This window comes from Ornithorhynchus anatinus, chromosome 10 (genome assembly GCF_004115215.2).
Source record: "Ornithorhynchus anatinus isolate Pmale09 chromosome 10, mOrnAna1.pri.v4, whole genome shotgun sequence".
Lineage (NCBI taxonomy): Eukaryota > Metazoa > Chordata > Mammalia > Monotremata > Ornithorhynchidae > Ornithorhynchus > Ornithorhynchus anatinus.
In genome coordinates this window covers 59,210,156-59,274,751 of record NC_041737.1, presented here as the reverse complement: position 1 = coordinate 59,274,751, position 64,596 = coordinate 59,210,156, and the positions used below count along the sequence as shown (strand labels likewise).

Below are 64,596 nucleotides of genomic sequence, written 5' to 3'. Positions count from 1 at the left end.
CCCCCGGGCCCTTGCTCACCCTCCTCCCCCGACCAGCCCGCCCATACTCACCTGTCTCCCTCCCTCCCTCCTCTCTGCTCACCCACCTGCCCGCTCGCCCGCCCGCCTGCCCGCCCGCCCGCTGGACCTAGTTTGCACAAGTAAGACACTAACGCTCCACTCTGCACTAGTGCTTGGAGATTGCATGCTGCCCCCTCCGCTTCTGCCTCTCTCCCGGCCGCACCTGCCTCCCTTGTCCCCTCCGTCCCGCTCACCTGCGTGCACCTGGCTGGTTGCGGGCTGGGTACTTTGCTCCCTGGGGCTGAGCGACCCAGGCCCGATCTCAGGCTTCCCTCCGCGCGGTGGTCCGTCCCCCCACCTACACCCGAGCTACGGTCGGACGCGGGGGAGAGGTGGCACAGGGGGCTGGCCCCATCCCAGAGGGCAGCTGGGAGAGGGAGGCCTGGGGTCTGGAAGACCTGCGGTTGCCAAAACGAGGGTCCTCTCCCTCAGTGCGCTACTTGAGCTGAGTTGGGATGGGATCGGGGCAAGCCCCGCCCAGCCAAGCCCTGCCCCGGGATGGGGTGTGTGTCTGCTGAGTGTTTGCCCCCTAACTGAGGGGATGGCGTGGCTTGACACGTGTGTTTGTCCCCACCTGGGGACGGTGACACGTGTGGCCAGCGTGTACGTGACCCTGGCCGAGGCAGGACGATGTGTGGCTGGTGGGATTGTGACCCGGCTGAGGGGGTGGTGTGGCTGGTGAATGTGTGTTCTCGGCCTGGGGGGAAGATGGGGTGGTGGTGCTGGGGGTGGTGTGCATGCGTGTGCATGTCCTGGCCAGGGGGCGGCTTGTGGATGATGTGTGCAAGCCTTCGCTTGGGAAGTGTGTAGGGCTGGCGTGAGCGTGCCCTCAGCTGGTGTCTCTCGGAGTGTGTGCGCGCGTGTGTGCGTGCCCCAGGCAGAGCAGGACCCGATATTGGGGACGACGGGGCCGGACTTGGTGGACGCCTGCAGGGGCATCGGTCTGACCTGGTTTTTCTTTCTTCTCTATCCTGCCCCTCCTGACCTCTGACTTTCTCACCTGTGGGGCTGCCAGGAGCTGGTAAGGAGCTGTCTTTCCGTTAGTCGGCTTGGTATGCTGGATGGTGACTGGGTGACCTCTGACCTTTATCTTTGCTCCGTTCGCTCTGCTCCGACTCCCTCGTATCCTCTGGGCTCTTGGGGGTCTGCCAAGGGACGAGGAAAGCCCAGACCGGGGGACCCGGTGCACCTCAGGGAGCTAGAGTGGAGTGGAGGCCAGGTGGGGTGGGTGGGTGGGGTGAGAAGGGAGTGGAGGCCGGGCAAAAGGTTTTTTTGTGTCGGCGGGAACGGTCACCGTCAAGGAGATCGCTCTGTGTAGGAGGACCTGAGGTTAGCCGGATCCCTTTGGGTCTGTAGGAGAAGCTAAGGGTGTAGGGGTTGTTCTGATTACAGGGAGAAGCCGAGGTGTGGGGGGGATCGCTCAGTGTCTGTAGGAGGAGCTAGGGTTGGGGGGATCGCTTTGGGTCTGTGGCAGGAGCTGAAGTTGGGCGGGGGGGGGGGTCGCCCTGTGTCTGACGAGGAGCTGAGTTTGCGGGGATCGCTCTGTATCTATAAGAGGAGCTGAGGTTGGTGAGATGGCTGTCTGTAGGAGGGGCTGAGGTGGTGGGGATTGCTGTGGGTCTGTAGGAGGTGCTGAGATTGGAGGGGATCGCTCTGCGTCAGCAGGAGGATCGCAAGTTGGGGGAATCACTCTGTGTAGGAGGAGCTGAAGTTCGGGGGGGGATTGCTCTGTGTCTGGAGGAGGAGGAAGAAGTGGGGTGTGGGGGTTCGCTCTGTGTCTGGAGGAGATGAGGGTGTGGGTCGAGTGCTGTGTGTCTGCAGGAGGAGCTGAGCAGCAGCAGTGTGGAACACCTCATTGTCAACCCCAATGCCGCCTATGACAAGTTCAAAGACAAGAGAGTTGGGACCCAGGGGCTTGGTAAGGCGTGGCCCCTGTGGGGTCAGGGCCCAGGTTGTGGGGGAGGGGGGCGGGGGGGGGGCAGCCCAGACAGCCAGAACAGCAGGCTGATCCCCACCCCTGCCCCCAGACTTCTCTGACCGCATTGGGAAGGGGAAACGCACTGGCTATGAATCTGGAGAGTTTGAGATGGTGAGAGGGAAAAGCGGGGGGCGGTGGGGGAGGAGGAGTGCAGGGGGTGGGCCGCGGCCGGGGAGGAGGAGGGTGAGGGAGGGGATGGGCAGGACAGGGGTGGGGTGAGGCGAGGAGGCGGGAGAAGGCGGGAGTAAGGATGCGATCGATATCCACAGCTGGGCACGGGGATGGGCCCGGGGCTCAAGGAGACGCCTCAGCAGAAATACCAGCGCCTTCGGCATGAGCTCCAAGAGCTGACGGCGGAAGTGGACGCGATCAAGGTAGCCGGGCCTCGCCTGCGCGGGATGAGGTGGGGCGGGGGTCGCGCCGGGCCCCAGCCCGCAGCCCCTCAGTGTCTCCTCCCTCCCCACCCGTCCCCCAGAGCACAGCAAAGGAGGCGGCCGCAGAGGAGACGCTGACCCCCGTGGCCTTGGCCAAGCAGCTGACCGTGCTGCAGCAGCAGCTGGTGTCCTCCCACCTGGAGCGCCTGCTGGGGCCCGACGCCACCGTCAACCTGAGTGACCCCAATGGGGCCCTGGCCGAGTGGGTGCCCCCCCGCCCCGGGAGGGGGGAAGGATGCGGGAGGTGGGGGAGGAGGGCTTGACGGCCGGGGTCCCCGCCTCCCCCGCCCCGAGGGGGGCTGGGGTCAGGGACCGGCTCCAGCTTTTGTGTCCCACCAGGCGCCTGCTCGTCCATCTGGAAGCGGCCAAGGGCAGCCGGGAGGCGGGGAGGGGGGCTCAGAGCGCGGCGGCCGGAACCCCCGCCCCCGCCAGCCTGGTCACCTATGAGCTGCACTCTCGACCCGAGCATGACCGCTTCTCCCAGACCGCCAAGGTGAGGTCTGGGCCTCCGCCCTCCCAGCTCTGGGCCGAGCCACCCGGGCAGCCGGCAGCGGGCGGGGGGAGGTGAGGTCGGGGGCGAGGCCGAGTCTGGCCTCCCAGCGGCCGCTCAGCCCGTCCCCCGACTCTTCTCTCAGATCGCGGAGCTGGAGAAGCGTCTGACTGAGCTGGAGGCGGCGCTGCGCTGCGAGCCAGACACGCAGGTCAGCCCCCTCAGCCCCCTCCCCGGGCTCCCTCCCCCAAGTTCCCCAACCCACCCCCACCTCTCTCTCTGCCTCCTCCCGCCCCACAGAACCCGCTGACGGCCGGGGTGCAGGGCTCCTGTCTTATGGTGAGTAGCGACCGGCCAGAGTCGGGGGAGGGTGACCGGCTGGTCCGTGGGGGGTGGGCGGGTGTGTGAAGGGGTGAGAGGGTGTGGGAAGGGCGGGGCGGGGGGTGGGTGTGAGGGGCTACGGGACGGTCCCCATTTCTCCCGTCCGCTCCCTCTCCCGTGGCCAGGAGACGGTGGAGCTCCTGCAGACCAAGGTCAGCGCTCTGGACCTGGCTGCTCTGGACCAGGTGGAGGCGAGGCTCCAGGTCGGTGGGGGCAGGGCAGGGGCTGGGGGGTGGGGGTGGCCGTGACGGGGCTGAACTGGACGCCTCTGGGCCCCCGTCTCCCCTCAGAGTGTGCTGGGGAAGGTGAATGAAATCGCGAAGCACAAAGCAGCCCTGGAGGATGCAGACACCCAAAGCAAAGTGAGTGCCCCCACCCCCCCCCCCAGGCAGGGCAGCCCTGGCAGCCGGCACCCTGCCCCCGCTCATCCCTGCCCCCCCATCCCAGGTGCACCAGCTGTACCAGGCAGTGCAGCGCTGGAGTCCCGTGGCCTCCGCCCTTCCCGAGGTGGTCCAGCGACTCATCACTGTCAAACAGCTGCACGAGCAAGGTGGGGGTGCCAGGGGGTGGGGAGATGAGTGGGGGGCCAGGGGGCGGGGAGATGGGTGGGGCCGGGCCTGCTCCTTTCCCCCCACTGACCGCCCCACCTCGTTCCGCCCCCTGCGGCAGCCATGCAGGTGGGGCAGCTCCTCACCCACCTGGACACGACACAGCAGCTGGTGGCCGGGTCTCTCAAGGACAACGTCACCCTGCTGGCCCAGGTGCGATCCCGCTCCCGGCACCCCGGCCCCCACCCTCCCCCTGCTTCTGCACACGGACACCCCCGGAGGAGGGGCCGGTTGCCCCCGGGTCTCGCTTCGGTAACCCCGTCCCCCGACACCTACGTTCCCATGCTCCCCTCCGGGGGTGTACCCCCGTGCCCTCCCTCCTCCGCCCGCGGCCCCCGCTGATCTCCCTCCTCCAGCTGCGGCCCCCGTAACCCTCCTCCTCGGCCTGCGGCCCCACCCACAGGTGCAGACGACGATGCGGGAGAACCTGCAGACGGTGGAGGGGAACTTTGCCAGCATCGACGCCCGCATCAAACAGCTGCAGCAGTGAGGCTGCCCTCCCCTTCCCCGGCCCCCACTTCGTCCGGGCCCAGAGGGGGTGGAGAGCTGCGCCCCACGCCCCACCCCCTGGCGACGGCTGCCCTCAGGGCTGCCGTCCCCCTCCCGCCGCCCCCACCCCCACCCCCGCCCCCCACCGTGCAGCGCGTTGCTCGTCTGTGCCGACGAAGAACAGTGCAGAGCCCACACCCTGTCCAAACTGTCTCGTCTGTTGTGAGGGAGCGCGGCCCAGGGGGCTTACACACCGGGGGTGGGGGGAGGAAGGGGAGGACGGTTTGGGACGGGGAGGGAGAGGTGGGGCCCAGCCTGCGGTCGGCTCCCACGGCTGGGTGGGGTTATTGCTTTGTTCAGGGGAGGGGGCAGAGGAAGGTCCCCCAGTTGGGCCACGGGGTCGGGGCAGACCCGCGTCCCAAAGGAGATGGTCTGTGCAGAAATAACCTGAGCCCCGGCTGGGGTGGGGGGAGGGGGGAGTCGGGGCACGTCGAGTCCAGGCCGTGGCCGTCTCCCTCTGGCTGCGGGGGGAGCGGGCGGCTACAGGCCCCGTCTCCCGGTCCTCCTCCCGGTCCTCCCGGTCCTCGTCAGGGTGCCGAGCCGGCCACGGCGCGGCTGCGACGGCGGGGTCGTAGCCGGCTGGGGGAGAGAGGGGTGAGACGGCCGTCTGCGCGTTCCCCTCTCCCCGGCGCAACCCAGGGAGGGCCCGGGGGGCCAGTAGGCGGGGGGTGGCAATCAGGCAGGGGGCCTTGGTGCAGAAAGCTGCATGGGAGAGCGGGGGACCAGAGGGACCCACAGGACCCCGCCCCCGTCCCCGACAGCCCCCGCCTCCCCACGCACCAACCCGGCCCACACTCACTTGCTGCCCCTCTGGCGGCTGCGGCCCCGTCCCCGCCCCCTTGGGGGCACCTGGAAGAAGGGGCGGCGGTGGGGGAGGGGAGCGGAGCCCCCATCCCCCGCCGTTGCGGCCGCGCCGCGCCCTCCCCCCCCCCCCCCCGGCCCTTACCTTGAGCTGATCGTCAGGCGGGGGTGCCTTGGCCGGGGCCCCCCTCGCTCCGTGGCGGCCACGGCCGCGGCGGCGCGAGCAACGGCCGCCCAGCTCCCCGTTGCGCCGCCAGGGGCAGGCCCACTCCAGCTGCCCGGCCGAACCGCCTTCTCCCAGCCGGACGGCCCAGCGGCCGGGCCCCGTCTCCCCCGGCCGCCGGCCCCGCCGGCCCCGCCCGCGGCCCCGGAGGGGCTGCGGGCTCCCTGTGCCCCGCCCGTGGCCGATTCCCAAGTCGCAGGGGGGGCCTTGCCCTAGGCCGGCCTTCTCCAGGGGCACCTGAGGGCGGAGAGGGGCACGAGTCAGTCCTGCCGCGGGGCCTGGGCTCCCTCCCCGCTCCGGGCAGGCTCGCTCACCTGGAGACTGTGCAGCAGGCAGGCCAAGGGGCCGGGGGGCCCCGTCAGCAAGGGCAGCTCGCCTGCAGGGACGGAGGGGGCACCGGTTAGGACAGATGGGGCGCAGGCCAGTGTGGGCCGGGGCCCCCTCTCCCTCCCTGCCCCCTCCGCCCCCATTCCCTCGGTTGCCCCCCGCGCCCGGCCCGCGGTGACTCACCGAAGAGGCCCGTGCTCAGCACAGGGGTGGGCAGTGGCTGAAACGGCGGGGGTCTCCCTGAGGTGGGGGGCCCGGGGGCACTAGGCGCAGTGGTGACGTGGGAGGTAGGTGGGCCCGACTGGGGAGGGCTCAGCAGACCGGGCTGGAGAGAGAGAGAGGGAGAGGACCCAGGCGGTTGCCGGGGCTCCCCTCGGCAACCGGGCCCCGTTCCCCCGCCCCTCGCCTTGCAGCTCACCTGATGAGGGGTCCTCGGACAGGGCTCCAGGCCGAGGAGGGGCACTAGGGCGGCCAGCAGCCCGCTGGAGGGGGAGGGGAGCAGGGGAGCCCCCGGAGGCTCCCCTAGATCGGGGGGGACACCCAGAAGGGGCTCGGGGGGCTGTGACCCCCACGGTAGGAAGCCCGAGTCCGAGGGTGGGCCCAGGGGCCCGGGGAGGGCCAAGGCCCCCAGCAGCTCCGGGGAGCCCCCGCCGAGGGTCAGGCCCTGCTCCGGGCTGCAGGAGAAAACCCCTCCCCCAGCGGGTGGGAGCAGGGAGGCGGTGGCGGCCGGATAGGGGGAACCCGCAGCAGAGGGGTCCCGCCCCCGCCCTCCCCTCCCCCTCGGCTCTGCCCGACGGCCAGAGGTGTCCGGGCCGCAGCCGCCGCCGGGGACCCCGGCGGAGGCAGGCGGGGTGCGGGGCCGCCCCGGGCGCGGGCCGGCGGCTCCCGCGGCCGCTCTAAAGCTCTCGGCGGGAGGGCGGAGGGGAGGGCGAGGCAGGGGCCGCAGCAGGGACAGTACGGGAGGGAGGGGAGGGGCGGGGGAGCGCGGGGAGGGCAGAGGCGGCACGGCGGAGGGGGCCGGGGCCGCGGGCGCCCGCGGCCCGCAGCCCCGTAAAGTGCTGGAGGTGGGCCGAGGGGAGGCCGCGGGCGGCAGGCCCCCGGCCGGGGAGGAGGCCGCGAGCCCCCCACAAGTCTGACTCGGGGGGGAGGAGCGCGGGGGGGCTCTAGAGCCGGGTGGCGGAGGGGGGCCCGGGGACCTTAAGGCATCGCTGCGGCGGGTGACGGCCAGATCGAGGGGCAGCCGGGGGGGGAGCCGGGCGGAGAGGCCGGAGGCCGGCGGGCGGCCCTGGGCGCCGGCGGCGTGGACGGAAGAGCTCTCTCCTTCCGCTGCGGAGACCACAGAGGCGGGGGGTGTTCGGGCCCGCCCCCCCCCCCCCCGCCCCCCCCCAGTCTCAGCCCCGGGCCCGCGGGTGCCCTCGGTCCCCGTGGTGGCCGGCCGGCCGGTCCTCACCCAGAGGGGCGCGGGGGGCCGGGGGCGGGCGCGCCGGCTCGGGGCCGGGGGCCGGCGACGTCGTGGCGACGGCTTTCCGCCGGTGGTTGCACAGCTTGGTCATGTCTTCCTCGGCCGCCCCGGTCCCATCGGGGGTCGCTGGGGTCATCGGGGCCGAGGGGTCAAAGTTGAAAACCTGCGGGAGGCCGGGTGGCGGAGCCGGGCGTGGGGAGGGGGTGACGGCGCGGCTCCCCCCCGGCCCTCCCCCGGCCGGCCCGGCCCGGCCCGGCCCGGCCCGCTGACCTGAGGCAGGCGCACGGGGCAGGACAGGCCGCATTTGCAGGTGTCGTCGCTGAGGAGGTAGGTTCGAGTCTGCTCCAGGGACCCCAGCTCCACGCCGCTCGGGCTGGGGGGGCGGCGGGGACAACGGGGCCGAGGGTCAGGGGGCCGGCGGGGGCCGCGGCTCGGCGGCGCGGGGGAGGTCTGGGGGCCGGAGCCGGGACCCGCCGCCTACCTGACATAGTGCACGGCTCCCCGGCGCAAGTGGCGCTGCCAGCCCGCGGGCACGGGCGCGGGCACGGGGCCCTCCGCGGTGTCTGCTCCTCCGGACGCATCTCCATTCATTGTGCACCCTCGGCGCGCCCCTGCCTGCCCCCGCCCCCCGCCAAGTGGGGCCGGGTCAGCCGGGGGGCGGCCGGGCCGGGCCGGGCCGGGCCGGGCCGGGCCGGGGCTCCCTCCCTCCCTCCCTCCTTCCCGTCCCGTCCCGTCCCGTCCCTCCCCGTCCCTCCCCCGCCGCCCCCCGCCCCGCCTTCCGCACCTGAACATTTCTGCCGCGGGCTTGGGCAACGGGGGCGTCCCGTAGGGAAAGCGCGGCGGCAGCCGGCTCAGCCCACACCTGGGGAGGCACAGAGAGGCGGGGGAGGGGCGTCTCGGGGAGGTCCGGGCCGGCCCCTCCCCCGACGCCGGGGCCCCGGACAGCGCGCTTCCCGCCGCCCCCGGGATCCGGCCGGCCTCGGGGGGCGGGTCCGGGGGGGAGGGGCGACGGCCGGCGGCTCGCACTCACCGAGGCCCATGGCGGCCCTCCCCCCCGCCGGGGCCTCCGCTCGGCGCGGCCGCGGCCCGCCGGGGTGGCGGGAGGGCTGGGGGTCGCCGGTGGCCGGAGGGGGGGGGAGGGGAGGGGCGGAGGGAGGCCGCGACCCGCCGGGCCGAGCAGGAAACGCCGCCGCCGCCGCCGCCGCCGCCGAGCCCAGGGAGGCCTCCCACGCATGCGCCACGAGGGCCAGGGGCAGCCCTGGGGATTCCGTTCCCAGCAGGCAGCGCGCGGGACGCCGCGGGGGGGGGGCGGGGGAGGGGCGGGGCGGAGGGGGCGGGGGCTTGAGGGGAGAACCATCATCGTGTTTCTGTCAACTGCTTAATTGTCTGCCGAGCAGAGCGGGGCGTAATAATAATAATAATAACAATAATAATAACGAGAATGGCGGCATTTGCCACGCGCCGTCTACGTGCCGGGGGAGATAGCGGTCGCCCCGCCTGAGGCTCCCGGGCTTCATCCCCCTTTGGCAGATGAGGCCCGGAGAAGCCAAGGGGACCTGCCCGCCGTCGTCCCCCCCCCCCCCCGCGGACCAGCGGCAGGGCCGGGATTCGAACCCGTGACCTCTCACTCCCCGGCCCGTGGTCACGGGTTCCCAATCCCGGCTCTGCCGCTTGGCCGCGGGGGGACCGCGGGCAGGGCCCCTTCGCTTCTCTGAGCCTCAGTGACCTCATCTGTAAAAATGGAGATGAAGACTGTGGGCCTCGCGTGGGACGACCTGATGACCCTGTATCTCGCCCAGCGCTTAGAACAGTGCTCTGCACATAGGAAGCGCTTAACAAATACCAACATCATTATTATTATTATTATTATTCGGGGAAGCCCCGGCTAGCCTACCCGGGCGGGGGCGTCCCGAAGGTGTGGGGGTTTTGTTTTCTGGTATGTGTTAAGCGCTTACGAGGCACCAGACATCCTACCGACTGCTGGGGTGAACAAGAAGAGTGGTGGAATCTGTTAATAATAATGTCGGTATTTATTGAGCGCTTACTATGTGCAGAGCACTGTTCTAAGCGCCGGGGTAGACACAGGGGAATCAGGTTGTCCCACGTGGGGCCCACAGTCTTCATCCCCATTTGACAGCTGAGGTCACTGAGGCCCAGAGAAGCAAAGTGACTTGCCCAGGGTCACCCAGCTGACAAGTGGCGGAGCCGGGATTCGAACCCAAGACCTCTGACTCCCAAGCCCGGGCTCTTTCCACTGAGCCACACCGCTTCTGTTAATAATGATGTTGATATTTGTTAAGCGCTTATCAGGTGCCGAGCACTGTTCTAAACGCTGGGGGGGGGGAGACAGGGTCATCAGATGGTCCCACGTGGGGCTCACACACTTTTAAGCCCCATTTGACAGATGAGGGAACTGAGGCCCAGACAAGTGAAGTGACTCGCCCACGGTCACCCAACTGACCAGTGGCAGAGTCGGGAGTCGAACTCACGACCTCTGACTCCGAAGCCCGTGCCGAGCGCCGTTGTGGGCGCCGATAGGGAGGCCGGACGCGGCTCCGGTCCCCGAGGCTTTTAGAAGCGAGGTGAGAAGCGGGGTGACTTGGCCAAGGTCAGGGGGCGGGGAGGCCCCACCCCCCTCCCCGCCCCATCCCCTGCAGGGCGCGGCCTGGAAGGTCACGGGGGCGGGGAGGGGGGAGGGGAGGGCCGGCCTCCGCGCCTGCGCCCGAGGACCCCACTTGCCCAAGATTGCGTCATCCCCGCTTCCAGCCGGGCGGCCCTCGCGCGGCCGCGCAGGCGCAGACGCCCCGCGCGCCCCGCCCCCTCCCCTCCCCCGGGGTCTCGTGACCCGAAGGCGCTTCCGGGGCGGGGCGGGGCGGGGGGCGGGGCGAGGGGGCGTCGTGCCGCCCGCCCATTGGTCGGCGGGCGCGGCGGCTTAAAGAGGCGTCCGGGGCGGCGGCGGCGGCGCGCGCAGACTCCGGCGGTCGGCGGGAGGCTACGGACCATGGTGACGATGAGCTGGGGCCCGCGGACCAGACAAAGCCACAGGCGCCATCGCAGCCGCGACCGGGACCTGCGCAGCGAGGCGAGTCGGGGGCGGCGCGGGGCGGCGCGGGGCGGCCGGGGCCCGGCCGGGTCCGGGGTCCCGGGTCCCGCTCGCGGGCGCGCGCCGGTTGCATCAGGCCCGCGGGCCTCCCGGGCCTCCCCGCTGACGAAAGGCGCGTCCCCCGGGGCCCCACCGGGCGGGACGGGCTGACCGCCGGCCCCTCCTTACCGCAGGGCTCCCCGAGAAAGTGCGTCTTCATCCACCATCACACCTGAGCCGCCGGGCGCGCGCACGGACCGGCCCCGGCCCCGGCCCCGGCCCCGGTCCCGGCCATGGCGGCCGAGCCGCTGCCCTTCCCCTCCCCGCTGGGGCCGCTGTCCGGCTGGGAGCTGGAGGCCTGGTACGAGGACCTGCAGGAGCTGCTGTCCAGCGACGAGGCCCGGCCCCGGTCCGCCCCGCCCAACGGAGCTGAGCAGGTGCGGAGCCGGGAGGGAGGGAGGGGGGCGGGCCCGGACCTGACCCTCACCTGACCCCCGACCACCCCTCGTGTCTCCCTCTCTTCAACAGGTGCAGCGGCAGCCCCTCCCCACCTTGGACGTGGCCCCCCTGGCGTGGGCGGCAGCAGCGGAGGAGTCCGGTCCCGGCAGCAGCACCGAGCCCGGTCCCTCCACCCCCCGGCTGAATGGGCAGAGCCCCCGCGCGGGGCGCGGCGACCCTTCCCCGCCGCCCGCCGGAGAGGGGGGGAGCCCCGGGGGGCCGCGGCCGGGAGCGGGACGGCGGCGGCGACGCCGGCCCCGGCGGCAACGGGAGGCGCAGGGCGGCCCCGGCACGGTGGCCCGGCTGCTGGAGGAGAACGCGCGGCTCAAGCGGGAGATCGAGTGGCTGAGCGCCGAGGTGGAGGGCGCTCGCCGGGCTCTGATCGCACGCGTGGTCAGCCTGCCCCCCTGACGGACATCTGGCGGACCCCCCGACCCACACCCGAGGGACGGACGCGCTGACGGAGCGGGCCGCGTGCACGGGAGCTTTTATTAGTAAAGCGATGGACCCCCGCCCCAGCCTCGCTCATTTGGCCCGGGGCCCCCGGGGGGGCTCCTCCCCCTGTGCCAAGGCCAGCAGCTTCTTCAGCTCCAGCAACTTGGACACCGCGGCTGCCACCTGGGCCTTCTCTGCCTTCTGGGCCTTAAGCTCCCGCACGAGGTTTCCCTGGAGGTGGAGAGACCCATTGAGAGCGGGGGCTGGGCTGAGGCCGGAGGGGCACCCCTTCCTCCTCCAGGCCCCCGGCGGGTAACCCCCTCAGTACCTGCTTGCTCACTTCCTCGGCCAACGCCTGGGCCTGCCGCTCGTCGGCTGCCGGCGGGTCCGGGGCTGGAGCCGCAGTGTCCGGAGCTTTGCCCTGGACGAGGGAAAGGTCAGTGCGGCCGTCAGGGCTGGAGGCAGAGCCCCTTTCCTCGCCATGAGGTGGGGACGGGGACTGTGTGGCCAGAAGCAGAAGTCCATTCCACAGGGGTTTGGAAGATGACAAGCATCAACTCCACGCCCCCCCCCAGGCCCACCTGCTTTGGCCACAGCTCAACTGGAGGGGGGGACGGCACATGGGCTGGGGCACTCACCTGTCCCCCACCAAAGCGCTGCCTCAGACTCTCAATCTGGTCCGACTCCAGTTTCTGGAACAGGGGGGTGACCTAGAGACGGGCCCAAGGGGGATGTGAGCTCTGTGGCCCGCTGGAACTGGTGGACTGCCCCCTACTCACCCACCAGGGGCGGGGCGCGCACCCACCGTGCCGATGGCGTGACCGGGGGGCAGCAGGCACAGGAAGGTGTCAGGTAGGATGCTGCAAGCGGGTGGCGGCAGCTGGAGCTGGGCCTGGATGGTGGCACTGATCGTAGGCATATAGGGGTGCAGCATCCCCGACAACAGGGCGGCGATGTTGACCGAGACCCCGGTCACCGTGCCCGCTCGCTGCCTAGGTAGAGCAGGGGAGCGAGTGAGGCCGGACTCCGGCCCTGCTCGGGCCGGGGCAGCTCCCGGGGAGCCGAGGGCCCGAGATCGGGGCCTCACCTGTCAGCTGCGCTGCCGCGGACCAGCTTCCACGGCTCGTTCACCTGGATGTACTGGTTGCCGTGGCGCGAGACGGTGAGGACGCAGCGCAGCGCGTCCCGGATCCTGGCCGGGGTGGGGGGAATGGGACGCGTCAGGCCCAGGCCTCCGACCTGTGCCCTCCCTCTTTTCTTCCCGCATCCCCAGCCCCCTTACCGAACCCGCTCCAGCAGCTGGTGGTAGTGCCGCAGCTCTAGGGCCACCTGGGCCAGTAACCGCCGGTCATCACCGTTGAGCTCCATGGCCGGCACGCGGCCCCCGAAGAATTTGCAGACGAAGGATCCAGCCCTGGGGGTGGGGAGGAGCCGGGGGCTCAGGACCAGACCTGTTCCGCGCCTGCCCCAGTGCCCGGGTCCCAGCCCCACCCGCTCCGTTCCCCCCGATTCCGGCCCCACCGGCCACCCACCTGTTGATGAAGTTGCCCAGGTTGTTGAGCAGCTCCGAGTTGTTCTTGAGCTGCAGGTCGGCCCAGGAGAAAGCGCTGTCCTGGCCCTCGGGCCGCACAAAGAGCAGGTAGAAGCGCCAGATGTCGGCAGGGATGCCCGTGCCCTGCGCCATGTCCCCGAACACCCCCACGCCCCGGCTCTTGGAGAACTTCCCGTCCTCGTAGTTCAGGTATTCTGGGAGCACCACGGCGGGGCCGGGGGTCAGGGCCCCTCACCTCATCCCACCCGGACGCCCTCCCCTGAGCCACCACCCTCCTCGCCGCCCCCACCCCGGCACCGCCTCACACCCACCCGTTGCGATGAGGTGGTTCACCAGCGTGTAGTTGTCCTCGGCCCCCAGCAGTGAGCAGGGGAAGACAACGCTGTGGAAAGGGACGTTGTCCTTGGCCATGAACTGGTAGAGTTCCACCTGGGGGGCCGGGGAGGGGAGAGAGACCCTCAAGAGGCAGTCCTCAGGAGAGTCCAACCCAGAGCGCCCCTCGCCTCCGACCGCCCCGGGCCACCTGCTCCGGGTTCTTCCACCAGCGTTCCCACTGATCGGTGTAGGTGGCCGTGATGGATAGGTAGCCTATGGGAGCGTCGAACCAGACGTAGAACACCTGGGGAGAGGGGTGGCCGTCAGCTGGGGGGGGGGGCGGGGGGGGACGCGCACCTCCTGGCCTAGCGTGGCCCGTCCCCGAGCCCCGCTCTGGCTCACCTTCTCCTGGAAGTCCTCCAAAGGCACCGGGGTGCCCCACTGCAGGTCCCGGGTGATGCAGCGGGGTTTCAGCCCGTCGCGCAGCCAGGAGCGAGTGATGAAGCGGGCATTAGGGGTCCAGTCGCTGGCGGCCAGGGTCTTGGTCAGCCATGGCTCCAGCCGCTTCTCCAGCTGCCAGGGGAGAGGGTCAGGGCCCGGGCAACATGGGAGAGGGGAGGTGGGAGATGGGAAGGGGGGGAGCGCTCACCTGAGGCAGATCGAGGAACAGGTGTCGGGAGGATTTCACCTCGGGGGTGGAGCGGCAGATCTTGCACTGCGGTTTCTAGGAGCAGGAGAGCAGGGGTGTGAGCAGCCAAGCCCCCAATGACACCGCCCCCCAACCTCTCCCCCCACACACCCCGAGGATGCCTGGGCCACGCTCGGCCCACACCCCGCTACCTCTCCCTTAAGGTCTGCTGCCGGGAGGGCCCCGCTCCACCGCGGCTCCAATTCCTGTCTGCTCAACTGAGCGTGTTTGCCTGCATCCTGCCTCACCGTCAACGTGGTCCAGACCGGGTCGCCCCTGGGGCCAGCTCTCCCCAGGCCCCGGGAATGGTGTCTGTGTGGGTCCAGCTGTCCCCGCCCCACACCCCGGTGCTGCTTCCGCACACCGTGTCCGTGTGAGGGTCCAATCGCTGCCACCCCCGCACACCATGACGGTGTCTTTGTGAGGGTCCGGTCGTCCCCGCACGGCCTGGCGGTGTCTGTGTGGGGATCTAGTCGTCCCCGACCACACCCTGTGCCGCCCCCACGCACCGTGAAGGTGTCTGTGTGAGGGTCCGGTGGTCCCCACCCCGTCCCTGCCCACCTTGAGCTCCACGGCATTGATGAGTTTCCCACACTTGTCGCACTGGTCCCCCCGCGCCTCCTCATAGCCACAGAAGGGGCAGACCCCCTCCACGAAGCGGTCAGCCAGGAAGCGGGCACAGCGCTCACAGCGCAGCTGGGCCACCGTGGCCGTATGCAAGAAGCCCCGGGCCAGTAGCCGCTGGAAGATGTCCTGGGCGATCCTGTGATGGGGGGTGGGAGAGCGCTTAGTACAGTAAGCACTCAATAAACACTATTGAATGAGAGATGGATGGGCAGGTGGGGTGCAGCCTCCGATAAGCTTGGGTCCCACCCCGACCCTCCAGTCGGGCCCTGTCTCGACTCACCCAGGCTGTTGCCCCTGCTCGGGCCTCCCTCCCCGCCTCTCTCTCGGACCAAAGTGCTCCCGAATCAGAGCCCACCTGCAAGCCCCCTTCCTCCAACCTGTCTCCCGCGGGTCTATGGCAACAGGTGGCTCCCCATCCGCCCTCCTTTCTCAGTTTCCTACTTGCCCCCACCCTCCGTCCTCCACCCTCACTGCACACGCATCTGTTCCACCATGTACTTTGGTGGGTCAGGACTTGTAAGCCCGCCTATCTGCCCTGTTGGAGCGTAAGCTCCCCGTAGCCAGGCGCTTGAGAAACGGCATGGCCTAGGGCAAAGAACCCAGGCCCGGGAGTCAAAAGACCTGGGATCTCATCTTGGCTCTGCCACTTGCCGGCTGGGTGACCTTGGGCAAATTACTTCACTTCTCTGGGCATCAGTTTCCTCATCTAGAAAAGTAGGGACTCGATATCTGTCCTCTCTCCTACTTATACTGCGAACCGTGTGTGGGACAGCTTGATTAACCTGGATCTACGCCAGCGCTTAGAATAGTTCTTGGCCCATATTAGGCACCTAACAAATGCCATAATTATCACTTTCCTGTTGTTTACTGCCCAAACATTTAGCCCAGCACATCGTCCCCGGTGGAATCCCTCGAAGCTCTATGCCCACTCGTGCCCACTCCATGGGCATTAACCTTCATTCCTCCTCCTTCAACCCCCATGTCCAGTCAGTTACCAGCCCCCGTCGATTCTTCCCCTGCAGCGTCCCTAGAATCCGCCCTTTCCTCTTCCTCCCCAAGCTACCACCACGCTGGTCCCGGCCCTGGTCCCAGCCCGCCTCTACTACTGACTGAAGCTGCCTCCCTGTTGTCCTCCCCCCTCTCCGGTCCGTACTTTGCTCTGCTGCCCGAGTCGTCTTTCTACAACAGGCAGGTCTGCAACCTCCTCCAATTCCCCTGGGTCCGGTACTCGCCCCCGGCCGCCCGCCCGCCCGCCCCCGGGCCCCGTACGTGGTCTGCTGAGGGGTGGTGGTGCGGCCGAAGTGGTCGAAGGAGATGGCGAACCAGCGGTAGATGGTGGCGTGCAGGGCGTGGTACTTGTCGCAGATCTGCTGGGGGGTCAAGCCCTCCTCCATGGCCTTGGTCTCAGTGGCCGTGCCGTACTCGTCCGTCCCACACACATACAGTGTGTTCCACTGGCGCAGGCGGGCGTATCTGTGCGGGACCGGGTCAGGGGCCGCCGCGGACCGCCCCCTCCATCCTGCCTCACGTCGCTCCCTGCCCCCGCCCCGCCCCCCAGCTCCCCTCACGCGCCCAACTCACCGGGCAAAGACGTCGGCGCTGAGCACACAGCCGATGATGTTACCCAGGTGGGGTACGTTGTTGACGTAGGGGAGGGCGCTGGTGATGAGCACGTTCCTCTCGCCGGGTACCGGCAGCCTGTGGCAAGGGCGCGCGTCTCCAGGGACTCGCTGGAGGCCAAGAGGCACCGCCCCACCCCCCGCGCGCCTCCGGCGAGCTCCCTCTCCTCCCCTGCCAACCACTCACACAGGGTGCTGGGGAGGGCGCGGCTGGGGCAGGGCATCCACTCCCTTCTCCCATGCCGCTGCGGCCACGGAGATCTCCTCCTCAGACAGGCTGTGCGTGGCAAACGTCTCCTCCTGCGGGGCCCGGAGCCTGAGCTGGCGTGTTGGGGGGCGGTCCCCTCCCGGCGGCATCCTCCCCACCCCCACCCCCGGGCTCCCAGCCTGGCGGCCTAACCTCGGGCTCGGTCCTGGCAGGTGGGTCATGGGGAGGTCCGGGCCGCGGTTGGCGCTGTAGGTGCGGGCGTAGGGCCTGGGCCCCGCCGCGGGGGAGCACGGCCTCCGCGGCCCGCCGGCACGCCTCCTGGCCGCTCAGCGTCCGGAACCAGGTCCGCAGCGCGCTCAGCTCATCTGCGGGGATGGGACGTGTGGCGGGGGGGTGGGGTCGGCTGACCGGAATCCCCCTTCCCCCTCTTCCCCACCCGCCGGGGCCCCAAACTCACCGGGGAGATAGGCCGGGTCTTGGAGCAGTGGATACAGGGTCCCCCACAGGACAATGTCTGCCAGGGACTCCTCGTCCTGAGACGGAAAGCGGAGTGAGGTTCCCGACCTCACCGCGACCCCGGCCCTCGGCCCCCCTCCGGCCCCCCCCGCCAGCTCAGCTCACCCCGGACAGGAAGGGGCAGCTGCGGCGGCTCAGGCTGTGATCGATGTGTGCCAGGGCCCTGCGCATGGGCTGCAGGACCTTCTCCCCCTGGCAACCTTGCAGCACCAACGCAGACAGGGAAGCAGACAGGGCCGGCTGGTGGGGGAGGATGGGGCGCGCTCAGAGCCGCAGCAGCCGGGGGCGCCCCGACACCGCCCCCATCCCCTCCCCGCCGGGGCTAAAGCTGCCCCAGTTCCCGCCCGGCGGGGATCCGACTCTCCCGCCCCTGCCGGGCTCCCCCTCCGGGAAGTCTTCCCGGATTCGACGCTCCCAACTCTGCAGCGTCCGCTCGTCTCTCCAACGGACCGGCAGACCCCGAGGGCATTTACCGGGTCCCCTCCGACGCCCAGTCTTCTTCAGCCCTGGACGTGCACGTGCGCGCGCACACGCACAAACGTTCCGTCTACCTTCTCCCCATCAGGCTGGGCCTCCTCCTCCCTCGACATCTTCCCCAGCCCCCAGCAGAGAAAGAACGAGGGGGTGTGTGTCTCTCTCTCTTCCTCACCCAACCCACCTGCAGCTCTGTGGTCTCCCATTCCAGCCACTGCTGAGTGAGGTCGTCTTGCTCCCAGCCGGACAACAGGAAGAAATACCTGCGGTAGAGCGTGCGGGGAGAGGGAGAGTGAAGGGAGGGGGATATGGGCCGGCGAAGAACCCAGATGGGGGGTGGAGGGCGGCGGCCGCACTGACCGGCAGATGGCATTGGTGGAGAAGAGAAATCCTCCGCCGTCCAGCTCCAGCGCCGGAACCCGGGGCCGCGACAGGAACGGAACCACACGCTCTGTGGACGAGACGAGAGCGGACACGGGAGGGGAGGGGAGTGCGTGGGGATGGGAAGACACCTCGACCCGCCCCGGCCCGGCGCCGGCCGAAGACACCCTGGCCGGGGGGAGGGGGGAGGATGCGGAGCTCCTGTCCGGGGGGAGGAGAAGGCAGAGATCCTCAGCGTGGCTAGAGAAGCAGCGTGGCTCAGTGGATAGAGCCTGGGCTTGGGAGTCAGAGGTCATGAGTTCGAATCCCGGCTCTGCCACTTGTCAGCTGGGTGACTGTGGGCGAGTCACTTCCCTTCTCTGGGCCTCAGTGACCTCATCTGGAAGATGGGGATGAAGACTGGGCGGCTCCCGTGGGCCAACCTGATGACCCTGGATCTCCCCCAGCGCTTAGAACAGTGCTCGGCACATAGTAAGCGCTTCACAAATACCAACGTTATCATTATTCTGTCCCGGGGGGAGGGGAGGTGGAGGCAGAGATCCTGTCCAGGGGGGAGGGGAGGCGGGGGCGGACACCCTGTCCCGGGGCGGAGGGGAGGAGGGGGCAGAGCAGCGTGGCTCAGTGGAAAGAGCCTGGGCTTCGGAGTCAGGGGTCATGGGTTCGACTCCCGGCTCCGCCACTCGTCAGCTGTGTGACTGTGGGCGCGTCACTTCACTTCTCTGGGCCTCAGTGACCTCATCTGGAAAATGGGGATGAACTGTGAGCCTCACGTGGGACAACCCGATGACCCTGGATCTCCCCCAGCGCTTAGAACAGTGTTCTACACATAGTAGGCGCTTAACAAATACCAACATTATTATTATTACTATCCTGTCCCGCGGGGAGGGGAGGGGAAAGCCCCTGTCCCGGGGGGCGGGGGGAGCCAGGCGAGCATTACCGTCGGGGCCCACGGTGCAGACTTGCAGGCCGGTGTGTCCGGCCCGTCCGGCCGCCGCCAGCACGGGCAGGTTCCCCGGGGCGCCCTCGCTGACGAACAGCCGCATCCCGCCGCCTCGCAGCGCTGATGCAACGAGCGGCGGCCGAGCCGAGCCGAGCCGAGCCGAGCCGAGCCGAGCCGAGCCGAGCCGCCCAACCGCGCGGGAGCGGCGCCGCGGGGCCCGCCGGGAGATGTAGTTCTGCGCCCCGGCGCCGCCGCGGCCCCCGACGCGCCACGGACTTCAAAGCCCACAATCCCATGCGCGCCGAGGCACCGGAAGGGGAAGTCTCGGAAACCACAGAGCCCCCGAGCCTGGGCCAGAGCGTCCCGCGCGCTCCCCTGCTGCGCCTCCCCCGTCTGGCGCCCCTCGAGGAATCACCGGAAAGCCAGCAGCAACTGACCTCCCACTCCCTCTATATTAGTCACACTAATAATAGCGCTTCGGAAGCGTTTACTGAGTGCTGAACCCTATTTATTTTATCATCACCCTATTTATTTTGTTAATGAAATGTACATCGCCTTGATTCTATTTATTTGCTATTGTTTTAATGAGATGTTCATCCCCTCGATTCTAGTTCTTGTCTGTCCGCCTCCCCCGATTAGACTGTAAGCCCCTCGAAGGGCAGGAACTGTCTCTATCTGTTACCGATTTGTACATTCCAAGCGCTTAGTACGGTGCTTAGTAAGCGCTCAATAAATACTGTTGAATACTACTGATTACGAGGCGCTGGGAAAAAACGCATGGGAAGCAAAGTGGCATAGTGGCTGGAGCACAGCCCTGGGAGTCACAAGGTCTAGGGTTCTAATCCCCACTGCGCTACTTATCTGCTCGGTGACCTTGGGCAAATGATAATAACAATAAATAATGTTGGTATTTGTTAAGCGCTTACTATGTGCAGAGCACTGTTCTAAGCACTGGGGTAGATACGGGGTCATCAGGTTGTCCCTCGTGAGGCTCACGGTCTTCATCCCCATTTTACAGATGAGGTAACTGAGGCCCAGAGAAGTTAAGTGATTTGCCCACAGTCACACAGCTGACAGGTGGCGGAGCAGGGATTCGAACCCATGACCTCTGACTCTGACCTCTGACCTTTATTGCCATTGTTCTTGTCTGTCCGTCTCCCCCGATTAGACTGTAAGCCCATCAAACGGCAGGGACTGTCGCTATCTGTTGCCGACTTGTTCATCCCAAGCGCTTAGTACAGTGCTCTGCACATAGTAAGCGCTCAATAAATACTATTGAATGAATGAATGAATGACTCCCAAGCCCGGGCTCTTTCCACTGAGCCACGCTGCTTCTCACTTCACCTCTCAAATCACTTCACTGGGCCTCAGTTACCTCATCCGTAAAATGAGGATTGAGACTTGGAACCCCACATAGGACAGGGACTATGTCCAATCCAATTTGGTTGTATCCTCCCCTGGCACATAGTAAGCACTTAACAAACACCACCATTGTTATTATTATTATTATTAATGAATTAAAGAAATTAATGTATTAATAAGACGTGAGTAGAAAATAGCCTCGATCCCTGGCCGTCAAAGAGTTCCCAGTCTAAAAGTGTTGGGGGCAATACAGCCTTGAGAGACACATGAGAAGCGATGAAACAATAATACACTAAAACACAACATCAAATCCTCGAAATAATACACAAAAATGCAGTAAAGTCTTTAGTTAGGAGTAGAGTGAATTTCAGACTCGGCATGGCCCAGAGTTAGCATGAAGGGCTGACCAGTGATGTAATATACCATATATAGGAATGGGACACTGACGTGTGTGTGTGTGTGTGCACGCTCATGTATGCCTGTGTCTTAGCGAGGGGGTCAAGGGAAGGGTTTCACCAGGCACTGTCCCACTTCTGCCTGTAAGATTATGTCATGGGGTATTCTGACAACCTCCCCCCACACCTGAACCTAGGCTGCAAGCTCACTGTGGGCAGGGAATGTGTCTGTTTATTGTTGTACTGTACTCTCCCAGGCACATAGTACAGTGCTCTGATTGAATGAATGGATGAATGAATGACATAATTAATACTAATGATAATGTTGGTTTTTGTTAAGCGCTTACTATGTGCAGAGCACTGTTCTAAGCACTGGGGTAGGTACAGGGTAATCAGGTTGTCCCACATGGGGCTCACAGTTAATCCCCATTTTACAGATGAGGTAACTGAGGCACAGAGAAGTTAAGTGACTTGCCCACAGTCACACAGCTGACAGTTGGCGGAGCCAGGATTCGAACCCATGACCTCTGACTCCCAAGCCCGGGCTCTTTCCACTGAGCCACGCTGCTTCTCTAATTATAATCCTCTGCTTGGAAACTTCAACATCTTTTTTTTCCCATAGTGCTTTCACAGTGCTCATCTCTCACTTTTTCCTCCCAACATGAGGTGGGGAGGGGGGTGGTGAGGAGTGGAGGTGCAGAGGGGGAAATCAATCATTCAATTAATCAATGGCATTTCTTGAGAGCTCCCTGGGTGCAGTGCACTGTACTATACGCTTGGATGAGTATGATGCAACAGTTAGTAGACCTGCTCCTTTCCCATAATGAGTTTACAGTCTAGCAGGGGAGATAGACTGAATATAAATAAATAATTGATAGTACATAATTTGTAGATAGGTACATAAGTGCTGGGGGGCTGAGGTTGGGGTGAATCTTCCCCTCCTCCCCATCCTCTCACCCATCCCCATCCAGCCCCTGTCCCTGTCCCCCTCTGCTCCAGTCTCTCAGCCCGGACCCTCTGCTCCCCCTCCCCAGCCCCTCCGGCCCCCGGGGAAAAGAAGGCGGCGAGGACAGGGAGGCAGAGGCAGGTTGGGAAGGACGAAGATGGGATAGGTATGGGAGTGGCGGCGGGTGGTCCCAAAGGATCCTCATTTCGTGGAGAGGGTCACTGAGGTTCAGAAGAAAGCCCCAGTGACTTGCTCAAAACCACCCAGCAGGACCCAGTGATTCGGGGCAAGGAGTAAGATGGGGGGAGAAATGAGGATGTGCTTCTCCTCCCCGAGGCGGAGGGGCCCAACCTGGAGCTTTCACTCCGTGGGGAGTTGTCTACGCTCAGAGTGGGGAATCGGGCGCCCTCGTCACCCAGCCTCCTGTCACATGTCTGGAGCGGGGGGGGTGTCTCTTACGTCACGACGCTACTGCTGAAAGGTGAAGGCGGGAGTCCGGCGAGGCTGCAGCCTGTGGGCACGTGTGGTTGTGCCTGGATGTGGGTGCCTCCCTGCGCAGCGGGTTAGGGTTAGGTTAGGAGGTAGGAGTGGGAAGGGAGAGCTGCCTGACCGTGTGTCTGGGGAGCGGGTTTGTACGTCTAGGCGTTGCTGACTCTACGTCCCGGGAGGGAAGTGTTCAGTGTCGGTGTCTGTGTGATTGTGTGCCGGGGAGGAAGTTGTAGGGGGATCCAGACGAGGGAGGAGTGGGGGTGCCTCTGTGCGTGTGTAGGTCCAAGGAGGGGAGTTGTATCTCTGTAGAGGTGAGCGTGTGCTTTTCTCTGTCTCCCAGGGGCTGGGCCTGCTGTGACACAGGAAGTCGGTGGCCCCAAGGCTGAGGTGAGTCTGTAACGGAAACGGCAATCGAGGGTGAGTTGATCTGGGTCTCTCTTTGTGTTTCTGTCTGGGTCTCTGGATCCCTGACCCTCTCTCCGTGTCTGTTCTATTTCTCTGTCTCCGTCCCTGTCCCAGTGTCTCTTCCACTGAGAGGGGGTGCTGACATCCGGCGCCCTGCCCTCCCTCCCTCCTCCCCCCTCCCCCAGCCTTTCCCGGCCCCATCCCGGAGCCCCTGCTTTCCTGGCTGCTCGGGCCTTCCGGACTCCACCCGCCCCTACTCAGAGGCGGTTGAAGCCCCCGAGATTTCCACCCCGGGTTCCCCATCCCCACTCGCCCACCCCCACCCCCAGCAGGCCCCGCCCCCAATCTGAGTCCTTCCTGCGCCATCTCCCCCTACCCCAATTCCAGCCCCCGTCCCTCCAGGCCCGGCTCCCCCTGGCCCCCGCCCCCCCGGCCAGCCCCTGCCCCTGCCCCAGCCCCTGCCCCTGCCCCAGCCCCTGCCCCTGCCCCTGCCGGTCCAGCCTCTCAGCCCAGCCCGGGCCCCGGGCGTCCCCTCCCCGTCCGGCAGGTGTCCGGCGGCGTCGGCCATGCTTCCCGGGCGGTGGAGGCGCGGGTCCGGCCCGTGTCGGGGGACGGAGCTCCGAGCCCTGTACGCCTACAGCTACGTGGGGTCGGACGGGCAGCCGGTGGCGCTGGCCGAAGGGGACCACTTCCTCCTGCTGCGCAAGACCAACGCGGACTGGTGGCTGGTGCGGAGGCCGGGGGTCTCCCGGCCGTACCGCCCGCTCTTCGTGCCCGCCGCCTACGTGGTCGAAGTGTCCGGGCCGGGCGCCCCGCCCCCCCGCCCTCTCCGCGCCTCCCTGACCCCGGCTGACCTCTCCCGGCCCCCGCTCCGTGAGTCTGCTCGGCCCCCGGCAGCTTAGGAGAGGGTTCGGGGACGGGGGAGACGGGACCGGGACCGAGACGGGACCGGTGGGCTATCATCTCTGACCTCGGGTCCTCCCCCCTCCCCCCCCACCCCCGCCTCCAGAGCCCGAGGTCATCCACCGATCGCTGGAGGAGCTGGACCGGAGTCCGTCCCGCCAGGCCTCCGACCCCGGCCCTCGTGCGGACCCCGCCCCCGGCCCCGACCTCGGTCCCGGCCCCCACCCCGGCTGTCCGCTGCAGCCCCGGTCTCAGGAGGATCGGCTGACCGCGCCTGGCTCTCCAGGGGTGAGACCCCCCAGCACCCTTCCTTCCCGGGGCCCGGACTCCGGCGGCTCAACCTCCCCCGCCACCTCCCCGTCTCCCCGCCTGAGGTCTCAGCCCATCTCCCTGTTGTCCCAGCTCTCCCCCACTCCCACCACCCCGTGTCCCCGCCTGAGGTCTCCCCCCACACACCACCACCACCCGTCTCCCCGCCTGAGGTCTCAGCCATCTCCCTGCTGCTCCAGCTGTCCCTCATCCCCACCACCCCTTATCCCCGCCTGAGGTCTCCCCTCCACCTCCCGTCTCCCCGCCGGAGGTCTCAGCCCATCTCTCTGCTGCCCCAGCTCTCCCCCACCCCCACCACCCCGTGTCCCCGCCTGAGGTCTCCCCCCCACACCACCACCCGTCTCCCCGCCTGAGGTCTCAGCCCATCTCTCTGCTGCCCTAGCTCTCCCCACCGTTCTACCACCACCCGTCTCCCCACCTGAGGTCTCAGCCCATCTCCTTGCTGCCCCAGCTCTTCCCCACCCCAACACCCCTTGTCCCCGCCTGAGGTCTACCCCCAACCTCACCACCCGTCTCGCCGCCTGAGATCTCAGCCCACCTCTCTGCTGCCCTAGCTCTCCCGCCGCCTCCAACACCGTCACCGGTCTCACCGCCTGAGGTCTCAGCCCATCTCCCTGCTGCCCCAGCTCTCCCCCACCCATCTTTTCCAGGACCTCAGCCCCGTTATTCCTCCCCCTCCCCCAGCCTGGGGATCGGTCCCCTCGATCCCCCCCCCCCAGGAAGGGGGTCCCCAGCGGTGGCGGGGAAGAGGCAGAGTTGGGAATGGGTCGCGGAACCTCCGGACCCCTCCCCGCCTGTTCCCCTTTCCTGTGGGCGGGGGGTGGGGGAGGGAAGTGTGCAACAGGAAGCGAGGGCGGGGAGGGGCAGGGCAGGGCAGGGGAGGAAGAGGGCCCGGGGCTCAACGGCCGGACTCCCGGGGAGACCCCAGGCTGGAGCCGGAGGGTGGAGCCGGGGCAGGCCGGAATCAGGGGCCCGGAGGCCGGGTAGACCGGGGGGGTGGAAATAGAGCGGCTGGAGTTCGGGGCGGGGGGCGGCCAGGTGTGTGTGGAGGGGGAGGGGTGGGAGTGGGGGGTTAAGAAGGCGATGGTGACAGAAGTAATGGGGAGGGGGGGCAGAGGGGGGAGGAGGGTTAGAGCTGGGAGGGGGCGGGCTGGGACGGTGGGCAGGCCCGGGGGGGGGGGGGCGCCGAGCTCAGGGGCGGTTAAGACGGGGGGGAAGGGGGCGCAGGACTGGCTGGCGGGGCGAAATAGGGCGGGTCAGGCCGTGGGGTCTGAGCTGGGGGGAGGGATGGGGAGATGGGGTCAGGAGCTACGGCCCCGGTCAGGCCAGGGGGTGGGCCAACCCCCGGGGGGGGGCGGGGAGCAGGGCCGGGTGTCGGTTGTGACGGGCCCCCGGCTGACTGTCTGTCCGGCCGGCCGACCGTCGGGCCGCCATCTCCGGCCCCCAGGCCCCGCCCAGGCCTCCGCCGTCCCCCGTGTACTGTAACCTGGTCGAGCTGCACCGCTGCCCGCGCTCCCCGCCCCCCGGGCCCGCCGGCCTCGCCGGCCCCACCGGCCCCTCCGACCCCGCCGACCCTGCCGACCCCGCCGACCCCGCCGACCCGCCCCTGCAAAGGCTGGGCAGCTGGGAACTGCACCTGGATCCCGCCTCGGGACGCCCCTTCTACGTCCACTCGCAGACTGGACGGCGCACGTGGAAGCCTCCCCGGAGGGCGCGGGACCCAGTAAGCCCGGCGCCCCGGGAGGAGGAGAAGGAGGAGGAGGAGGAAGAGGAGGGCAGACTGGACCCGGGGACGGGGAGCCCGGTCAGAGACTTTTCAGAGGTCGAGGGTGCATTTGAGGGTGCCCAGGGTTGCGGGGGGGAGGAGAGGGGGTTCTGCAAGAGTCTGTTGCCCCTCCCCCAGGCCTCAGCCTCCATGGAAGAACCGCAGCCGCCGCTGCAGGGAGGCGGCGGCGCTCCCGCCCCCCAGCCCGGCGGGGGGACTCCAACAGGGCCGATGCCCCCCAGCCACGCGAACCCGTCTACCCTTCAGGTTAGATGCAGCCATCACGCGGTCCCCACCCCACCCTCCCGCCAGGGGATCCCCACACCGTAATTCCCCGGGGCCCGGAACCCCTTCCGATCCAAAATGTGACCTCCCGCTGACCGCTGTGAGCCTCTCATCCTATGACCCCCCTTCCCTAGGACCTCTTGCTTCCCGGGACCCCCTCGCACACCCGCCCCCACGGACCCCCGGGACCATCCCGCGCCGTGAATCCTCTTCTCGAGCCACCGGCCGTGACCCCCCCCCCTCCCCCGCCGCCCCCGTCTCCCTCTCGTCAGCAGGACTGGCCTCAGCTCAGGTTCCCATCGGCTAACCTAGACACCCCGGTTCAGCGGCCCCTTCCCCAGCTCCTGGACGATCCCCACGTGAGTGCCCACGCCCCGTGCCACGCCGTGCCCAGACGCCCGGACCGCGGACAGACCGCGGGCAGACCTCGGGGTTACTCCATCCTCGTCCGTTTCTCCCCGCAGGAGGTGGAGAAGTCGGGGAGACTCAACAAGACCAAGATCGCTGAAGGGGGGCGCAAACTCAAGTGCGAGGGCGTCCGGGGAGCGGGGGGGCGGGAGGGCGGGACTTGGGCCCCACTCCGGTGACCCCCGCACTCGTTTTACCCCTCAGGAAGAACTGGACGACGGCCTGGGTGGTCTTAGCGGGGAATAGTCTGGTCTTCTACAGGGATCCCCCAGCTTCCTCCCCAGTCCTGTGGGTGAGCGCGGGGCGGAGGGGCTGCTGGGGGTGGGGTCGGGGGGAGATGGGGAGGAGGCTTCTGCCGGGCGGGGCCGGCGGCGAGGGCGGCTCGGGCTCGGGCCGAGGCTGCTGCGGGAGGCGCATTCGCCCTCGCCCCGTCCAGGGCCCCGCGCGCAGCCGCCCGGAGAGCAGCGTGGATCTCAGAGGGGCCGCCTTGGGGACCGGCCGACACCTCACCAGTCGCAGGAATGTGCTACACGTGAGCATCGGCCTGTACCCCTCCCATACATCGCCCCCTCCTCCAGAGCCGCCGGCCGGCTCGGGTCCCCCGCACGGTCCTTATTCCCGCAACCCCGGCCCCTCTCACGGCCCCGCGCCGGTCCTTACCGCGCAGCCCCGGCCTCTCTCACGGCCCCGCGCCGGTCCTTACCGCGCAGCCCCGGCCTCTCCTCTGGCCCTTCCCACTGCCCCGCGCCGGTCCTCTCCCCGCACCCCCGGCCCCTCCCACGGCCCCGCGCCGATTCTCACCCCGCACCCCCGGCCTCCAGGTGCGGACGGTGCCGGGACACGAATTCCTGTTGCAGTCCGATAACGAGGCGGAGGTCCGAGACTGGAACGCGGCCCTCCGAGCGGTCATCACCCGCCTGGTGAGGGAACGGCCGGAGGGCGGTCCGACGGGACGGGCCGGGCCGGGCCGGGCCGGGCCGGGCACGGAATGAGGCGAGAGGAGCCGGCGGGACCGGGGCCGGGGCCGGGGCCGGGGTCGGCGAGCTATCCTCGCTGTGTGGCCTTCTGGCCCCCAGGAGCGGGAAAACCCCGTAGAGCTACGACTGTCCGGAGCGGGGCCGGCTGAGCTGAGCGGGGGTGAAGAGGACGACGAGCTGGAGCCGAGCCCGGAACGGCCTCCGGAGTGGCCGGAGGGGCGGAGCCGGGGGAGCTGGCGGGGCCCGGGTGAGGGCCGGGACCGGGGCCGGGGCTGGGGGAGCCAGCGGGGCCCGGAGAGGGACGGGACCCTGGGGAGAGGCGGGGCCGGGGGAGCCGGCGGGGCGAGGCCTGACATCTGAAGGGAAGACAGGACACAAGTGCCGGGGGCCCGGGGCCCGGGAAGGGGCCTTTCCTGACCCCCGCCTCTGGTCCCCAGGCCGGAGTCAAGTCCGGAATAAATTGAAGCGACTCATTGCCATGAGACCGCCACTGCGGAGCCTGCAGGAGCGCGGTCTCCTCCGAGGTGGGGGGCAGGGGCGCCTAGCTGGGGCGGGGGGGAGATCCGAGGTGGGGCGGGCTTGGAGCTTTGGGAGGGGGAGAGCCAAGGAGGTCGGGGGAGATCTTGGGTAAGGGTGAGGGGAGGGTACGAAGTTTTGGGAGGGGGAGGACAGGGATGAGCGGGGTGGCCCAGGGGAACTGGCTCCCGGCCGGGGGCTCACGTCGCCGTTCTTACTGAGCCCCTCGACCCCAGACCAGGTGTTTGGCTGCTCCCTGGAGGCGCTGTGCCAGCGGGAGGGGGGCACGGTGCCCAGCTTCGTGCGGCTCTGCGTCGCCGCTGTGGACAAGAGAGGTACCCGCGGCCCCGGGACCCTCGACGCGTCCCTACCCGCCCCTACAGGGTCCTGCCCCCCTCCAGAAGGTCCCGCCCCCCCCCCAGGGTCCTGCCTCTCTCCAAAGTGCTTCGCCCCCAGGGTCGCCCTCCCCACCAGGCCCTATCCTGGCACCGCAGGCTTCTTCCTCCGATTTCGCGGTTCCCTCCGGGGTCCCTCCCCTCCTAGTGACTCTCATGACCCCCCCCCTCCCCCCCAGGCCTGGATGTGGACGGGATTTATCGGGTGAGCGGGAACCTGGCGGTGATCCAGAAACTGCGATTCCTGGTGGACAGAGGTAGGGGCTGTCGGGGCTCTGGGGATCGTGAAGGGGGAGGGTCTGCGGGGCGGGGGGTCCTCCTCAGCTCCCGCCACTGACCTCTCCTCCGTTTCCGACAGAGCGAGCGGTCACCTCGGACGGGCGCTACTTGTTCCCTGAAAAGGCGGGACAAGGTTCCAACCGACCCCCCCACACCTCCGCGGGCCCCATCCCTCTGCTCCCCGGCCCCGCGGCCCCCCTCCCTCTGCTCCCCGGCCCCGAGGCTCCCCTCCCTCTGCTCCCACTCCTCTCCCCCCACCCCCTGCCCCTCCCGCTCTCCTCCCCTCTCCCCCCTTTCCTCCCGCCACCCCCCCCCCCCCCACGCGAGCTGGTCTCCCGCCGCCCCGTGCAGAGGCCCGGCTGGACCTGGACCGTGACGAGTGGGAGGACATCCACGTGGTGACGGGGGCCCTGAAGCTCTTCTTGCGGGAGCTGCCGCAGCCCCTGATCCCGGGGCCGCTGCTGCCTGCCCTGCGTGAGGCCCTCGGTACCTGTCGGGAGGGCGTGTGGGGCCTCGGGCGGGGCGGGCGGGGGAGGCCGGAGGCGGGTCCTTTCCTCACTCGTCTCTCCTGTCCTCTCCTGTCCTGACCTGTCCCCACCAGGCCTCCCTAGCAGCGACCGCCTGGCCCAGATCCAGCAGGTCCTGAGCTCCATGCCGCCAACCAACAGGGACACGCTGCGCTTCCTCCTGGAGCACCTGCGCAGGTGGGGAGCGGGGCCGGGGGCGGGGGGGACCTGGGCGGGGCCGGGGGCTCCGGCGGGGGTCGCGAAGTGTGACGCGGCGGGCCCCGCCCCCAGCAGGGTGGTCGCCCGAGCCGACCAGAACCGTATGACGCCGCTGAATCTGGGGATCGTGTTCGGGCAGACGCTTCTGCGGCCGGAGCAGGAGGCCGCTGACCCCGCCGCCCACGCCCTCTACCCCAGTCAGCTGGTCGAGCTGCTGCTAACGGACTTCGACAGTCTCTTCCCCGACCCCTGAACCGCCACCCCTCCGGCCCCCACCTCCCCGACTCGTCCCGGGGGAGGAGGTGACCCCGGGGGGCAGGGCTCACCTCGGATTTATGAACACTGTGACCCCAGATTGCTCACCTCTCAATCAATCCATCAATGATATTTATCGAGCGCTTACTGTATGCAGAGCACTCTACTGAGCGCTTGGGAGATGACAATTCCAACAGAGCTGGGAGACATGTTCCATGCCCCTAAGGAGCTCACAGTCTAGAGCGGGAGACAGTCGTGAAAATAAATTAAGGACGTAAACATAAAAGGCTGAGAGCGGCTGAGCGTGGGGTGAATATCAAGTGATTAAAGGGTGCAGATCCAAGGGCAAGGGTGACGCAAAAGGGATAAGGAGTTGGGGAGATGAGGGCATGGTCAGGGAAGGTCTCTTGGAGGAGATGGACCTTCAGTAAGGTTTCATAGGTGGGGAGAGCGGTGGTCTGTCGAATGTGAAGGGGAGGGGAGTTCCAGGGCACGGGGAAGATGTGGTCAAGGGGTCAGCAGCGAGATAGTCCCAAGACTGTAAACTCATTGTGGTCAGGGAATGTGTCTGCCAACTCTGTTATATCCTAGTCTCTCTAGCCCTTAGTACAGTGCCCCGCACAAAGTAACGACTCAATAAATGCGATTGATGATTGAGAAACAAGATCGAGGTTCAGTGAGTGATCTCTCTCTCTCTCTCTCTCTCATTCCAACGTCACTGATGGTGGAGGGTGGAGTCTGGCCTTCCCAATCCCTTGTCTTCCCCCAGTTCCCCAACTCCCATTACCAGACCACCCCTCTCAGTGCTGGACATGTCCCTCTTCTGGGGATTAAGATTCAAACTCATTCTTTTAATCTGGGCACTACCCCCTCCCACTCCACAATTGCCAGGACATGTGTAGCCAACCTAATTAGAAGACATCACTGATGGGGAATGGGTGAGTGTGGGTGTGGCTGAAAAGGGCAATGCGGAGGCCTGGGACCTGGCCATACTGTGCACCCATAAAGCCTTTCATTGGATCATCATTCATTCATTCCATTGCATTTATTGAGCACTTACTGTGTGTGGAGCACTGTACTAAGTGCTTGGGATAATACAATACAACAATAAACAGTGACATTCCCTGACCATAACGAGCTTACAGTCAAGAGCTGGGGGGGGACAGACATCCATGCAAATAAATAAAATTACAGATATGGGCATAAGTGCCTCGGGGCTGGGAGGGGGGAAGACCAAAGGAAGTAAGTAAAGGCAACGCAGAAGGGAGTGGGAAATGAGGAAAAGTGGGGCTTACCATCATCACACCTGGTGGAGTTTTTGCTTTTGCCCCCATAAGGCGCTGGAGTTGAAGAAGCCATCAGACAGTGATAAGCCGGGGTCGGAGTATTCACTGGGACAGTGTCAGCTGGGGGGCAGGGGGAGGCTCTCAAGGGGTCCACGATTGAGGTTGGTTCAGGCACTTAGAAATGGGGAAACAGGGCAGTCAATCAAGCAAGGAGAGAGAAGAGGTGACTGTGGCTCTGAGAGAGACAGACAGAGAGGGAGAGAAAGACAGAGTGAGGAACTAATCAGAAACGCCATCTCTAACGCCATCTCTAGTTCTCAGCCAGGCCCCCTGGGATGGGGCGGAAGGAAAGGAAGATGGGGGAGGGGAGGAGAAGGGCGGCAGTATTGGGCAAAGGGCCAGCTTGGACTGGGCTGAACTGGACTGGACTGGACTTGATTGGAGCGGAGCACACTCTCTCAGTGGCATTTTTTCTAATGGTATCTGTTAAGTGTCTGCTCTGTGTCAAGCACTCTATTAAGCACTAGGATAGACCCACATGGAGCTCACAGTCTTAATCTCCATTTTATAGATGAGGTAACTGAGAGGTTAAGTGACTTGTACAAAGTGAGCAGCAGAGAAGACAGTGCAAATCTGTGTCTTTCCCCGACAGAGAACTCCAAATCTTTTGATCCCATCCAATTTTCTCAAGCCATCATGCCCCATTTAGCCTCCAGACCCAAACTACCACCCTTGATGACCAAATTGACATTCTTGACACCATCCTCTCTACTCAACTCGACTCATTCACTTCCCTATCCTTTTGTCGATCTCTTACCACTAGCCCACAGCCCTGGATCACCTCCACAGTCGGCTTCCTTCACTCCTGGGCACACGCCACAGAGCGCTGCTGGTGGAAATCCAGATATCAGGCCGACCTCATCCATTTCAAATTTATCTTCACGTGCTTTAATTCTGCCCGTCAAAATTATTTCTCCATCCTTATTGACATCCATGACATCCTATTGCCCTGGCCAGTTGTAACAGACCTTTAATTCCGTCCTCAAACCCCCAGCCCCCCACCCCCCGGCTCTTCCCATCTCTTGTCCCCAGTGACCTGGTCACCTAATTTATTGAGAAAATTGAAACCATCCGGCATGATCCCCCTAAAATCTTTCCTGTCCCTCCCCAGTACCTCCCCACTCCTGCCCCTTCTTCAACTCTCCCATCTTTCCCAGTGGTATCTCAAGAGGAGATCTCTTGCCTTCTTTAAAATTCAACCCCTCCACCTGCACATCCAACCCCATCCCACTGCACCTTATCAAAACACTTGCCCCTTCCCTTCTTCCCTCTTAACCACTGTCCTCAACTGTTGGTTCTCCAGTGGCTTCTTCCCACTGCTTTCAGACTTGCCTATGTTTCCCTTTCCTAAAAAAACCCTTCCTTGACCCCAAGCTTCCCTCTAGTTATCATCTCATCTCCCTCCTATCATTCCTCTCCAAACTCCTTAAGCGAGTTGTCTACACCAACTATCTCAAATTCCTCTCCTCCAACTCTCTCCTCAATCCCCTTTGATCTGGCTTCCACTCCTTCACTCCGTTGAAACTGTCCTCTCAAGGGTCACCAGTGATCTCCTTCTTGCCATATCCAACGGCCTCTACTCCATCCTAATCCTCCTCGACCTCTCGGCTCCCTCTGATGCTGACTCCCACCCCCTTCTCTTGGAAACGTTATCCAATCTCTGCTTCAGTGACCCTGTCTTCTCCTGGTTCTTCTCCTATCTCTCTGGCCCCTCATTCTCATTCTCTTTTGAGGGTTTCTCCTCTGCCTCGCAACCCCTAACTGTGGGGGTTCCTCAAGGTTCATTTCTGGGGTCCCTTCTAGTCTCCATCTACACCCACTCCCTTGGAGAACTCATTCCTTCACATGGCTTCAGCTACCGCGTCTACACAGGTGATTCCCAAATCTACATCTCCTCTGATCTCTCCCTCTCTGCAGTCTCACATTTCCTCCTGCTTCTCTCTCATTCAATCCATCAATAAATCTTGTCGATTCAACCTTCATAGCATCTCTAAAATCCGTCCTTTCCTCTCCATCCAAACTGCTACCATTTTAATACAATCATCACTTATCCTGCAGAGATTAGTGTATCAACCTCCTTTCTGACCCCCCTTCCTCCTGTCTCTCCCCACTCCAGTCCATTCTTCACTCTGCTGCCCAGATCATTTTTCTACAAAAACGTTCAGGACACGTTTTCCCACTCCTCAAGAACCTCCCATGGTTGCCCATCCACCTCTGCATCAAATGGAAACTCCTCACCAATGGCTGCTAAGCAGTGAGCCATCTTGCCTCCTTCTACCTCACCTCGCTACTCTCCTACTACAACCCAGCCCACACACTTCGCTCCTCTAATGCCAACCTTCTCACCGTACCTTAATCTCATCTATCTTGCCGTTGACCTCTTGTCCTTGTCCCGCCTCTGGCCTGGAATGCCCTCCCTCTTCATATCTGACAGATAATTACTCTCCACTTCTTCAAAACCTTATTGAAGGCACATCTCCTCCGAGAGGCCTTCCATTCATCCATTCATCAATTCAGTCATGTTTATTGAGCACTTACTGTGTGAAGGGCACTCTACTAAGCGTTTCGGAGAGTACAATATAACGATAAACAGAAACATTCCCCACCCACAATGAGGTTACTGTCTGGAGTGGGAGACAAACACTGATAGTACATAAGTGCTGTGGGACTGAGGGGGGGATGAATAAAGGAGAAAGTCAGGGCGATGCAGAAGGGAGTGGGAGAGAAGGAAAGGGGGTGCTTAGTCAAGGAAGACCTCTTCGAGGAGATTTGCCTTCAGTAAGGTTTTGAACGGAGGGGAGAGCAATTGTCCTTCTATGGGAGGGTGTTCCAGGCCAGGGGGAGGTCGTGGGCGAGGAGTCATCGGCGAGATAGATGAGGTAGAGGTACAGTGAGACGGTTAGCATTAGAGCAATGAAGTGTGCAGGCTGGGTTGTAGTAGGAGAGAAGCGAGGTGAGGTAGGAGGGGGCAAGGTGATTAAGTGCTTTAAAGCCAATGGTGAGGAGTTTCCCCATTTGCCTCATTTATTTATTCCCCCTTGAGTCTCCCAGCACTTTACATATCTGTAATTTTATTTGTATTAACATCTGTTTCCTCCTCTAGAATATAAGTTCTTTGTGGACAGGGAATGTATCTGTCATACTGTTAAATTGTAGTCTCCCAAGCGCTTAGTACAGTGCTCTGCAAACAGTAAGCGCTCAATCAGTACGATTGACTGACTGGCTGGTGGAGCCAGAATTAGAACCCAGGTCCTCTGACTCCCAGCTCCGGGGTCCTCCACAAGGCCACACACTGCTTCAAAGAGGACATGGGGTCTTCCTTGGTCTTGACTCCAGAGCTTGGGCACCTTCTCCTCCTCACCCCTGCCCCGGCCTGGTCACCAGCCTCATGTCCCGGCTAGTCTCCAGGCTGGAGGTGACACACGGCCGGGCCAGAGCAGCCACTGAAAATGAAGTGGTCTCCTGACCACCAGGAGGGGGCAGCCAGACCCAGAGATAGATGGATGGAGAGACAGACTCTCAGAGACGCTGACACGCACACACAATGTCAGTGTGTGAGTGGGATGTGATAATAATAATAATAATAATAATAATGATAGTACTTGTTAAGTGCTTACTATGGGCCAAGCACTGTTCTAAGCGCTGAGGTAGTTACAAGGTAATCAGGTTGTCCCACTTGGGGCTCACAATCTTAGTCCCCATTTTACAGATGAGGTCACTGAGGCACAGAGAAGTTAAGTGACTTGCCCAAGGTCACACAGCTGACAGAACCCACGACCTCTGACTCCCAAGCCCGTGCTCTTTCCACTAAGCCACGCTGCGGGGCAGCCGGTGGCTGCTTACTATGGTCACAGGTTGGAGGGACCTGGGTGAGGACGAAGGTCACAGCAGGATCCTGGGGTGTCTCCTTGCCCCTCCCCCAACCGCAGGGGCTCCCCAAGTTGATGGGTGGGGTAGCCACAAGGAGACAAGTCCCATCAGAATCCCAAGGGCTGTGACCTTTGACATTTGATATTCACCCTACTCTCCAACCCCTCAGCACTTATGCCCATATGTGTAAATTATACATTATAATTTACTTATGGATTCATATTAATAAGGTCTGTCTTCCCCTCTAGACGGGGTAAGTTCATTATGGACAGGTAACTTGTCAACTAATCCTGTTGTGCTCTCCTGAACATTTAGTACAGTGCTCTGCACTTAGTAAAAGTTCAGTAAACCCCATCGATCGATTGATTGGTTGGTGGGGTGGCCACAAAGAGACACAGGCGACAACACAGGATGGACAAACACAGAGCCGGGCAGGCAGACAGGCAGGGGGGTGCGATGACACCCCTGCGCGTCACATGCACCCTGACCTGAAGCTCATCCCGAGGGCAGTGAGTCCCTCTGGGACCCCTGCACCGGGCTATCCACGACCCCCTCGCCCCGCTGTCCACCCTCCCACATCTCCTCCCATCCCACTGTCTACACCTCCCCACATCCCACTTTCCACATCCCTCTACCCCTACTGTCCACAACTCCCACAACCCCCGGTCCACCTCTCCTTCCACCCAACTGTTTACATCCCCACACCTCACTGTCCACATCCTCCCAATACCCAACTATCTACGATCCCCACCACACACACCTACATACATACACAGCGCCCATGCGCCGACAGCCTCCAACCTCCCCTCCCCTCACCCCTCGGCCCATAGTAACCAGACTGGAGGCCCCTTGTCGGTTTTTTCATTTTTATTAGGAAAATAAATCACTCATGGGGCCCGGCCCCTCAGTCGCGGGGGTGGGGAGGTAGGGGTGGGGGCCGACCGACCCCCGGGGAGCCCCCTCGGTCCATCTCCGCCCTCCATCTGCTCCCACCCTCCGGGGCTGCCCCCGGCGTCCCCGGAGCGAGGGGTGTCTCCCGGCCCGCGCCCCCCTCCGCCCCCACCCCCGGCTGGGCTAGCTGCACCCGCAGGCCTCCACCACCATGTCGGGCACGTCGGCCTTGACCACGCTGCCGCTGGGGTCCAGGTAGAGCAGGGAGAGGGGCCGGCGGGCGGTGGGCACGCAGCAGGACTGGGCCGCGGGCGCGGGGGCCCGGTTGGCCTTGAGCAGGCTGAGCAGGGCGGCGTGGAAGGAGGCGGCGAGGCCCGGGCTGCCGGCCAGGTGCAGCGGGCACTGCCCGGCGCAGTAGTTCATGGTGTAGCCCTCGGGCTGCAGGATCCAGCCACCCCAGCCCAGCTCGCGGAAGTCCACGAAGCGGTGGCGGCGGCAGCAGAGGTCCGAGTCCGGGGCGCAGGCGGGCACCCGCCGCCGGCTCCGGCCCCCCGCCCCCGCGGCGCCCCGCACCCCCGGCCCCGCCCGGCTCACCAGGAAGGGCCGCCGGCCGCCGGCCGTGTCCAGCCGCAGGGGCCTGGGGGCCCGGGGCCGGTGGGCGCCGCCGCAGTCCAGCTCCAGCTCCAGCCGCCAGCCCCCGGGCGCCGCCCCCAGCCGACCGACCCGCAGGGGCAGCCCGTGCCAGCCGGGCGCCCCGGGCCGGCGCTCGGCCAGCAGGGTGCGACCCGACGGGCCCCGCAGGAAGACCCGCAGCGGGGGGCCCGGCCGGGGGGGCCCCGCAGGCCGCAGGTACAGCCAGAGCCGCGCCTGCAGCAGCTGGGCGCGCCGGCCGCCCGGGCTCGACAGGGCAAAGGTCAGAGTCGTCCCGCAGGCCGGCCGGGAGGACGCAGAGGAGGCGCCCGTCGCGTCTGGGAAAAGAGGCGGGGGAGAGGGAGAGGGGGAGAGGGAAAGGGGGAGGGAGAGGGAGGGAGGGAGATTGGGAAAGGGAAAAGGAGAAGGAGGAAGAGAGGGACAGTGGGAAAGGGAAAAGGAGGGAGGGAGAGTAGGAAAGGGAGGAGCAGGAGAGGGAGAGTAGGAGAGGAAGAGTGGGAAAGGGGGAGAGAGAGAGAGAGACCAACTCAGGGCGCGGCTGGGAGCGGGACGCAGGGCGCAGGCGGGGGGTCTGGGCTGGAAGCGCGGGGGCCGGAGGACCCGACTGCTGCTCAGGGGCCTGGGGGCCCCTGCCTCTTCCCCAGCGCCGCCCCGCGCCCCGACCCGTCAGCCCGGGCCGCCGGCCTCTCTGGCCCACCCCCGCCTCTGCTCACCGGGCTCCGCAAAGCTGATGGTCTCGGCTCCGCGGTCCCGCGGCTCCGGGTGGCTTCGCAGTCGGCGCAGGGCGACGGCCAGGGCCTCGGGGGGCGGCGGGGCGCGGGGCGGAGGGGGCGCGGGCAGCCGCAGGCCCCGCAAGATCTGCTGCTTCGCCAGTTCCAGGAGCACAGCCCGCTCCAGGCTGGGGGCCAGAGGGGCAGCGCTGCAGGATGGGCACGGGGGCTCGCCTGCCCGCCTCGGCCTAAGCCCCGGACCCGGGACCGGGGCCACCGCCAGCCCCAGCGCCAGCCCCAGCCCCAGCGCCAGGGGGCGCCAAGAGCCCACGGGTCCCATGGGAATGGGGCACCGGGCACCGGGCGGGCGCGGAGCCGGGCGTCCGGCGGACACCGAGTGGGCACCGAGGGGGCGCGCGGCCAGGCGCCTGGACGACACCGAGCGGGCGCGCAGCCGGGAGCCCAGCGGACGAGTGGGCACCGAGCGGGCACGGAGCTGGACACCGAGCGCCTGTGGAGCCGGGCGCCCAGTGGACGAGTGGGCACCGAGCGGGCACCGAGCTGGACACCGAGCGCCTGTGGAGCCGGGCGCCCAGCGGACGAGCGGGCACCGAGCGGGCACCGACCGCGCGCGGAGCCGGGCTCCCTGGCGCCCAGGCAGCAGCCGGGGCTTCTGATCCCCGGTCCGGAACGGCCCCGGCCTTTAGACCCCCCGGCGTTCCGCGGCCCAGGGGGGTCAATCTACCCTCAGTCCCGCCCCTCGGCCCACGATTGCCCTGCCGGGGGCGGGAGGAGGGGAGATGATGCAAGACGCTGGGCGATTTCACGACCCTGGGAAAGGACAGGAAGGCCCCCTCTGACCGCCCCCCAACCTCGCCTCTCCCACTTCCCCGGCGAGGTGGGCAATGCGGGAGGCGGGGGGTGGTCCGCTCCAGCGAGTCCAGCCCAGGAGGAGAAGCATGAGATCAGGGCTGGGCCCTGGGCCAGGGGTACTGGCACGGAGGAAGGGGGGTTCAGCACCCCCCGACCCCCGACCCCGCTGAGCTGGCCGCCCAGAGTCCAGCCTGGTACAGACACGTAGAGGGTGGGGGCGAGTCTGGGAAAACCTGCAGTTGCGGGGGGGGGGGGGGAGGCGGGTGATGCAAGCGGGAACCCGGGCAGAGTCCGTCCTCGGGCACCTCCGTCTGACCACCCCCCCGACACCTCCTCCACCCCCTCCAGGGCCTGTTCAGTCCAGGGTGGCGGGAGAGATTGCAGGGTCCCGGTCCGGGGCTAACAGCTGATGGGGTGGGGGGAGTCTACGGAGCATCGGGTACCCTTGCCCCCCAACCCCAGCCTCAGCCCAACACCCATCCAACCCAGCCCCAGTCTCAGCCCATACCCGTCCAGCCCAGCCTCAGCCTCAGCTCACCCCCTGCAAGTCCTGCCCAGTTCAGCCTCAATCTAGCCCAGCCTCAGCCCACTCTCATCCAGTCCAGCCCCAGGCTCAGCCCTCCACCCCCCAAATTCTACCCAACTCAGCCTCAATTCAGCCCAACCTCAGACCACCCCCACCCAGTCAGGCCCAACTCAGCCTCACTCTGGCCCAGCCCCACTCACAGGACACACACACCAGCTCTCCCCCCACCCCCCCCAGCCCAAGTCCGTCTCAGTCTACCCCTCCCATCTGTCCCTGATTCCACTGTTGAAGGCCTGGGAGAGGGAGGCAGTGGGAGGGGGCCATTAGGGCAGGCTGCACCTGTTGTCCCTGATGCATGCCAGCCGTGCCCGGCTTGGGGCCCCTGTGCCAGCTGGGTCTTGTCTATAATCAGTTCCCAGTCACTTGGCGGGAAATTCTCTCCTCTATAAATACCTCAGCCTCTGCAGCTTGGGCCGCACCCTGGGGGCCAAGAGGCTGCTGAGCTTGGACACGCTGGCTTGGGGGGGGGGTCTGGCCCAGAATGGAGAGGGCAGTGGTGGCCTGCCTTCAGGTTGTAAAGAGGAGTGCAAAGAGGACTCTCAGGAGAGGGATCCTCTCTGTCCTCCCCAGCTCCCCAGTCCTGGCTGAGGCTCCCAGCCCTCCACCCCTCCCCAGGTCAGGCAGACAAGACCCGATCGGCTGAACAAACACAAACCCGCCCACGTTTCCACATCTGGTTTCCCCCTTCCCTGTCTTTGCGCAAGTGTGGCCTTGGGGGCCGGACAATGTTGACCCCTGGCCTGGGCCATGCAGGAGGGAGGACCCTACCTCCACGGATGCCTCCACTGCTCCCCTCACCTGCTCTACCCCAGCTTAGACCCTCCCCCAGGCAGGCCTCTGAGGTTAACTGTTGGAGGGGGCACTCACCTACTAGTTCCCCCATCTGGACCTCTCACCCCCTCGAGTGCATTCTCTGCCCGTCCATCAGTCCATCCCTCCCGGAGGCCTTGGCTGTGATTATGTGCCTCCATCAATCAATCGGTATCATCAACCCGTCTCCATCAACAATCATTCAGGCAATTTACCATCTATCAATCAATCCAACATGGAAAATCCAGGTCTCATAACATCCCCCTTTCCCAGAAACCCCTGAGCACTCCCCCAATGAAGCCCAGGAGATGTTGAGGGGGACACAGAGTTTTAATCATCACCATATCATCATCGCCACCATCATTAGCATCATCGTATTGTTAAGCACTTCAATCAATCCATTGTATCTACTGAGCACTTACTGTGTACAAAGCACTGTACTAAGCATTTAGGAGAGTTGGTAGACACCTTCGTTCCCTCCCCACAAGGAGCTTACGGTCTGGAGGGAGAGATACACAGTATGATAAATAAGTAAATTATAGATAGGTATATAAGTACTGGAGGGCTGACAAAACAATCCAAGTTCAAGGGCAATACAGAAGGGAAAGGGAACAGGGGAGATGAGGACTTCTCTAAGAGAAGGCCTCTTGGAGGAAACATGCTTTGAATAAAGACTTGAAGGTGTGGTGAGTGATTGTCGAAAATGAAAGGGGAGGGAGTTCCAGGCCAGGGCCAGGACTTGGGCGAGTGGACGGTGGTCAAAAAGACAAGGTGGAGGTGTTGAGAGTAGGTTGGTGTCAGAGAAACAAAGTATGAGGACAGTGTTACAGTAGGAAATCAGGGAGCTGTGGTAGGAGAGGGCAAAGTAAATGAGTGCTTTAAAGCCACTGGTAGGGAGTTTCTGTTTGTTGCAGACTAGACTGTATGCTCATAATGGGCAGAGAATGTGTCTACTAATTTTTTTGTATCATACTCTCCCAAGTGTTTAGTACAGTGTTCTGCACATCGTTAAGTGTTCAATAAATATGACTGATTGATTGGATGAATGGGCAACCACTGGAGGTTCTTGAGGAGTGGGGAAATATGGACTGAGTGGTTTTGTAGAAAAATGATCTGGGCAGTAGAGTGAAGTGTGGACTGGAGTGGGGAAGAGATAGGAGTCAGGGAGGTCAGTGAGGAGGCTAAAATAGTAGGAAGGGGAAACAGGAGAGCCTAAGTTCTGGGGGGATGGGTTGAGTCTTAGTCTGGGGGCCCCAAGTGGCACATGAACTGTGTCCAACCTGATTAGGTTGTATCCGCCCCACCGCTTAGTACAGTGCCTGGTATATAGTAAATGCTTAAAAATGGGGGTACGCAGTGAAGGCACAATCGACGCAGAGGGGAGGGTGAATAAGAGAAATGAAGGCTTAGTAGGGGAAGGCCTCTTATAGAAGAAGTGATTTTAGGAGGGTTTTGAAGGTGAGGAGAATGGTGATCTGCCGGATATGAAAGGGAGGGAGTTCCAGGCCTGAGGGAGGACGTGGACAAAGCGTTGGGTGTGAGAGAGATGAGATTGACAGAGAGTAGAGAGTAGACTGGCAATACAGAAGCAGAGTTTACAGATTGGGTTGTAGTAGGAGATCAGCCAGGTAGGGTAAGAGGAAAGGGGAGCTGATGAATTAAAACTGACGATGAGGAGTTTCCATTCTGTCGGTGGATGGGCAACCACTGAGGTTGGAGAGAAGTGGAGAGATATGAACTGAACATTTTTTAGGTAGCAGAATGAAGTATGGAATGGAAAAGGGAGAGACCGCAGGCAGGGAAGTCAGTAAGGAGGCCAATGCAGTAGCCAAGCACTGGGTTAGACACAAGATCATCTGACAGCCCACGTCGGGCTCCCTGTATAAATCACAGTCTTCAGGCGCAGTGGTAGGTTAGAGGCTGGGGTAGTCCAGATGGGGCAGAGGAGGGATCGAGGCCAGACAAGAGAGGCATGGGGAGTGGAGGTTATCGGTTTTCAGGTTCCCAGATCAGGAATTTTCTGCCCGGTGAGCTCACGGTGGCCTGGGCCTGGCCAATTGGTGTGTTTTATCATACAGAATCAGGCCAGGCAGCCAGCCAGCCAGCCAGCCAGGAGACACCAGGGTCCACGATGGGTCCAGCAACAGGATAAAACCATTAATCCCCATCTCATCCTTCCCTCCCTCCCTCCCCCATTCTACCAGCGTTCCTGATGGGGCCAGCAACCATAACAATAAAGCCATTTATCACTGAGTCATACCTCACTCCCTCCCTCACACCCTCCACGATCAGGTAACCATCCACCCAGCCATCCAACCACTCCTCCATCCACTGGTATATCTACCCGTCTAGCCATTCGCCTATCCACCATCCACCCTCCCCACACCCACCCTTCTGTCCCCCAGCCACCCTCATCTAATCACCTAGTCATCTAACCACCCACTCATCTGTCCTCCTTCCACTCACCCATCCATCTAACCATCTACCTGTCCACTCATCCACTCCTCCATCCCTCCACCCATCACTTAACCATCCATCCATCTATCCATCCACCCTTCAACCCACTCGTGCTATCTGTCCATCCACCTCTCTTCGATTAATACCTTTGGCAGGCAGCAAAATGGGGGAATTTAGCATTTATTGGAGTCCCGGGACCCTTGCCACTTCCCCTTCTTCTGGGAAGGGAGGTTGGACATGGAAAGTCCTAGCCAGTGGAGGGGGTTGGGGGACTTTGGGAGGAACTGGGGCAAGTGCAGGTGAGCATCTGTCTGCTTCCTACTGTGGGAAGAGGGCCCTGGCCACGGCCGAGGGAGAAGCCAAGAATAGAACTGGTGGGTGTGGCGGGGGAGGGGTCATAGTGAGGACTGTGTGAAAGGCCCGGGCTCGGGGGGGGGTGGGGTGGTGCGGGTCCACCCCCGGCTGGGTTAGCTGCAGCCACAGGCCTCCACCACCATGTCGGGTACGTCGGCCTTGACCACACTGCCGCTGGGGTCCAGGTAGAGCAGGGAGAGGGGCCGCCAGGCGGTGGGCACGCAGCAGGAGGAGGCCACGGGGGCGGGGGCCTGGTTGGCCTTGAGCAGGCTGAGCAGGGCGGCGTGGAAGGAGGCGGCGATGCCCGGGCTACCAGCCAGGTGCAGCGGGCACTGCCCGGCACAGTAGTTCATGGTGTAGCCCTCGGGCTGCAGAATCCAGCCACCCCAGCCCAGTTCCCGGAAGTCCACGAAGAACTCGTGTCGGCAGCACATCCTGGCCCCCGGCTTGCAGTCCGGGGCCTGGCGCCGCGCCCGCCGCTGCCGGCCAGCCCGCGCCCGCGCCACCAAGAAGGGCCGGTGGTCACCATCCGCCCAGACCGAGGAGCCCATCACCTCCACCTGGATCATCAGGAGGCCCCTTCCCCAAGCGTCCCGTCCGGGGGGCCCCAGACTCAGCCTGTGCCACCCGCTGCGGTCCACCCGCAGGAGCCGCTCGGCGGCCAGGGAGCGGTTGGCACCCGGCCTAGGCGGGCTCAGCAGCTGCAGCCGGGCAGTGCCCGAGCCGTTGGCCGGCAGGGCCAAGAAGAGGCTGAGGGTCAGCTCCAAGATCTCCACATCGTCACCAGCCGGACCCCGCCCTGGGGAGAACTGCAAATCCAGGCGAGGCTGGGGGCTGGCGGCCAGACCTACAACGGGGGGGACACGGGGCTCAGGGAGGGCCTGGCCACATGCCCTGACCCTCGTCCCTGACATCGCCCCAACCATCCATCCAGAAATGGGACTCATTGAATGCTTACCAGGTGAGGAGCACACTACTAAGCATTTGGGAGACTGCCAGAGAGCTGGTTGGCATGATCCCTAGATCCTCTAGACTGTAAGCTCGCTGTGGACAGGAAATGTGTCTGCTTATTGTTAAACTCTCCCAAGCGCTTAGTGCAGTGCTCTGCACACAGTAAGCACTCGATAGATATGATTGAGTGAATCTGTGCCCTCAAGGAGCTGAGAGCATAGCTGGGGAGACAGACATTCAAAGAAAATACAGATAGGGGAAGCAACAGAGTAGGGCAACATGGACAGAGGTGTGGGGGAGCTGGGGGGGGGGCTATCAAAATGCTTAGGGGGCACAGACTCAAGTGCATAGACGGCACAGAGGGGTGGAAGAATACAGTTGGGAGATGAGAAGTTAGTCAGGGAAGGGTGGAGTATATGGAATTACAGATGGGCTTTGAAGATGGAGAGAGTGAAGCAGCGAGGTCTAGTAGAAAGAGCCCAGGAGTCAAAGGATCTGCATTCTTAACCCAGATCTGCCTCTTGCCTGCTGTGTGACCTTGGACAAGTCACTCAACTTCCCTGTGCCTCAGTTTCCTCATTTGTAAAATGGGAATTCGATAACTGAAATCCCTCCTATTTTGACCGTGAGACACATGTGGGGCAGGGACCGTGTCTGACCTCATTAACTAGTTTCTAGAATAAGGCTTGACACAAAGTAAGGGCTTAACAATTACCGTTATTATTGTTAATATTATTATGAAGGGGGAAGAAGTTCCAGGCAAGTTGTGGGGGGAGAGGGGGAGGGAGCAGAGGGTTCATGATCAATCGATCAATCAATGGTATTCAAAGAATGCTTACTGTGTCCAGAGCACTGTACTAAGCACTGGGGAGCATACAACAGAGTTGGTAGACATATTCCCTGCCCACAAAGAGCTTACAGTCTAGAGGGGTGAAAGACATTAATAGAAGTAAATTACAGAGGTGTACAGAAGGGCTATGGGGTTGAGGGTTGAGTGAATATTCAGTGCTTAAAGGAGACAGATCCAAGGACCCAAGCAACACAGAAGCGAGAGGAAGTGAGGAAATGAGGGTTTAGCCAGGGAGGGCCTCTTGGCAGAGATGTGGTTTCAGTGAGACTTTGAAAGCGGGAAGAGTGATCATCTGACGTACATGGTCAGGAAGGGAGCTCCAGGTCTGAGGTAGGATGTGGGAAAGGGATCGGTGGCAAGAGAGACAAGATCTGGGCCCAGTGAGCAAGCCCAAACTACGGAAGCAAAGTGGCCAGGCTGGGCTGGAGTAGGAAATCAGGCACGTTACCTAGGAGGGGGCCGAGCTGACTGAGCACTTTAACGCAGTTGATGAAGAGTTTCTGTTTGATGAGGAGCTGGTGGGCAACCCCGGATGTCCCTGAGAAGTGGGGAAATGTGAACTGAATGGGTTGGGTTTTTTTTTGAAAAATGATCCGGGCAAGCGAGGACAGTACGGACTGGAGTGGGGAGAGACAGGAAGCAGTGAGGTCAGCGAGGGGGCAGATGCTGTAGTTACGGCAGGACGTAAAAAAGGCTCGGATTAGCATAGTAACGATTTAAAGATTTTAGTGACATTTTGAAGGCAGAATGGGTGGGATTTGGTGACAGAAAAAATACGTCGGTTGCATGAAAGACACAAATCGAGGATAGGGTCCAAGTTACAGGCTTGCGAAAGAGGGATGACGGTGGTGTCGTCTACAGGGATGGGAAAGACCTGGTGAGGACAGAGTTTGGGTGGGAAGATGAAGAATTTGCCTTTGAACATGTTCATTTGAGGGGTCATCCAGGAGAGGCCAGAAAAATGATATAGGCAGCGGAGCAAAGTGTGCGAGTTTGGCCTGGAAAGGCTGGAGGCACCGAGGACGGTGAGGAGGCTGAGACTAACCGTGATGGATTGTGACAAGGGTTTGGAACACTGTGGTGCCAGTTTGGTTGGAGAGGGAGAGGAAAATCCTAGAGATGTTTTGAAAACAGAACCAATGGGATTTAATGACATATTGAATATGCAGATTGGAGGGGAGATGAATCGAGGATAATTCCAAGGTTGCGGGTTTGTGAGACAGGGAGGATGGTGGTGGTGTTTACAGTGAAGGGCAAGTCAAGGGAAGGAGTGGGTTTGGGTGGGGAAATGAGGAATTTAGTTATGGACACGTGAAATTTGAGGTGTCGGCGGGTCACCCCAGGAGAGTTGTCCTGAAAGCAGGAGGAAATGTGAGACTGCAGAGAAGGAGAAAGAAAAGGGCCTGGGAGGTAGATTTGGGAGTCATCCACATAAAAGTGGTGGGTGAAGTCGTGGAGGTGAATGAACTCTCCAAAGGAGTGGGGGTAAATGGACAATGAAAAGGGACCCAGGACTGTGGCTTCACCATGCCCTGGCCTCCCCACCCTCTCTCCACGCTGAGAAGTAGTGTGGTCTAATGCGAAGAGCATAGGACTAGGAGTCAAGAGTCCCAAGTTCTAATCCCAAGGCTGCCACTTGCTTGCTGTGTGATCTTGGACAAGTCACTTAATTTTTCTGGGCCTCAGTTTCCTCATCTGTAAAATGGGGATTAAATACCTATTCTTCCTCCCCCTTAGGCTGTGAGCCCCATGTAGGACAGGGACAGTGCTTAACATATAATAAGTGCTTAACAATTACGATTCTTACTATGATGGTGTGATTATTATTATATTCAGCCTCTCCATCTACCCCCCCACAACTCCCAGGGGCTTATCCAGGGACGAAGATCCTCCCCTGCATCATCTCGGCTCCCCGGGGCTCATCCCTCCGTTCTCCTCAAGGCCCCCACTGAGGCCTGGGCCTGCCTCCGCCCCCCCGGCCCCCCGGCGCCCCGGCCTGCAGGCCCCGACCCTGTAGTGCCCAGCAACCTGAACTCGGCACAAGGCGAGCGGTCGATACGTACTATCGATCGGTCACTTGTCACGGCGGCGGCCACGGTGCCCCTTCCCCTAGGAGGAGACCACCTGCCTAGCCTCCTCCCACAGCCAGGAGTTCCTCCACCCCAGCGCTGAGGAGCCTGACCCCTCCTGCCTGGCTGGCATTTGACCTTTGACCTCCCAAATCCTGGTTGGGATCCAGCAGCAGGCAAACAGCACTTGTGGAAAATCCCATGGCAGAGGGTCAGGGGCCGTCGCGGCTACGCCTGGCAATGGTACGGGGACTTGGGCTGACCGCGTGGCCGGGGTGCAGGGATAGGTTGATACTGACCCCTGACCTTTCCCTGGAGGACGCTGGCCCTGGCTGGGACCTTCCCCCACGCTGGCCCGGCCTGGTCTCGAGGTCCCGAGAGGCCCCCTCCCTTCCACCCACCCACCCGGGGCCCCAGACCCAGGCCACATGCCCAAGCCACATCTGCCCTCTCCGCGGGCACCCGGCCAGACTGGCCCCTCGCCAGCTCTGAGGACTCGCTCCTGCCCGTGGGCCCGCTGTCTCCCCTGCGTCCCTCTGCCCACCTGCCCCTCTCCCCCAACTTCGGGACCCGGCTCCCCCCGTCCCCCGCCAACTCACCCTGCTCGGAAGCGAAGCTGATGATCTCATACTCGGGGTCCAGGGCCCCGGGACCCCACTGGTTGTCCCCCGGCGCCCCGCCCGGCCCGCCCCCGCGGCCGAGACGCCTCAGAGCTTCCTGCAGGGCGGCAGCGGGCACGGGCCGGGACAGGGGCGGCCGCTGCTGCAGGTGCAGTTTGCTGAGGACCGTGCGCCGGGCCAGGGCCAGCAGCTGTGCCCGCTCCCCGGACGGCCCCGGGCCCGAGCCCGCACACAACGCACACTGCTGCGGGGCCGGGGCCGGAGCTGGAGCCGGGTCGGCGGGGTCGGGGGCCGGGGCCGGCGGGGGCAGCAGCAGCAGCCCCAGGGCCAGGGCCAGGGCCAGGGCGAGCATGGTCCGGGCCGAGGGGGAGGCGGGCTGGTCTGCGGAGCTTGGACGGGGCTCGGGGGGGGCTGGGCCGGGCTGGGCACCTTCCCCCTTCTGGTCCGTCCCGTGCCCCGTTCCCGATGCGGTCCGTGCCGTGCCCCGTTTCCCCCCCACCGTGGTCCGTGCTGTGCCCCTTCCCCGCTGTGGGCCGTGCGGTTGGGACTCCGGGGGCGGCCGGAGGGGTCGGTGACCTCTCTGGGCCGGGCGGGGGCGGGGGCGGGGGCGGGGGCGGGACAGGGCCGGCGGGCAGGCGGCCGCCACCGAGAGATCAGCAGGCAAAGTACAAGCGGGGGGCGCGGGGCCGACAAGCAAGGGGGACCCCCCCATACGCACCCCCGCATTGACTTCTTCCAGCCCACGGTGGGAGGGAGGGCACCCCCCGGGGCAGGGGAGGCATGGACCCTCCGCCCTCCACGAGGCTGGCATTGAGGGACCCAGCCGAGGAGGGGGATGAAAAGGAGGAGTCGGGGTCGCTCAATCGATCGGTGAACCTGCGGCCTTTCTTGGCTTCGACGCCCGCCGACGGCGAAGCCGACGGCTCCCAATTGGGACCCGGGAGCGGAGCCCACCGAGCGGAACCCACCCAGCCTCCTGGTCCCTGCCCGGTGTCGCGGCCCGGAGGATCCGGGGGGGATGGGGGGGATCTGGGATCTAGGGGGACCCGGGGATCCGGGGGGACCCGGGAATTGGGGGGGGGGGGTGTTCGCGCTCCCACACTGCCACCTCCTGGCTGCTCCCCGAACTGCGCAGCTCTGCCTTTCCCTTAGACGGGGCAGACGCTTGAGGGCAGGGACATCGTTTCTCGCTTTTCTGTCATTCATTCATTCGTTCAATAGTATTTATTGAGCGCCTACTATGGGCGGAGCACTGTACTAAGCGCTTGGAATGGACAATTCGGCAACAGATAGAGACCATCCCTGCCCAATGACGGACTCAATGTCATTTCCCGAGCGTCCACTACAGCGCTCGGCGCACATTCGACGCCCAGGACGGTGCTCTACCCATACTGGGCGCCCAGCGCAGCGCCCTGAAACCCGGCCGGCGGCCAGGACAGGGCTCGGCACGCGGGAGGCCGGGTGGGTTGTGTGGGTTCCACCCAAGGGGGAAGGGAGAGGGCGCCCCCTACGCTGCCTCTCCCTGATGCTACCTGGCTGCTCGGCCGACTCTGCTGTTTCCATGGTAACGCTGCAGCCTGCCCTGCTGTCGTCATGGAAACAGACCCCCGATGACGCAAGGTGTGCTGCACCCGATCGCGGGGCGCGATGCCGGGCTGACCACAACGGGGGCCGGCCCAGGTGCCTGCCTTCCTGCCCCTCCCGGCTGCCTGGGGGGGGGCCGCCCCCCACCTCGCCTCAGGGGACCCTCCCCTCCACACACACCGCCCCCAGAGACATGGCTCAAAGGGAGATGGGTGAGACGGGAGGGGGGTCACGCTGTCTGTGTGGGTGAGATGTTGTGAGTGACAGTGTATACGACACTCTGTGTGACACTGTTGAGTGTGACAAGATGTAAGACGCTGACACTGAGTGTGTGTGTGAGTGTGTGAGTGGCAATGTGTGACACCGAGTGGGTGGCAGTGTATGGGAAAGAGCACGTGACTGTGTTTGACAGTGACTATGTGCCCAGTACAGAGCCTTTCCCACAATAGGCAACGAGTACAATGCCTATTGATAGAATCTGGCGCTGAGGCACGGGCAGGCACCTGGTACAAAGCCAACTGATATAGTCCTCCAAGTGTAGTGCTTTGCGCACACTGGGTGCCCTGTACAGAGCTCTAGACATAATAGACTCCCAATACACTTAGTGGTTTGGTCTGGCAAACTCTTCCAAGCATATAAATGACTGTAAACTACGTCAATGAATCAGTCAGATGAAACAGGCTGGCAATAAGTCTAAATAAAACTGAGGTGAAGTCTCAGCCAGCCTGCGGGGGGGAAGCTAGTCATACACACCCAAAAATTCACATCGGCAACCAAATAGTAACTGTGGCATTGGTTAAGTGCTTACTATATGCTAAGTACTCTAGTAGATATAAGATAATCAGGCCCCACATGGGGTTCACAGTCTAAGTAGCAGACTTCTCAGTAGTCTGAGAAGCAGCATGGCTTAGTGATACAGCATAGGCCTTAGAGTCGGAAGGATCTGGGTTCTAATCCCTGCTCCGCCACTTGTCTGCTGTATGACCCGAGGCAAGTCACTTCGCTTCTCTGTGCCTCGGTTCCCTCATCTGTTAAATGGGGGTTAACTCTGAGTCCCATGTAGAAAATGAATTCTGTCCAACCTGATTAGCTTGTATCTACCCCAGCGCTTAATAAAGTGCCTGGCACTTAGTGAGTGCTTAACAAATACCATTTTAAAAAAATAGGAGGGAGGACTATCATTGAATCTCCATTTTGAAGGTGAAAGAACTGAGACACAGAGAAGCTAGGTGATTTGTCCAAGGTCACATGGCAGACAAGTGGCAATGCAGGATTAAAACCCAGGTCCCCTGGCTCCCAGGCTGGTACTCTTTCTACTAGACCACACTCCTTCTCTAGACCTAATAGCTGGGATAGAATTCTATCACAGAGGCAGCACACCAAATGACAATGCAGTGATAGAAAGGGAAGTTGAAAAACAAACCAGGAAGTCCCACCCAGCCTCTGGAAGACTGTCAAACAGAGGGTGAGGGCAGTGCGGGATCAGGCCCAGCCCAAACTAACTAGCCCAGCTCTAGAGAGCCGAACGCTGGGCCAAGCTCTGCCCTAGCTGGGCAGGGAGGCCTGAACCACACACAGAAGGCACATCTGGCAACTTAGTCCCATCATCATCATTCATGGGCTAGGCTCAACATCAAATAAAAACTGCTCCGGTATGGCATTTAATCTCCCAGCACCTTAACACAGCTACAATGTGTGGAGCATGGGAGGAGAACGAGCGGACAGCTAGAGAACCAAACGTCTGCTGGCATGATGAATCAAAATGGAGAAACTGAATGGAAGGAGGACAGAGAAAATATTTTAAGGTGGTGAGAAGCAGTGAGGCTTAGTGGATAAAGCACGGACCTGGAAGTGAGAAGAGCCTGGGTTCTAATCCTGATTCTGTAACTTATCCAGAGTGTGACCTTGGGCAAGTCACTTTACTTCTTTGCGCTTTAGTTACCTCATCTATAAAATGGTGATTAAGAGTATGAGCCCCATGTGGGACAGGGACTGTGTCCAACCCGATTACCTTGTGTCCACCCCAGCGATTAAAACGGTGCCTGACACAGAGTAAGCGCTTAACAAATGCCATTAAAAATAATAATTATAAAATAAATAAATAAAACAAAGCCTCAGACACTGATTCATCTCAGCTACAAACTTGAATTGCTGAGGAGAGTCCAGTATGACGCACTGCCAGCAAGAAAGGAATGGTTCTTTTCAGGCAAAAACTTCATAAGGACCATGAAGCAAGGAGGCAAAAGAGAAAACAGTGCCAGGATCTGAAAACATTAAAGATGATAACATATGAGACAACCTTTTTGTGTGCACGTGGTAGCAGAGCTTTAAATAGCCTTTTCAGCCACACATTCACCATCAGTGGTGTCTTCCTCAAACACAAAGGACAACTATATATGTATGTACGTGCGTATATTAACACACTCTATCAAGTGATTAGTACAGGACCCGGTGCTTAGTCCAGTGCCTGGCACATAGTAAGTGCTTAACAAATACCCTAATTATTATTATTACCCAGTAGGAGCTCAATAATTACTATTAATTGATTCGCAGAACCTGGTACTGGAAATCAAGTTTAAATGCCAACCTGTACCTAAATCTTGTCTATCTCTCTGCTGACCTCTCACCCACATCCTGTCTCTGGCCTGGAATGCCCTCCCTCTTTATAGCCGACAGACAATGACCCTCCTCACCTTCAAAACCTTATTGAAGGTACATCTCTTCCAAGATGAACTGGGTGAGCAGAACGGCATAGTGGAGAGAGCACGGGCCTAGGAGCCGGAAGGTCATAAGTTCCAATCCCGGCTCCGCCACACGTCTGCTGTGTGACCTTGGGCAAGTCACTTCACTTCTCTGTGCCTCAATTCCCTCATCTGTAAATTGGGAATCAGTTACCTTATCTGTAAAATAGGGATTGAGAACGTGAGCCCCACGTGAAGGGACTGTATCCAATCCAATTTGCTTCGTGGCTCAGTGGAAAGAGCACGGGCTTTGGAGTCAGGGCTCATGAGTTCGAATCCCAGCTCTGCCACTTTCGGCTGTGTGACTGTGGGCAAGTCACTTAACTTCTCTGTGCCTCAGTTCCCTCATCTGTAAAATGGGGATGAAGACTGTGAGCCCCACGTGGGACAACCTGATTCCCCTATGTCTACCCCAGCGCTTAGAACAGTGCTCGGCACATAGTAAGCGCTTAACAAATACCAACATTATTAACATTATTATTGTCTCCACCCCAGCACTTAGTTCAGTTCCTGGCACATAGTAAAGCCCTTAACAAATATCAGAATTATTATTATTATTATTATTATTATTAAGAGGCTTTCCCTGACTAAGCCCTCATTTCCTTTTCTCTTACTCCCTTCTGTATCGCTCTGATTTGCTCCGCTTATCCTGCCCCACAGTACTTCCGTCCATATCTGTAATTTATTGCTTCCCACTTACTCCTTGTCTCCTCCTCTAAACTGCAAGCTCGTTGTGGCTCCTCTAAACTGCAAGCTCGTTGTGGGCAGGGAATGCATCTACCAACTCCGTTGCATCGCACTCTCCCGAGCGCTTGGTACAGTGATCTGCACACCGAAAGTACTCAATAAATACGATCGATTGAATGACTGATTGAGCAAGGCAAGAGCTGAATGAGAAGCATTCAAGAGGGGCCTGGGCGTCAGAGGACCTGGGTTCAAATCCAAGCACCGCCCCTCGACCCCTCGCTTTAAATAGTAGAGCCTCACCACCCCCCGCACCGCGGGCTTTAAATAGTAGGACCGCCCCACCTGCGCTTTAAATAGGAGCTCCCCCCTGGCGTTTTAAATGGTACGGCCTCGCCCCCCCCCCCCCGTTTTCAATGGTAGCGGCTTCTCCCCCTCCGTCCTTCCCTCCGGCCCTCGCCCCTTCCCCCCCTGGACCAGCAGGGGGCAGCAGCGGACGCCTCGGCGGGCGTCGGGCCCCGCGAAACCACCACGAGAGACCGCCCGGACAGGAGGGACCCTGGCGGCCCTACCTGGCGGCGGAGGGAGGGGACAGCGTTAGGGCTCCTGAGCCGTGTGTTTCATCCATTCAATCGTATTTAATAATAATAATGTTGGTATCTGTTAAGCGCTTACTATGTGCAGAGCACTGTTCTAAGCGCTGGGGTAGACACAGGGGAATCAGGTTGTCCCAAGTGGGGCTCCCAGTCTTCATCCTCATTTTACAGATGAGGTAACAGGCACGGAGAAGTTAATAATAATAATAATAATGTTAATAATAATGTTGGTATTTGTTAAGCGCTTACTATGTGCCGAGCACTGTTCTAAGCGCTGGGGTAGACACAGGGGAATCAGGATGTCCCACGTGGGGCTCACAGTCTTCATCCCCATTTTACAGATGAGGGAACTGAGGCACAGGGAAGTGAAGTGACTTGCCCACAGTCACACAGCCGACAAGTGGCAGAGCTGGGATTCGAACTCATGAGCCCTGACTCCAAAGCCCGTGCTCTTTCCACTGAGCCACGCTGCTTCTCTATAATAATGTTGGTATTTGTTAAGCGCTTACTATGTGCAGAGCACCGTTCTAAGCGCTGGGGGAGATACAGGGTCATCAGGTTGTCCCAAGTGAGGCTCCCAGTCTTCATCCCCATTTGACAGATGAGATAACTGAGGCCCAGAGAAGTGAAGTGACTTGCCCAAAGTCACACAGCTGACAAGCGGCGGAGCCGGGATTAGCACCCACGACCGCTGCCTCCCAAGTCCGGGCTCTTTCCCCTAAGACACGGACCCCGTGGTTGGGCAGGGATTGTCTCTATCTGTTGTCGAATTGTACATTCCAAGAGCTACGTACAGTGCTCTGCACATAGTAAGCGTTCAATAAATACGATTGAATGAATGAATGAACGATTCCCTCGCCCACAGCGAGCTCCCAATCTAGTGGGAGAGACGGACACGAATAGAAATAGATAAATGACAGGTGTGGGCTGCTCCTTGCTGGATTGTACCCTCCCAAGCGCTTAGTGCAGTGCTCTGCACACAGTAAGCGCTCCATGAATACGATTGAACGAATGAAAGTGCGGGAGGGGGGAAATGAATAAAGGGAGCGAGGCAGAAGGGGGTGTGAGAGCTGCTGCGCTCAGGGGTCGCGGGGGACGCGCCTGTGAGTGTGTGCGTGTGCGTGTGCGCGTGTGCGTGAGTGTGTGTGCACGCGCGCGCGTGCAGCTTTTTTCTCCGTGGCTGGTGACGGGCCCGCGCCTGTTTGTGCACGGGCGCAGACGCGTGAAGACCAAACTCACAGGTCTGCCCGCCCCCGGCTGGGTGTGAGATGGAGCCGGGCAGGGGGTCGAGGGCCGGGGGCCGGGGCCGCCGGGGCCGCCGGGGCCGCCGGGCCGGCCCGGGGCCAGCGGCTCCTTCCCGAGGTGAAAATTGGAAAGCAAAGGCAAGCGGCGCGGGTCGGGCGGAGAGCGGGAGAGCCAGCCCCGGCGGGAGGGGTGTTAGACCCCGCCCCTGGGCCGGCGACGGCGACGGGGGAGGGGGAGGAAAGACTCTCCTCGCCTTTGTCTTGGCGAGGGGAGGGGAGTTTCGGCCCACCCCTCCCCTCGGACCTCCGATGGTCGCCTGTCCATCTCTGCATCGAGCAGAAACTCCCGACCGGGGGATTCAAGACCCTCAATCAACCGCCTCTCTGTAATCTTCCCTCCTCTGCCACTACCCAGCAGGCCTCATATTTCATTCCCCCGACGATGTCCCTCGCTCCCTGCTCACCCGCCATCGACCCCGTGCCTACTCGCAACCACCCGCCTGCCTGGAACTCCCTCATCCTTCACATCCCCCAGCCCCCACAATCCCCATCTTCACAGCATTACCGAAATCATATTTCCTCCAGGAAGCTTTCCCTGACTAATCTCTCACTTCTCCGTCTTAATCGCCCCCCACCTCCATCTGTCACCTAGACGCTTGAGAGCAGACCTCTTAAGCACTCACTCCACTCTCGCCACCAGCATTTACATACACAGCTCTGTCCTCCTGTGCGTCTCCTTTCTGTAATTTATTTTAGTGTCTGTCTCCTTCCACCACACGCTAGACCGTAAGGGTCTTGAGGACAGAGACCGTGTCTCCTTAAGGCAATTACAGTCTCCCATGCTCTCAGTACAATGTCCTCCCCACCGTAGGCGCTCAGTAAATACCACTGACTGATTGATTGGTGCCCGCTGTGCCCCGAGCCCGGCCGTCCGGCGCCTCCCCGGGGGAGGGGGCTGTTGGCCCCTCCGGCCTCTGCCAAGGTCTCCTCTCCGAGAGTTCCCAGGCCGGTGCTGCCCACAGCCCACCCCCCCACTCCCCAACTGCCTGCTCCCGCACTTGCCCCCCAGGGGGTTAAGCAGGCTGCTGCTGGTGCAGGGAGGATGGGGAGGGCGGCCTAGCGTCGTGGCCCAGATGGTCCCGTTCCCACCTTTCAGGGCTTCGGGCTTTGAGGCCAACCAACAGTCATCGAGCTGCCAGCCTGAGGGGGTGGAGTAGAGGGAATGAGAGGGGCTAATTGGTGGCGGGTGGCAGTGGACAGCGCTAGGGGAGTTACGATCCTGGCCTGGTCCTTGGAGTGGCCCATCCCAGCTGTGGTCAAGCCCAAGAGTCAATCACTGATATTTACTGAGCGCTTACTGTGTGAGGAGTACTGTGCTTGGGAGAGAATAGTAGAGTAGGCGATCACTTTACTTAGTAAATAAACAGTAAATAAAGTAAATAATAAAGTGATTACGAGGTGTTGTCTCCCCTTCCTTTCTCTCTGACCCCCACGGAGTGTCCATTTCCGGGCCTGGTGTGGTGACCAGGTAGCTGACTGGGCCGGACCCAGCCCTCAGAGTAGCTGCAGTGGTCAGACCCTCCACATAATCCAATACAACCACTGAAGCCAGACAGTCCAGCCCCAATTCCGCCAAGAGCCCAGAGACCCTTGCCTGCCCACCCAGGAGATTGAGGGCGGGGGGGAGCGAGTGCGTCGTAGATTGTTCTTGTCTGTCCGTCTCCCCCGATTAGACTGTAAGCCCGTCAAACGGCAGGGACTGTCTCTATCTGTTGCCGACTTGTTCATTCCAAGCGCTTAGTACAGTGTTCTGCACATAGTAGGCGCTCAATAAATACTATTGAATGAATGAATGAATGTGCACACGGGTATGAAGTTGTGTATGTGACTCCGCTGGGATCCTCTAGACTCTAAGCTCATTGTGGGCAGGGAATGTGTCTGTTTATTGTCGTATTGTACTCTCTCGAGCACTTAGTACAGTGCTCTGCACACAATTAGATGCTCAATAAATATGATGAATGAATACGGGACCTCTACCCGGCCACGCCCCACCCCTCCCCGTCCACTCAGTATCGTCATTCAACCAATCATTCCGAGATGGAGCTCAGAACACTGTACTAAATTGGGAGGCTACAATTTTGGGGGAGAAGAAAGATGAATCCGGAAGATCTCCTGGAAGAGGTAGGCTTGCAAGAGGCTTTGAGAATAGGAGAGCATGGACTCTAGCTTCCTCCCCACCCACCTCCCCGACACGTTCTCTGGCCCCTCTAGGCCTCAAACAAGAGGTGTATGTAGGGGAGGAGGGGAGGAGGTTGGACTCCCGAGGAGAGGGGCCTCTCCTCCCCAGCCCCGAGTGCCCAGTTTAGGGGAGAGGGTGTAGAGCAGTTAGACTGGTTCCCGTCCCCCGCCGCTTCCCGGCCCAGAGAAAGAGCGAGTGTGATGGGTGTCACCTGGAGGGGACCAGCCGGGTGTGCCTGGGCCAGGCCGGGCCCGCTGGAAGAGGCAGCCGCCCTCGTCACCCGCCCTTCTCCGCACTCTAGAGCCGGGCCGGGGCCGGACGCCCCCAGGTCCACCGGCTGCACGATTGGGCCGCTGCCCCCGTCCCTCACCAGCTCTGTCCGGCAGGGGCCCGGCCGGGCCGGGTCTGCAGGTGACCGGTCTCCCCCTCGCCCCACCCCTTCGTTCCCCGTCCTGCCGCACTTGCACTGCGGAGGGCGGGCTCACTTCGCAGCCAGAGCGGGGACTGGGATGAGGGGACACAGACACACACACACACACACACACACACACACTCTCTCTCTCTCTCACTCTCTCTCTCTCGGGTTTTTTTCTTTTCCTTTTTGTTTTTCAATATAAACGAATTCGTACTCGTGGCCGTCGTCTGTGGGCTTCCTTGTCTCGCGGGGTGCTCTTGGTCTCCGTCGCGACTTCCCCCTGTCCTCGCCCGGCGGGCCGAAGGGGAACACCAACCTGCAGATCCCTTCCCCCCCCCCCCCCCGCCAGGAACCAGGAGGGTCCCGAATCCCTCCCTGCCGGCCGAGGATCACGTGGCCGGTGGCCGGACCTGCGGGGGCGTCCTGGCCCGGGGTCCGGGGTCATATTTCCCGGAGTCAGCCTCCCCCGCCCAGCCCCCTGGCCCGGCCCCTGGCCTGTCGCCCCCCCCCCCAACCCTGCAACTGTCCAGGCCTCAGCGGCCCAGCACCTCCCCCCGCGCCCCGCAGCTGTGCCTGTCCGTCCCCGGCGGCCTGTCATTCCCTCTCGGACCCCGCGCTGGACCGGCCGGAGGCCGTGGCCTCGAGAAGCGAGGGGTCGGGGCTGTCCTAGCGGATGAGGCAGCCCTCGCCCCCACCGTCGACCTCGCCCTCGCCCCCTGCCCGTTGGCGACCTGGAACCTAGGACGTGAGTGACCATTCCGAGACCTGCCCTCGTTCCCCCAGACCCCAAGGGCCCCACCCTCAGGTCCTTCCCAGCGAGATCTCCCAAACCCTCGGTGTGCCGCCCCACCACCACCCCCAGGATCCACCCCACTTTCCTCCGGCCTCCTGGAAAGTGGGTTGGGGGAGCGGGGGAGAAAAGAAGAGATAGACTGACTTACCACGACCTAGACCCTCAAATAACTCCGGGCAGCGGGGCAGAGAGCGGGGTCCGGGACGGGGAGGGGAGCTAGGGATGGGAAGGGCCTCGGAAGTTCTGCCCCTCCCGGGCGCAGGGGGCTGTGAGGCCGGCGGCTATCACATTCGGTATGTCCCCGCAGAATGACCGAGAAGGGCAGTGGGGAGAGCCCCGTGCCCCAGCTCCCAGCGGGGCCCCAGCAAAGCGGGGTAAGTCTGCGGGTCCCACACCCCCAGCCCGCCCCCTGCCTCCACCAAGCCCTGCCCTGGCCCGCCCTTAGCCCGCCCCCTGCTTCCCCCCTGCCCTGGCTCTCTCCCCCGCCCCCTGCCCGCCCCCTGTATGTCTCCTGCCCTACCCTGCCCTACTCTGGCCCTCTCCCTAGTACCCCGAGTCCGCCCTTTCCTCCACCCTGCCCTGCCCTGGCTCTCTCCCCCGCCCCCAGCCCACCCCCCAGCCCACCCCCTGCCCTGCCCCGGTCCTCTCCCGCGGTCCTCAACCCACCCCCTAGATGGAGCGGATCGTGGCTTAGCCGGACTCTGAACCCTCCCCCACCTCCAGTTACAGCGCCTGAAGCGGTTGTTCCGGAGGGAGCGGCCGGGGAACCCGGGGACCCCGGGGACCGAGCCCCCCGCCGAGCCCCAGGCCAACGGGGAGGCGGAGGGGGCGGGCAGGGGTCCCATCTATTACATCTACGAGGACGAGGACGAGGACGAGGAGGAGGAAGAGGAGCAGGAGCCCCTCCCCGAGCCTCCCCGTCCCGTTAACGACAAACCGCACAAGTTCAAGGACCATTTCTTCAAGAAACCCAAGTTCTGCGACGTCTGTGCCAGGATGATCGTGCGTGAGTGGCGAGGGAGGGGGACGGGACGGGACGGGATGGGACGGGGAAACGGCCGGACGCCGACGCCGACAGCGCCCGGGCCGGCTGAGGCCTCTGGGGCCGGCTGGGGCCGCTGGGGCCGGCTGGGGCCGTGGTCGTGGGGCCTGGTCCCGGGGCCTGAGCGAGGGCAGAGAGGGGTGTGGGGCGGGGCGAAGGCGAAAACACGTTTCTCTTTCCCTCCACTCCCCGCGCTCTCTCCTCCCCCGTCCCTGCCCAACTCTGTCCCTCTTCTCCGCGCCCCCCCCCCCCACTCCCTCTCGGCCCCTCTTCCGATCTCCTTCTGCCCCTTCTATTCTTTTTCTGCTCCCTCTGCCCCCGCTCTGTCACTCTCTCTGCCCTCTTCTGCCCTCTCTTTGCCCCTGTCTCTACCCCGTGCCCTTCCCTCTGTCTCCCTCTGCCCCTTCTATGCCCTAACTCTGCTCCCGGCTATGCCCCTCTTTTTGCGCCCCGTACCCCTCTCTCTGCCCCCCTCTACTCCTCAATGTCCCTGTCTCTGCCCCCCTCTGCCCACTCCCTCTCCGGCTCCAAGTCAATAATAAGTTCGGGCTTCGCTGCAAGAACTGTAAGACGAACATCCACGAGCACTGCCAGCCGCACGTGGAGATGCAGCGATGTTTCGGGAAGATCGTGAGTCCGGGATCGGGTCCATAGGGTCGAGGGCACAGGGTCGGGGGTGGGGGGGAGACTGGGGACGGAGGGGCCCGGGGACGGGAGCCACACCCTCTCCCGCCCCCAGGGAACGTGCCTCCCTGTCTCCCTGCTCCTGGTGTTTCCCCACGTTGGCCCGGGAGTCCCCGGCTGACCCAAGTCCGGTCCCTGAAGTCTTTCCCTGCTCTAATGTCTGCTCCTCCGCGCAGCCCCCGGGCTTCCGCCGCGCCTACAGCTCCCCGCTCTACAGCAACGCGCAGTTGGGGGGTGTCAAGGAGTCGCAGAGTGAGTGAGCGCCGGGCAGGGGTCCGCGGGGCGGGACTCGGCAGGGCGGGGTCAGAGCGGCGGGGGCTCCGGGGTGCTAGCCTGGCTCCCGCCCGGATTCGCACTGAGAGCCTGTCCCCCGACCCCAGACGCTGCGAACCGCGGCGACCCAGTGTTTGAGACGCTGCGCACCGGCGTGGTCATGGCCAACAAGGAGAGGAAGAAAGGCCAAGACGATAAAAAGAACGTGAGGGCGGCCCCGAGCCACTACCCCCGGGACCTCCGAGCCCTGCCCCCCCGGACTCCCGAGTCCCCACTCCTGGGACTCCCGAGACCTCCGCCCCCAAGCTCCCCGAGCCCCCCGCTTCTGGGACCCCCGAGCCCCCACCCCCGGGCGTCCCGAGAGCCTTGCCTCCAAATCCCCTGAGCCCCCACCCCCGAGCTTCCCAACACCCTCACCCCCGGGACCTCTGAGTCCCCCGAGTCCCCGGAGCCCCCCAGCCCCCGGGACCCCCGCCCAGGGGACCCACACATTCCGGTCCCCCGAAACCTCCGTTCCCGGGCCGTCCAGTTCCCGCCTCCTGGGACCCAAGCCCCCCGAGCCCCCCAAACCTCTCCCTTCCGATCTGAAGTCTCCGGAGAAACCGTGACCCCGCCCCCTCGGTCCGCAGCCCCTCGCCGCCATGATGGAAGAGGATACAGACACCCCGAAACCTGAAGAGGGGAAACCCCCGGCCGGTGAGGAGAGCAGGGCCCTGCACTGAGAGACAGGGAGGGGAAGGGCCAGAGGGTTGGAGGGACGAACCCAAGCCCCGAAACGATGCATCCTGGGGCCTGAACACCTCCCCCGCCCCCCGCCAGGTCACCCGGAGAGCCCCAGGAAGACGGAGAAGGCGCCAGATGACAAGGTGGAGCCCTGTCCCTCGCCCCGGCCCCGACCCCACCCGTTGCCCCTCCGCCTCCGGACCCTTCCGTCCCCACGCCCCCACCGCCTTGGCCCCTTAATTATCATCTTCCTGAGGGACCTCTCTTTGCACAGAACTGTACTAAGAGCTTGGGCGCGTATAATAGACCTAGTAGACACGATCCCTGCCCTCGAGGACCTTTACAGTCTACTGTGCAGAGCACTGTGCTCAGACCTCGGGCAAGTGCTATGGAGCTAGTAGACACGATCCCTGCCCTCCAAGAGCTTGCGGTTTAAGCGGGGGAGACAGACTCTACCAGAGCCCCCCAGGGGTGAGGGGGGCAGTAGGGTGGGGAAGAGACGTCGGGCAGGAGGAGGGGCAAAAGGAGGGGCAGGAGGAGCGCCACCCGGGTTGGACGTCAGGGGCCGAGATGACGCGGAAGTGCTGAAGTGTCGGTAGGGGGCGGTATCGGATGGGGAATTGGGAGGGAAAGCCCCCCCCCCCCAGGGTAGGAGGCGACGTCTCCGTGGGGACCGGCCGGCCCGTGGTCCTGTCGCCTGCGAGCGACCCTTCCTCCCCCTCGCCATCCCCGGTCCCGTATGGAGACCGGGGAGCGTCTCGAGGGCAACTCTGGTGTCGGTGGGGGTGGGGGGCGGCGCCCCCCGGGGTCCAGCCTCGCTCCCCGAAACCCGCCGGGCGCAGGAGCCCCCCTGGAGCCGAGCGCCTCCGCCGTGACCCTCTTTGACCCCTGGAAACCTTCTCTGCCCCCTAGAACAAGGCCCCCGGCTTTCCTCAAACGCACTACTTCGTGGCGCTCTACCGCTTCCGAGCGTTGGAAAAAGACGATCTGGACTTTCCGTGAGGGGCGGGGAGGGGGGGGGGGCCGCTGGGGAGGTCAATGGGGGGAGGGGAGCCGCGGGGAGGGGGCGGGGAAGGGAGCGGGGGAGAGGGGCCGCGGCCGAGGACAAATTTGCTCCCTCTCCCGCCCCGCAGACCCGGAGAGAAAATCACCGTCGTGGACGACTCCAATGAGGAGTGGTGGAGGGTGAGGGGCCGGGGGGATGGGGCCGAGGGTCAGGGGGCGAGGGTCTGGGTCGGCCGGGGTGGGGTGGGGGTCCCGGGCCGTGACGCCACCCCCTCTTTGATTCCCCTTTGATTCTTCCCAGGGCAAGATCGGGGACAAGATCGGCTATTTTCCGCCCAACTTCATCATCCGCGTGCGCGTGGGAGAACGCGTCCACCGCGTCACTCGATCCTTCGTGGGGAACCGCGAGATCGGGCAGATCACACTCAAAAAGGACCAGGTGCCGGCCGAGACACCCCAGATCCGCGGGAGCTTCCCCGTCCCGGGACCTCCGCCCCGCCTCCCGTCCACGGGGTGGGGACCCGGACATCCCACCCCGACGCCACGGATTCCTGCCCCCCCCTCCGCCCTTCCACAGGCTGAGGGTCCACACGGCAAGCTCAAAGCCTCGCGGCCTCCCTCCCTCTCCAGAATTCGTTCCCTTGCAGCCTCCCCCCAGGTTCTAGACAGCCCCCCACTTCCGAAGACCCCTGATCTGCGCCCTCCCCCCATCCCGCCCCCCGCGGTCCTCCCGACCTACCCCCCGTCTTGCCTCCACTCCAGATCGTGGTCCAGAAAGGAGAGGAGGCGGGCGGCTACGTCAAGGTCTACACCGGCCGCAAGGTGGGGCTGTTCCCCGCCGACTTCCTAGAAGAGATTTAGGCTGGAGACCCCCCCGGCGGACATCCCCCCCACCCCACCCCCACGCCCCCCACCCCAACTCGGATCCCCAGCCGGACTCCAGGACCACCCCCCCGCTCCCGGCCGAAGGACGGCGCGGCGGGGGGCGACGCTGGAGGGGGAGGGCGGGCGCCGGACCCCCTCCCAGGACCGGAGCTGCAGAGCCCTGGCCCCCACAACCCCGCGGGCGGGGTGGCGCCCCCTGGCGGGGAGGGGAAAAGGGGGCACCGCCGCGATCTCATTAAAGTTTTAGAGAAAAGAAGAAGTTCCTTAGTGACTACGAAGGGGGCGGGGGCGGAGGAGAGCCCTTCCCCGGGGCTTGGCTCCAACGGCAAACGGGGAGAAGGCGTTGAGCGGCCGCTGGCGGGGCTCCGGCTTCCTTGGTCAGGCCCCCCGACCCCGAGTGTAGCCCCCCGGCTTCTGGTCCCCCGCCTCTGGCGCAGGCCCGGAAGGTGCCATGAGGGCTCTGCGCCGCCAGGGAGCGTTGTCGGGCGGAAGAGGGGACGGGAGAGACAGAGACACGGGCCCATGGCCAGGGAGAGACACAGGGATGGCCAGAGACACACCGAGAGGAGAGACAGGGATCCCCAGAGACACACCGACGGGAGAGACGGAGCTCCAGAGACTCAGAGAGACGCCCGGAGACGGGCGGAGACCCACACCGGGAGTTAGGCCGACGCGTGGGGAGGGGTGGCGTCTCCATGGCAACCGCGGCGCCTCCAGGAGCCAACGGAGCGCGGCCGGACAGGTGGGGGGAGGGGGCGCCCTAGAGGCCTTCGTCTGCCGGGCGGGGGGCGGGGGGCGGGGGGCGAGCGCATCTTCGCCCAGCTCCGAGCTCTCCCCCCCCTCGCCCGCCGCTCCCCGTGCCCCGGCTCCTCCAGGAAAGCTCCCCTGCCGAGCGCTATATGCAAATGTTATGATTTACATATGCAAATATGCAAATGTGGCCGGCTCCGGTGGCGGCGGCAGGTGGCCGGGGCGAGAAGGTGGCAGGACTGGGCTGGCGGGGGGAGGGGGGGGGGGGAGAGACGAAGGACGGGGGAGCGGAGGGAGACAGCTGCGAGGGGTGGGGGGGAGCGCTTCTGGGGGCTCAGCCGGGGGCTCTGCCCTCGGCCTGCCTCAGTTGGCAGAGATCGGGGGCCATCTAAGCGGCGACGAGGACCGGGGCGCCGGGCTCCTCGGGGCGCAGGTGTCTCCGAGCTCGGCTGCGCCTCCCAGAGCCCCCGGCCCTCGACACCCCCTCACCCCGGCTTCCTCAGACCCTTCCCTCTCCGACCCCTCGACTTCCCCGGGCCCGTCGGTCTCCGACTCTCCCACGCGCCTCACCTTTCCCAGCCGCCGACCCTCCACGTCACCCCAACTCTCAGCCCCCCAGATCCCCAGCCCCCCGCAGGCTACCCCACCGCCCCCCTCCGCGGAACTCCAGCCTCCCCACCCGGCCCAACTCCTCCCGCCCGGGGCCCGAAGGCGGTGTGCCGGGGGATGGAAGAGTGAGCGGGAACGGACGGTGGGGAAGCCCCTCTCCGCTCCCCCTTTCCCTTGCGGGGAAGGAGCCCGGGGAGGGGGACCCTGACATCTCACGGCCCGGTGGAGGAGAGCGGGGGCGGGGCGGGGCGGGGCGGGGGCGGCTGGTCTCCCGCAGCCCACGCGCGCGGGGCGGGGGGAGGAGTGGGAGGCGGGCGGCAGCTGTCGCTAATTAGAGCGGCGCTTTAATTGGGTTTATCAGCAGTTAATGGGAAATTAAGAAAGGGGTCCCGGGGGGCGGGCGGAGCGACTGGGGGCGGGAAGACCCGCATTTCCCGGGCAATCCGCTCTGCCCGTCGGAACCGCTTCCCCGGGTCGCGACTTTAGCCTCCCCAGTCGTGACGCGGGGTAGTCGCCGTCGTCGTCCTCCCCCCACCCCCCCGCCCCCGCGGTATGGCGAGGGGTCAGAGGTCCGGGCCTGAAGCCCTCGTCCCCACCCCCTCGACCGGCTCCGACCGCCCAGGCGAGGGGAGAGAAGGGAAGGGGGAGCAGGAGCGGAATGCGGCCTGGACCTTCCCTCGTCCCCAAAGAGGGATTTTGAAATCCCATCTGCCCCCCCCCCCCGTTATTAGCATAAACTCAATTTGCATATGCATGGAGCTTTCCCGTCGCCGCCCTTCCGCTGGGGGCGGCCGTGCCAGGTAACCCTCCTCCCCCCCCTCAGCTGGGGGCAGCCGGGCCGGCTAACCTCCCTCCCTCCCTCCCTCCCTCCTTCCCACCTCCCCGGCCGGCTGTAGAGTGAAGTCCCCAAGGGGAGAGGAGAGGAGAGGAGAGGAGAAGAGCGGACCCCCCACCCTCCTCCATCCTCTCCTCCCCTCCCCTCTCCCGGTCCGCCCGGCCCCAGACCCGGGGGAGCCCCGAGGCGGCGAGGGTGGCTGCAGATAACAGCCCGCGGCAGCGCTGTTCCCGCGACCTCATTATAGCGCTAACGAGGCTCAGCACCCCGGACAGTTCGCCCACCTCCCCCTTCCCCACCGCCGGGGCTCAGCTGGGCCTCGGCCTTGGCCGCCGTGCGTGTGCCGGTGGCTGGGTGATCGATTGTGAGCCTGTGCGTTTGGTTGTGTGCCGCTGCCTGTGTGACTGAGTTATGTAGTCGTGACTGTGGACGGTTGTGTAGGTGATCGTAGGTATCTGTTACCACGGGATCGAGCGCGTAGCGGGTCTGGGTGTGATTGTATGTGTCTCGGGGTGTCCGTGGTACCATTCTTCTTCGCTGGGGGGGCGGGGGGGCGGGGAGCGGGGGCGGGGTGCCTCTACCTGTGTGTGCCTTGTTGCCATTTTTGTGCATCTCGGGGAGTGTGTGCGTATCCGTGAATGTTTGCCCATTGTGTAGCCGTTCTTTGTGTCTGTGCGGTGCGTGTGCCTCAGGCGGGGTGTGAGTGTGTGTGTCTTGGTGACAGCGCGGGGGCGAGGGCCGGGTGTGAGACGCACTGTGTGTGTGGCGTGACAGGTTGACGGGTGTACGTATGCGTGTGTGTTTGTGTGTGTATGTCCGGCCCCTCCCCCGCCGACCGTCACCGAGAGCGGCAGTGGCAGCTCCCCGTCCCCCCCCCCCCCCCCCCCCACCGCGCGCGCTCCAGCCGACCCTCCTCCCCCCACCGAGGACCAAGGACGGAGACGGGGGAGGGTGGCCGAGCGGACACCGCCTGCCCCGAGCAGGGGGTGGAGGGCGGGGCGGGGGCTGGGACCCGGGGAGCGGGGAGCGGGGAGCGGGGACGGGGCCGCGCACTGGGCCCGAACAGATGGAGCCGCCGCTGCCTTTGTCTCTCTCCCTTCCCGTCCCTTTTTCTTCCTCCCTCTCCCACCATGGCATCCTTCTCCCTCCCTGTTCTTTCTCCTCCCTTTTCCTCTCCCTCCCCCTCCTCCTCCGACCCCCCCGCCACCGCTCCTCCCTCCGCGCAGGTCTGGATGATGCAACAGCGCAGCACCAGCCCCCAACCTCGGTCCTCAGCCCCCAGCCCCCAACGTCAGCCCCCAGCTTCAGCCTCAGGTTTCAGGCCCCAGCCCTCAACCTCCAGCCCCCAAACTCAGGCCCCAGCTTCAGTGCCC

General features: G+C 63.7%; 8 protein-coding genes across 13 annotated transcripts in view; 4 read left to right on the top strand and 4 right to left on the bottom strand.

Annotated features, from left to right (window-relative positions):
• Nucleotides 1-4,644, top strand: part of DCTN2 (dynactin subunit 2) — a 7,144-nt gene extending 2,500 nt beyond the window's left edge. The window contains exons 3-16 of one of the 3 annotated variants that reach the window (XM_029074007.2): nt 132-140; nt 1,076-1,081; nt 1,882-1,978; nt 2,088-2,149; nt 2,308-2,412; nt 2,514-2,674; nt 2,812-2,965; nt 3,108-3,173; nt 3,263-3,301; nt 3,469-3,546; nt 3,634-3,705; nt 3,791-3,893; nt 4,013-4,104; nt 4,355-4,644. In XM_029074007.2, the coding sequence (XP_028929840.1) occupies nt 132-140; nt 1,076-1,081; nt 1,882-1,978; nt 2,088-2,149; nt 2,308-2,412; nt 2,514-2,674; nt 2,812-2,965; nt 3,108-3,173; nt 3,263-3,301; nt 3,469-3,546; nt 3,634-3,705; nt 3,791-3,893; nt 4,013-4,104; nt 4,355-4,441 (1,131 nt within the window). In that variant the 3' untranslated portion in view covers nt 4,442-4,644. The remainder of the gene's footprint in view (nt 1-131; nt 141-1,075; nt 1,082-1,881; nt 1,979-2,087; nt 2,150-2,307; nt 2,413-2,513; nt 2,675-2,811; nt 2,966-3,107; nt 3,174-3,262; nt 3,302-3,468; nt 3,547-3,633; nt 3,706-3,790; nt 3,894-4,012; nt 4,105-4,354) is intronic. The other 2 variants (XM_029074008.2, XM_029074009.2) reach the window with 2 other exon arrangements.
• MBD6 (methyl-CpG binding domain protein 6) lies at nt 4,638-8,392 on the bottom strand. Its single transcript, XM_039913402.1, has 12 exons — nt 8,344-8,392; nt 8,098-8,175; nt 7,795-7,928; nt 7,584-7,686; nt 7,302-7,476; nt 7,048-7,177; nt 6,270-6,807; nt 6,035-6,176; nt 5,839-5,900; nt 5,447-5,761; nt 5,300-5,349; nt 4,638-5,079 (listed from the first exon to the last, which is right to left on the bottom strand). The coding sequence occupies exons 3-12, from the start codon at nt 7,902-7,904 to the stop codon at nt 5,028-5,030; spliced, it is 1,677 nt and encodes a 558-aa protein (XP_039769336.1). The 5' UTR covers nt 7,905-7,928; nt 8,098-8,175; nt 8,344-8,392; the 3' UTR covers nt 4,638-5,027.
• A 2,197-nt stretch (nt 8,393-10,589) lies between these two features.
• Nucleotides 10,590-11,405, top strand: DDIT3 (DNA damage inducible transcript 3). The gene is made up of 2 exons (XM_029073597.2): nt 10,590-10,832; nt 10,924-11,405. The coding sequence occupies exons 1-2, from the start codon at nt 10,689-10,691 to the stop codon at nt 11,302-11,304; spliced, it is 525 nt and encodes a 174-aa protein (XP_028929430.1). The 5' UTR covers nt 10,590-10,688; the 3' UTR covers nt 11,305-11,405.
• Nucleotides 11,364-18,813, bottom strand: MARS1 (methionyl-tRNA synthetase 1). The gene is made up of 21 exons (XM_029073592.2): nt 18,646-18,813; nt 17,688-17,778; nt 17,512-17,590; nt 16,959-17,093; nt 16,795-16,870; nt 16,530-16,702; nt 16,317-16,429; nt 16,092-16,208; nt 15,780-15,983; nt 14,445-14,646; nt 13,845-13,919; nt 13,598-13,768; nt 13,404-13,499; nt 13,192-13,309; nt 12,861-13,074; nt 12,611-12,742; nt 12,416-12,520; nt 12,134-12,320; nt 11,967-12,038; nt 11,657-11,749; nt 11,364-11,559 (listed from the first exon to the last, which is right to left on the bottom strand). The coding sequence occupies exons 1-21, from the start codon at nt 18,749-18,751 to the stop codon at nt 11,419-11,421; spliced, it is 2,700 nt and encodes an 899-aa protein (XP_028929425.1). The 5' UTR covers nt 18,752-18,813; the 3' UTR covers nt 11,364-11,418.
• A 6,301-nt stretch (nt 18,814-25,114) lies between these two features.
• Nucleotides 25,115-29,267, top strand: ARHGAP9 (Rho GTPase activating protein 9). 4 transcript variants are annotated; one of them, XM_029073595.1, is made up of 15 exons: nt 25,115-25,201; nt 25,382-25,510; nt 25,804-25,887; nt 25,993-26,054; nt 26,141-26,228; nt 26,373-26,468; nt 26,758-26,856; nt 27,013-27,160; nt 27,351-27,437; nt 27,666-27,764; nt 28,004-28,081; nt 28,183-28,236; nt 28,455-28,589; nt 28,705-28,807; nt 28,901-29,267. In XM_029073595.1, the coding sequence occupies exons 2-15, from the start codon at nt 25,394-25,396 to the stop codon at nt 29,079-29,081; spliced, it is 1,431 nt and encodes a 476-aa protein (XP_028929428.1). In that variant the 5' UTR covers nt 25,115-25,201; nt 25,382-25,393; the 3' UTR covers nt 29,082-29,267. The 4 variants fall into 4 exon arrangements, with proteins under 4 accessions (XP_028929428.1, XP_028929429.1, XP_028929427.1 ...); XM_029073596.1 differs by having other exon boundaries at nt 25,801-25,887; nt 28,968-29,267; XM_029073594.1 differs by having other exon boundaries at nt 25,801-25,887; nt 28,904-29,267.
• Nucleotides 29,268-35,336: 6,069 nt separating this feature from the next.
• Nucleotides 35,337-37,157, bottom strand: LOC114814573 (inhibin beta E chain). Its single transcript, XM_029072944.2, has 3 exons — nt 36,555-37,157; nt 35,795-36,158; nt 35,337-35,731 (listed from the first exon to the last, which is right to left on the bottom strand). The coding sequence occupies exons 1-3, from the start codon at nt 36,889-36,891 to the stop codon at nt 35,374-35,376; spliced, it is 1,059 nt and encodes a 352-aa protein (XP_028928777.2). The 5' UTR covers nt 36,892-37,157; the 3' UTR covers nt 35,337-35,373.
• Nucleotides 37,158-41,441: 4,284 nt separating this feature from the next.
• On the bottom strand, nt 41,442-46,669 carry INHBC (inhibin subunit beta C). The gene is made up of 2 exons (XM_029073840.1): nt 46,101-46,669; nt 41,442-42,478 (listed from the first exon to the last, which is right to left on the bottom strand). The coding sequence occupies exons 1-2, from the start codon at nt 46,471-46,473 to the stop codon at nt 41,745-41,747; spliced, it is 1,107 nt and encodes a 368-aa protein (XP_028929673.1). The 5' UTR covers nt 46,474-46,669; the 3' UTR covers nt 41,442-41,744.
• A 10,056-nt stretch (nt 46,670-56,725) lies between these two features.
• STAC3 (SH3 and cysteine rich domain 3) lies at nt 56,726-61,005 on the top strand. Its single transcript, XM_029074152.1, has 11 exons — nt 56,726-56,791; nt 57,141-57,423; nt 57,992-58,089; nt 58,320-58,395; nt 58,524-58,621; nt 59,046-59,112; nt 59,236-59,282; nt 60,052-60,137; nt 60,273-60,324; nt 60,446-60,583; nt 60,907-61,005. The coding sequence occupies exons 1-11, from the start codon at nt 56,726-56,728 to the stop codon at nt 61,003-61,005; spliced, it is 1,110 nt and encodes a 369-aa protein (XP_028929985.1).
• The last annotated feature ends 3,591 nt before the right edge of the window (nt 61,006-64,596 follow it).

Coding starts and splice junctions, on each gene's coding strand:
- MBD6 (XM_039913402.1), bottom strand. CDS start 7,904: ATGAATGGAGATGCGTCCGGAGGAGCAGACACCGCGGAGGGCCCCGTG. Junction 5,350..5,446: donor CGCCTGACGATCAGCTCAAG/GTAAGGGCCGGG, acceptor CCCTTCTTCCAG/GTGCCCCCAAGGGGGCGGGG. Junction 5,080..5,299: donor AGCCGCCAGAGGGGCAGCAA/GTGAGTGTGGGC, acceptor TCTCTCCCCCAG/CCGGCTACGACCCCGCCGTC.
- DDIT3 (XM_029073597.2), top strand. CDS start 10,689: ATGGCGGCCGAGCCGCTGCCCTTCCCCTCCCCGCTGGGGCCGCTGTCC. Junction 10,833..10,923: donor CGCCCAACGGAGCTGAGCAG/GTGCGGAGCCGG, acceptor TCTCTTCAACAG/GTGCAGCGGCAGCCCCTCCC.
- MARS1 (XM_029073592.2), bottom strand. CDS start 18,751: ATGCGGCTGTTCGTCAGCGAGGGCGCCCCGGGGAACCTGCCCGTGCTG. Junction 13,920..14,444: donor TCAATGCCGTGGAGCTCAAG/GTGGGCAGGGAC, acceptor TCCTGCTCCTAG/AAACCGCAGTGCAAGATCTG. Junction 13,769..13,844: donor TGTTCCTCGATCTGCCTCAG/GTGAGCGCTCCC, acceptor CTCCCCTGGCAG/CTGGAGAAGCGGCTGGAGCC.
- ARHGAP9 (XM_029073593.1), top strand. CDS start 25,394: ATGGAAGAACCGCAGCCGCCGCTGCAGGGAGGCGGCGGCGCTCCCGCC. Junction 25,888..25,992: donor AGCTCCTGGACGATCCCCAC/GTGAGTGCCCAC, acceptor TTCTCCCCGCAG/GAGGTGGAGAAGTCGGGGAG. Junction 27,765..28,003: donor CGCCGCTGTGGACAAGAGAG/GTACCCGCGGCC, acceptor CCTCCCCCCCAG/GCCTGGATGTGGACGGGATT.
- LOC114814573 (XM_029072944.2), bottom strand. CDS start 36,891: ATGGGACCCGTGGGCTCTTGGCGCCCCCTGGCGCTGGGGCTGGGGCTG. Junction 36,159..36,554: donor CATCAGCTTTGCGGAGCCCG/GTGAGCAGAGGC, acceptor CTCTTTTCCCAG/ACGCGACGGGCGCCTCCTCT. Junction 35,732..35,794: donor GACACGGCCGGCGGCCGGCG/GCCCTTCCTGGT, acceptor GGGGGGCCGGAG/CCGGCGGCGGGTGCCCGCCT.
- INHBC (XM_029073840.1), bottom strand. CDS start 46,473: ATGCTCGCCCTGGCCCTGGCCCTGGCCCTGGGGCTGCTGCTGCTGCCC. Junction 42,479..46,100: donor CAGCTTCGCTTCCGAGCAGG/GTGAGTTGGCGG, acceptor CCCCCGTTGTAG/GTCTGGCCGCCAGCCCCCAG.
- STAC3 (XM_029074152.1), top strand. CDS start 56,726: ATGACCGAGAAGGGCAGTGGGGAGAGCCCCGTGCCCCAGCTCCCAGCG. Junction 59,113..59,235: donor AGAGGGGAAACCCCCGGCCG/GTGAGGAGAGCA, acceptor GCCCCCCGCCAG/GTCACCCGGAGAGCCCCAGG. Junction 60,584..60,906: donor TCACACTCAAAAAGGACCAG/GTGCCGGCCGAG, acceptor CCTCCACTCCAG/ATCGTGGTCCAGAAAGGAGA.